This window comes from Podarcis melisellensis, assembly GCF_964234715.1.
Source record: "Podarcis melisellensis genome assembly, chromosome: 8".
Taxonomy (NCBI): domain Eukaryota; kingdom Metazoa; phylum Chordata; class Lepidosauria; order Squamata; family Lacertidae; genus Podarcis; species Podarcis melisellensis.
Window position 1 is genome coordinate 90,468,460 of NC_138540.1, and position 56,406 is coordinate 90,524,865.

The window sequence follows — 56,406 nt, forward strand, 5'->3', positions numbered from 1 at the left end:
CTCTTCCGCCTTCCTTCCTTCCTTCCTTCCTTCCTTCCTTCCTTCCTTCCTTCCTTCCTTCCTTCCTTCCTTCTTTTCTCCCCCAATGCCAAATGCAGACGACTGGAGCTGGGGAATGGGCAGGCCTCCTAAGCAGAGGCTGCAGAATCAGGCCAATAGCCCATCGAGCCCCTCATCCTCTTCTCAGAGTGGCCGACCAGATGACCATTATCAGGATCTGAGCACAGGAGCAACTCTCCCCTGCTGTAATTTGCAGCCACTGGCTACTTTTTGCAACAGGACTTCCACCCACCCCATGGGAGAAGCAGGAAGAAGCCCAGAACAAAGGGGTGCTCCCTCTTTTATAAGTTTCCCCTTCTGGTGAAGCATCATGCAGACATCATAGATACATCATACATATGTCACAAAGGAGGGGGGTCTCTAGCAGAAACCGGTTCCTCAGGTTCTGCCAGCCTCCTCCTCACGCCGACCGAGATCCTGCGCCACCAGAAGCAGCACCAGGCGCCCCCCTGAGAACTGCGGCCCTGGCGGGGGCCTCTCGAGGTCGGGGGAGCCTGGCGTGGGGGTCGCCTTCTTCCTCCCCCTGGTGCTTTCCCTCAGCCTCACGGACTGACCCCCTGCCCCTCTCCTTCCTACTTGAGCTGCCCTGAGCCTGGACTTTGGGGGGGTCTCTTTACACCTGGAAGACTGTAAATAACAAGGTGTGGCTTTGATTAAAGAGCTGGGCTCTGCCTTGTGGCGTCTAGTGGGGGGGCCACCCTGGAGCAAAGGGCCCCTCGATTCCCCCAAATCCAAGAGTCCTTCTGGGTTCAGGAGCAATTCTGAAGAGCAATACTCTTCACCAGTGGAGAGACACTCGGGTCTTTCTTAAGAGTAGCCTCCTGGATCTGGCCTGCGGCCCATTGTGAACACCTTTGGTGAAGTATCATGCGTACATCACAGACACATCACACACAGGTCACAAAGAGGGAGGGGTTTTCAGGCAGGTTTGCCCCCAACTCTCCCTTGCCCACCCCCAGACACCCATCAAGTGATACAGAAGAAATATCTACAAGTTCCTGTTTTTCCTGGTCAAGGTAACCACACTCCTTTGTCCTGACCGAGGACCTACGGTAATCCATTCCTGGAGGGTCTGTGGGGTAGACCAGTAAGAAGTAAGCAGCACACAAAACACTACCAAACCATTCTACGTTCTAAATCTTATATTAATAAGATGTGCTGGTGTGCTTTCGAACTGCTAGGTTGGCAGGAGCAGGGACTGAGCAACGGAAGCTCACCCCGTCGCGGGGATTCGAACCCCTGACCTTCTGATTGGCAAGTCCTAGGCTCTGTGGTTTAACCCACAGTGCCACCCACATCCCCGCCCCCTCCCAACCTTCGCATAAATTCTGGTAACGCCCCAAACCTTTCCCAGCCCTGCAATATCCCTCATGAGGTAAGGCAACCAGAACCGCACATGATATTCTTCTGAACGCAGCTGCACCATAGATTCCTGTAGCGGCTTGCGGTGCCAGCGCTCTGATCTCAGCCGGTGTGGCAGGAGAATAAGGAAGGTCATCTCTGGCAAGGTGACTCTGCTTATCAGCTCCCCTTAGCAGAGGAAGCCGCTCTCTCGCCCTGACACTTGATATATGGCCCAGGCAGCGCAGATCCGGCCCCCCACTATGCACGAATGATGCCTCAGCAGTTCCACTGCAATAACCCTCCCGGGCACTTTGCAAGTTGCCTGCGAAGAAGTCGCTCCAGGCTCCAGGCTGGCACATTTTCCTCGGCTAGAAAACTCTGCTAGCGAGAAACCTCTCCAGCTCCCTGCCTGCCCCGCAGAATCATAGAACTGTACAGTTGGAAGTGGCCCCAAGGGCAGGGCCGGCCCGTCTCATTTCACCGCCTGAGGCAAGACAGGACGGTGCTTCCCTGAGCCGCCACTGAAACCTCGCTTGCTGGGGGGAGGGGGCAGCAGGAGCACCTGCTTCCGGGATCCAGCCAGAGCTCACGAGAGCCTTGTGAGATCTCATGGGGTTTTCCAAGGCTCCCACGAGATCTGGCTGGAGCCCGGAAGTCCATGGCAGTGCCCCATGGATTCTGCCGCCTGAGGCATGGACCTGCCCGAGAGTAATCTAGTCCAACTCCCTGCAAGGCTGGAATCACAGCTAAAGAATCATGTCAATGGAGAGCTGGAGGGGGCGCCAAGGGTCATCTAGTCCAACCCCTGCAGCAACAGTATTTTCCACACTAGGAGATAGGACAGGCCTTTCTGCGTCCTGACTGGTAGCAGAGGGTGCAGCCGCGAGGGGAGGACCCTCCACATGCGGCTGGGGCGGTGGGATGGTGGTGGGACAAGCCCCCCCCCGGGGTTCTTGTCACCCCCTCAAAGGTGGATCCCGGGGCGCTCCGCCCCCACCCCGCCCACTTCCCCCGCCACTGGTCATGACCCCCAAACAACAGAACTCTCTCCCATGGGAGGTGACATGGAGCTGGGCTCAGAGTATTCTTTTTTATGTTATGCTGAAATTACCAATAAAAAAATATTTTTTAAAAAAGGTTATTCTTTTTTAAGGTTTGCTTGCATCGGTCTTCAGAGGAAGCTGGGCATCAAGGAGTCTCTGATTTGGGTCTGTCTAGGGCTAAATTCTACTCAGACTCATTGGAATTTGTGGGAATGTTCAGGGGTGCAGGAGAGGATATATTGTAAGATTATATCCTAATCCAACTTGTGCTAACAAGTTCCCAAAATATCAGCAGAGTTTATAAACATTCCCCTTTTAGTTCGCAATGGTAACGTCTGCACAGGTTCGCTAGAACCTCTATAATAATTACTCTGGTAATTTCCCCTTTGTTCCCTCTTAAAATACAAGACACAACACAGTCTTTATAAAAGTATAAAAGAGTTTACTCACGTTCTGTTCACAATATGATCCCAGAAGGCACACAGACTTAAAAAGGTAAAATACATTTAGAATCTATCTTGTAGCAAGATAGTCCTTATCTCCTCTCTTGGCTGGGAGCCAAGAGAGCATCCTTAGATGTTCCTCATGGAAGGAAGATGGCAGCGAGAGGCAAGAGAGAGGCAAGAGGCAAGAGAGAGAGATGGCTGCCTGCCCTGTGCTTTTATCATTACCTGCACAGGTGAGGCCACACCCACCTCTGGTCACATGCGGAGGAAGTCCGTCCCCAGGAAGTTTACCTGCTTGCTGGACAGACATCCCTCCCCATGTTCTAACATGTACACTCTAGGAATGTTGTCATTGACTGCTCCTGTGTTTTACATCCCACAGAATTAAGGGATGTAAATTAGTCATTTCAATGGGGATGCAGGTGGTGCTGTGGTCTAAACCACTGAGCCTCTTGGGCTTGCCAATCAGAAGGTCGGCGGTTCGAATCCCCGCGATGGGGTGAGCTCCCGTTGCTCTGTCCCTGCTCCTGCCAACCTAGCAGTTTGAAAGCACGTCAAAGTGCAAGTAAACAAATAGATACCACTCCGGCGGGAAGGTAAATGGCGTTTCCGTGTGCTGCTCTGGTTCACCAGAAGCAGCTTAGTCCTGCTGGCCACATGACCCGGAAAGCTGCCTGTAGACAAACGCCGGCTCCCTTGGCCTATAGAGTGAGATGAGAACGCAACCCCAGAGTCATCTGAGACTGGACCTAACAGTCAGGGGTCCCTTTACCTTTACTAATTTCAATGGGTCTACTCTTGAGTATGTCTAGCATAGGGTCCTGAAGAGTACAGTATAAGTGAATTTAATAGGATTCTATGCTGAAACACTTAATTGAATTAAAAATACGGTTTACGATGTCTTCAGGTTCCTTTGCCTGTCTAGTGTCTCCTTGAGGTTCTCTGTTACTTATTAAATTTGTACAGGGCCCTTCATGCGGAGATGCCAGTGGATGGGGAGGAGAGTGACAGCATTACTCTTTCCAGCTGTGCCACTTCACGCAGGTCCCTCCAGTCAGCAGAAAGAAGGAGTTTCCAGCCAGTAGACCTGATCTTTGTGGCAAACACTGAGAAGGAAGAACTCTGAGCAAGGGTTTGCATGATCTTTTAAGACTCCCCCCCCCCCCCCCCGCTTTCCCATAATACATTTCCAGTACCATCGTCCATGCATCACAGATATGTCACAAAAGAGGAGTTCCCAACACCTTTTACGTACCTGCTTCCCCAAGAAGAAGAACATTATTAGTGGCGTCTGCCCTATGGAAAGGTGGAACACCATCCCATCAGATGTCAAGGAAATAAACAAGGCAGTTCTGTCTAGGGAAGTTTTTAATGTTTGATGCTTTATTCTGTTTTTAATGTTCTGTTGAAAGCTGCCCGGACTCACTGGGGAAACCAACAATGTTGGTTGTTGTTTTTTTTAAGGATTGAAGTTGTTGAGTTTTTTTAGGAATTTACCCCAGGAAATAATCTGCCACTGGGGCCGGATTAAACCCTCGAAACTTTGGACTTTGGACATGCCTGGTTTATACAGTGCTCTTTCAAGTAACTTATAATTTTTTCCCCATTCTTTATAGAATTTCTTGTCCTCTTGATCTCTGATTTTCCCGGTCATTTCCCCCAATTCAGCATAGTCCATCATGGGGACTTCAGATTTTCAAGGTATCAGAACTACCTCCCCCCCTTTTTTTTTGTTTTAACCAGCTTGTCCAGGCCATTCCTGCAACATCCTTTGACTCTGCTGCAAGAAGAAGGACTTTCTTTCCTCTGCCTTGAATCTTCCAACAAAATGACGATGACGATGATGGGATCTTCTGCATCCCACTGGTCAGTCTCAGTAGCTGTTATGTACTGAGTTGAATAGGATCCAAAACAATATTGGTCCTAGAACAATAGGATTCAGAATGCAGCAGTCTGATTGGTCCGCAGGAGCCACCCAATCCAGGTCCAGGTGGAAGTGAATCCACAACCTGATTGGCCTGCAGGAGAATCCCAGAATTAGCCAATCACGTGGGGCCCATTGTGTAAATAATGTATATAAAGCAGACATTCTGGGGGAACTTCCATTTCTCCTCACCACTATGAGCTGAATAAAGAGCATGAAATCCACTCTCGACTCCAAGTATATTTTAATGATGATGATGATGACAAGATCTTCTGCATGCCACTGGTCAGTCTCTGTAGCCGTCCCACCCACTTGGACCACTGGCAGGGCCACACAGAAGGCGGCTCTAGGAAAGGGTCTCCCACCATCCTTTTCAGTCTTGCTCAGGTGAAAGACACACACTCTCTCACCCCCCCCCCCCAGCAAATCCCCAACTGGCCCTCTGCCTCCCCTTAGTATCACAGAACTGTTGAGCAGTAAAGGACCCAAGGGTCATCTAGTCTGACCCCCTGCAACGCAGGAAGCTCAGCTAAGGCCTCCATGAGATATGGCCATCCCACCACTGCTAAGAAACCTCCAAGGAAGGTGCCACCTTCTGACCCACTGTCAAACAACTCCTGCCCTCAGAAAGTTCTTCCTGACGTTCAGCTGGAATCTCCTTTCTGGTCACTTGGAGCCACGGGTTCGAGTCCTACCCTCTGGAGCAGGAGAAAACCAGTCTGTTCCCTCTTCCATGTGACAGCCCTTGAGATGTTTGAAGATGGCTATCATGTCTCAAGTCTCCTCCAGGCTAAACCTGCCCAGCTTCTTTGAGCATCGATTCCGGACCCCCGGCCCTGGTTGACATCTTGACATCTTTCCGTAGGGCCTGCAAGACAGAGCTGTTCCGCCAGGCCTTTGGTTAGGGCGCAGCCTGACTCCCTCCTTTGGCAACCTTTACAAAACTTTATGGTTGCCATCAATCTTGATTTTAATTAATTTTTATAATGTTTTTATAATGTTGCACTATTTGGTGTTGTTAGCCGCCCTGAGCCCGGCTTCGGCTGGGGAGGGCGGGATATAAATAAAATTTATTATTATTATTATTATTATTATTATTATTATTATTATTATTATTATTCGGTGGAGGGTGGGCTCCCCCCCACACATCAAGGGCTGGCGGTGTGTGTGTGTGGTTCCTCATTGCGAGGAGGAGAGGCCCAGTTGTCGATTGCCGCAAAGCAACTCCGTTAAGTGGGTCAGGCTTGTGTGATGGAGGAGGGAGGGGGCAGCTGCCGCACGAGCAAAGCTTTGCAGGGATGGTAATGAGCTATTTACAAAGCAAGGCCATCTCTGCAGTGAGCAGCGCAGCTCTGAGCTGGTCCACCTCCCAAGGGCTCCTGGGCTTGGCTTGGCTGGTGGTTTCCCACAAGGGCCATCGGGTTGGCCCAGGGGGAACACGGGGCTCCAAAACCCAGATTCTTCTTGTGTTCTTAAGGAGCCTCCAAGATTAGGCCAGCCACTTGTATTTCAATGTGAAATCCTATATCCTGTATTGATACAGTTTTGTCCTGTATTTCAGGTCCTCTCTCTCTCTCTCTCTCTCTCTCTCTCTCTCTCTCTCTGCTAAGATAGGAATCATTTCCAAATGCATGTGTTTGCAAGCATATGTGGAAATTCATTGTTATGGAAAAATCTCGGTGAGAGGCTGCTCAGTCCCCCAGCTGGTTGGGCAGAGCCCGCGGGTCCCTGTGGAATAAAGGAAGGAGTCCAGCCAACCAGAGCAAATAGCTGAAGACCAAAGTTTATTGCGCAACAGGTTCAAAGAGGAATTTTGAGCCCAGAATACAGTTCATTAAGCATCATCACTACACCTTTGCTATATCAGAAAAGGGGAGGGTTATACATAATTAACATAGGAGGAATGTGTTGGGCAACAGGCGGATACAGGATTGGGAAGCACATGCTGAGCACCTACTACAAAGGGACAATAGAACTTTGGTTTGCCTAGTCTGGCACCTGGGCAAGTCTGGAGGAGTGCCTTTGCCCAGCGATTGACACCTAAGAGTATCTTTCTGTGTGGATGTGACTTGGACCGAGTGGTTTCCAAGTCCTTGGCCAATGAAGCAATTTGGCGGTGGAATGAAGGAAAGTGGCAAAGAAGCTGATTTTATATGATTTTTAAAGCTAGGTAACTTCCCTGATCTGTCAAGTCGAAAGGATACATTTATGCATAATATTTGTAACATTTAACAACTTTAAAGATGTGCCCCCCCCGGTAATTTCCATAACATCAAGCATTTAAGTTCTGGGTAGCCCAGCACAGAAAGATTTGCAAATTTGTGTGTGTGTGTCTGTGTGTGACAAATTCCAGAGGGGCCGTCCTGTGAGGCTGCAATAGATTGCAGTGGATTGCTTTGAAGTCACTTCCGCACCAGATGGAGAGAAAAAATCGACCCCCAACTGCCTCACCCAGCCCTGCCCTGTATTCCTGTATTTTGCCAGAGCAAGGGCAGCAACCATCCTCCAGGTCCAGGAGCAGTCTACCTGGATTTCTAGGTCCAAGGGGGCATTTGGCCAGGGTGAGACCAGGAGGCTGGACCAGAAGTGCTCTCCAAGGCTGATCCTGCAGGCCTGGCTCTTCTGAGTCCCGAGAGAGTCGGAGAGAGCCACTTTCCCCCAGAGGGACAGGAGCAAGTGGTCAGCCCTGCAGCCAAGGCGGGGGGGGGGGGCTGGAGTGTTTGCACCGCTGATATTTCTCAAAGTTAAGAGCTCATTAATTCCAGGCCTCGAACGTAAGCACAAACACCAAGCCGGTACATATTTAATGTATTATTCCGGCCCTGTAATTAAATTAAATGAAAGCAATTTCCCATCAACTCAGGTTACCCAAAGAGAGGGGGCTGGAATTAAAATGCGGGCAGGCCTGCATTCTCAGCTGCATCAGCAGAGCAATTATAGGGAGAAATTAAAACCCCTTTAGTGAAATAATGAAATGTTGCTTTGTATCAAAAGTGTCCAAGATTTCATTTTGAGCTCTGACAGGTTATTACAGATTCGAGGGCCGGACGGAAAGCATATTTTAATTGCAGGCTCATTTGATTTTGAAGCAGCACCTGATCTCGGCTGGGCCAGGGTCTTCCCCGCCTCCTCCCACCCTTTCTGAGCAGCCCTGGGGGGCAGTGCTGGCACTGGGGGGGCAGGACAAGGGGGCAGGCGCAGGGAGGGGCTTTCACCAGCCCGGAAGGGAGGGACGGGTTTTCCTCCTTGCAGAAATGATTTGTCAAGGTTGGAGCCTGATATGCCCCAAGTATCAGCTCCCTTGGTCACGGGAGCAGGGAGGCATTTTTGTGGCACATCGTATGTTGGCATGTGGTATCCATGCAGAGCAAAACATGGCGCGAAAACTGAGTCAGATCCTGCTCCCACCAGCTCCACGTTATTCACAAGGATATCAGAAGAGCCTTCAGCCCACCTGCGCCAAACTCCTGTTCCCACAGTGGCCAAGCAGGGGCCTGAAAGGGAATCCTGCAGCCAGGATCCAAGCACAAGAGCAACACGTTTCCCTCTGGTGGCTTCCAGGAACTGCAGCTCAGAAGCATCTCTGCCTCCAGCCATCCTGGTGTTATAAGAATTCGAAGGTCCCAAATATAAAATAACATTCACAAATGTACACATAAGTATATAAACCCAGTGTCTGAAATAGTACAGGAAAGCAATCCTGAAACCATTTTGACTCTCCAAGATGGACCTCAATATATTTCTCTGCAAGGAGGGAGGCAAATGGGGAAAGCCTTCCCTCTGTCTCTTTGCTTACAAATCCTGTCTCAAGGGGTATCTATGTATGAACAGGATACCTTGCCAAGGCCTAAAACCGCCCAAGTTTTGACGAAATGCTACGGGGAAGGCGAAACCTGTCAATGCAGGGGAAATCCCTTCCTGGTTCTGAATACAGCAACCATCTCACAACTGCAGCAGCGCCAGCTGAACTGGAATGCAAAATATGAGCCTGTAAGGAAAAGAATCATTAATTTGAAGACCACTGACCTAGGATGAAATTATAGATGCAAGAAATGATTCATTTGAGGGAGGGAGGGTGGGTGATCCTGGAAGGAAGAACAGCAAAGAGACTTGAGCAACGGAATCATCCTCTTTTCTTTTGGCCTTGGGCCCACCCCCAGCCGGCTGTCCATTGTCCTCCCTGGCCGGAGGTGGGTCAAAGGCCGGCCCAAGCAGGTGGGTGGCACCCGCCCAGGTGAGCCCCTCTGGGTGCCGCAAAACCCACTCACCTGTGGGGAAGGTAGAGCGGATATTGTGTATGAATAAGGTGAGCCTGTGACCTGGAACTAAACTATTACCACCACAAAAGAATGGCCAAGCTGCCCAGGTAAAGCAATCAATGACCATTATCAGGTATCCTGGCAAACAGGATTTCTGCTGTGGACCGCCCCTTCGGTGAGGTATGTATGATGTTTCAGGAGGGTGGTCCTGAGCTACGGGGGGGGAGGGCAATTTCAAAAGTCTATATAAGGCCTTGCACACCATTGTTCTAGGTTCCTCCTCCCTCCTGCGTGGGGTGAACGAGGACCCTGTTGCAACAGTTAGTAAAGATCAGGCTTACTAGCTGCTTTGCTTCTCAATATTCTCTGGTTGGCCTCTGCTATTTCTTTCAACTCTGCACACTTTCTTCCATCTGTCCTTGTAGCACCTTCTGCTTGTGGTTAACGCTTAGCTGGAATGAAATATTCAACGCAGCAATAGAGAATTTAAAATAATAATTTATTTGTCAGACAAATAAATGAGAGGCACAGTGGTATATGGTTACCAAGCTCTGGCCTGGCCTCCTGCCATTCTGGCCAGCACTTATATTCCCTTAATCCAGCCCCCTTTGCTCCTCCTGTGGCTGCCTCTGTCCAATCAGCCTGGTTGAAATTCCTATTGGTTGTTTGCTAGAACCAATCACAAAAGATACACCCATATCCTCCTGTCCTTATATGGAACACAAAGAGCTATATATTGTTACATCTATAAATGACAAATAAGTAGTAATATATCTTACATGTGTCTCAACAAGGAATCTTAATTACCAGCTCACCTCTTGCCCTCCTTGCCCTATTGCCTTCTAAAACAAATGGTTAATCTTAAATTTTTATCTTAAACATATGTCAAGGATCTTGAGTTCACATCAACATTGAAAGATCTTCTTCATTTGAAGGTTTCTAAACAAAAAGGCCTGACAACTATATATCAGGAGTGCTCTATGGCGTCTCCTGTCTGGCAGGGGGGCTAGGCTGGTGGCTGACTTAATTTCAGGATAGTTACAGCTCTTACAACAACTATATGAAATAAGAATCTAGCATTTCTTAAATCCTTTGCATAATTACATTTAAGCCAATATATTTAAGCTAATATATTTCATACATTATCATAGGTAGCCTTTTAAAAGAATTAAACCTTTGTAAAGTAAAAAGGAACTCAGTAAAAAACAGCTTCAAAAGAAGCCTCTTCAGTTTACACCCCTCCTTTCCCAGCCAGCTGCTTTTCCCATTAGCTCTTCCCAACATTTATTGCCCTTTAACTCTCTCAGTTTAAGAAAGAAACAGCTTTAAAAGATTTCCCAAAAATGCTCTCATTCTTCCAGCCAAGCCAGTTGCCTTTTTCACTGCTCTTGGCCTTTCAACCTTAGGAAGAAGATCTGGCTCATTTTACTGGGAGGCACATTGGTATTATTTTACTATTTACTCATTCCTAATTATGTTTATCTCTGCTTTTTTTATCTTCTGTAACATGTAGGATCAGTGTCCTCACTCTCAGCCTGTAATTCCCCCTTTTACGACTTTGAGAATTGTTTTCTGCTATAAATCAAGGGGCCCCTTGTCTAGGAGGAAAACATTGCCAAGGTTCTCTAAGCAGCTGGTCTTCTGCCTGGCATGAAACATCTGAAAATCTTTAAGCTCTCTTTTTAATATACAGGCCCTGATTGAAATATATATAAGCTTTGATAAAATGCAGGCTTATGATTAGATGCCTCATCCTGAGAACCTCCCAGCATTCAGCCTCCTTTCCGCCCCTGAGTTCTGCTGAGAGGGAGGGAAACTTTTCTCTCTCTCTCCTTTCTCAAGGCCAGGCAGCATCTAGTTCTAGGAAACTAATTTTATGCAGCCCTGCTTGCTGAGCCTCCTCTCTCAGCTGGAGTCCAAAAACCAACAGCTTGTTTTTCTCTCTTTCTCCTGCAGATTCCTCCTTGACCTCCAGCCAGGGAGGGGGAAGGAAGACTTTCCCCCCTCCGGGCTCACCCTTTGCAGGATACGTCCCTTCTGCTGCATGGAGCCCCTTCAGAAGAGTCTCTGGATATTGAGGTCCTCCTTGCCCCAATATCACATTTGCAAAGGAGATGTTTCAGAGACCGGGGGGGGGGCTATTAACTTAACAAAATAAAATGCTTTCACTGGACCCAAGCTAACAAAATGAATTTTCATAGGGACAATCGTAAGGTTCTGCACTTAGACAGGAAGAACCAGATGCACAAATATAGGATGGGGGCACCTGGCTTCCTAGCAGTGCATGTGTTAGAAGAATTTTAAGATCATATCTTTATATATAAACCACATGTCTGAAACCCCACAGAAAAGATCCTGAACAAATTGACCTCAAATATTTCTCTGCAAGGTCAAAGTGGGAAGAAGAAGAAGAAGAAGAAGAAGAAGAAGAAGAAGAAGAAGAAGAAGAGGAGGAGGAGGAGGAGGAGGAGGAGGAGGAGGAGGAGGAGGAGGAGGAGTTTGGATTTGATATCCCGCTTTATCACTCCCCTTCAGGAGTCTCAAAGCGGCTCACATTCTCCTTTCCCTTCCTCCCCCACAACAAACACTCTGTGAGGTGAGTGGGGCTGAGAGACTTCAGAGAAGTGTGACTGGCCCAAGGTCACCCAGCAGCTGCAGGTGGGGGAGCGGAGACGGGAACCCGGTTCCCCAGGGTACAAGACTACCACTCTTACCCACTACACCACACTGGCTCTCCATTGGGAAACCTCTCCATTGTCTCTTTCCTCACAAATCCTGTCTTAAGGGCACATTCAAGATATGAATAGGGTGTGAGCCTGGGACCTGGCTCAGGAACTAAGAATTTATCATTACAAAAGACTGGCCAGGCTCCCCAGGGTATCCAATCAAGAAACATTAACAGGGAACCTGCCAGACAGAAGAGAAACAATGTACTCAGATTTCTGTTGTAGACTGCCCCTTCCTGTGATGTAGGTATAATGTTTGTGGGGGGTGGTCTTGGGTTACACCCCTTCTGTGATGTATGCATGATGTATGGAGGGGTGGTCTTGAGCTCCAGGGAGGGCAATTTAAAATGTCTATATAAGGGCGGACACACCTTTGTTCGGGGTCCTCCTCCTCTCTCCTGCGTGTGAGGGGAGCACCCTGTTGCAACAGATCAATAAAGATCAGCCTTACTAGCTGCTTTGCTTCTCAGTATTCTCTGGTTGGCCTCTGTTATTTTTCTCCGACCGATGGAGGACCTGCAAAGGACTCTACAAGGGCACTTGTGTCCCCCATAAGGGAATTAGGGCAGATTTCCATTTATTCCAGAATCAAATAGACTGCTTCTGGAGCTGGAGGCTCTCTCTTTCGTCCATCGCTCCCACCACCCCCCATTGCAGGGGGTTGGCCTAGATGTATCTTGGGGGGGTCTCTCCCAACTCAAAAATGTTCTGTGATTCTGCAGCTCCCTGTCTCTTCCATGGCCCCTGTAAGGCTAAAATTAACATGTTTCTGATTCTCAGAAACATGCAGAAACGGTCCCTTGTGGGGAAGAAGGGAAGGCTTGATTTAAAGTAGCTAAGCTGCTTTTTATTTGGGGTGGGGGTGGAGAGGACGCATTTTCCAGCCCCCTCCTCTGGAGCCAACACCTCCTGCCTTGCCAGTAGCTCTTTGGCAAGCTGCCTCAGGCGGGACCAAAAGTGCTGAGTAAAAGCTCAAGAGGAACAAGTAAGTAAATGGTGTGCTATATTTTTGTTTTCTTGATCCGGCTCCCGAGGAGACGCTGGAGGCCCAAAAAGCAGCGGGAGAAGATCAAGGGGGTGGGGAGGAAGCCAGGAGGCTCTGAAGATGCGCCAGAAGGAGAACCTACGGGAGGGGACCTAAATGGCCCAGTGGGACCCAAAATACCGAGTTGGAAGAGTGGTTTTTAAAAAAGGAAAAGGTGGAAGCAGCAGATGGGAACCTCTGAGAGTCAAGGACACCAGCCGGGAGGCTTCATAGGAACACCAGAAGCGCCCGGCTGCTGGATCCTGCCAAAGGAGGCCCATCTAGCTCAGCATCCTGTTCCCAGTGGCCAGGTACCCCAAAGAACCCAGGAACCCAGATAGACTGCCTCTGGACCTGGAGGTTCCATCAGAACATAAAGAGGCCTGTTGCCCAGTGGGGAAGCAGTCAGGAAGATGAGGGAGGGCCCCCGTCTCACCTACCACTCTATGGGGCACCTGCTCTTTGGGGTGGGGGGCGGGGACTTCCCACGCCCAGGGGCAGCCATTTCCCTCCCCCTGGAGAGCCTGCAAAAGCATGTTTGTTGAGGAAGCCATCCTGCTCTTCCTTATGGAAAGCTCAGCTCAGCAGATGACAACCTCCAAAGACCATTCAGGCATTTAGGACAGCGATGGCGGAAAAATTAGGATGGCGGAAGCAGGAGAGAAACACTGTTGCAGGAATTTATGTATAGGTTGGGGGGGGGCATTGCCCCTCCAGCAGATATCTCGCGCACACAGCCCACTACCAAAATCAGCCCCATCACTTTTGTGACTTGTGATTTGTCCCCTCAAAACACTTCATCGCAGTTTCTTCCTATCTATTCCAAGGGCCTCCGCTGCAGGATACCAAATGTAAGAATTCACTGATCAATGTATCTTATGTACTGGCTCAGTAGAAAACTGCAGAAATTCCTATAGACCTGTGAGCTCAGCTCCTCAGCAGCCCCTCTGCCTGAGGGATAATCGCTGGCATCCTGATACCTGAGTGCCAGACAGGTAGCCATTCCAGAAATCACAAACCCAGGTGAAGACAAAAGAGTGTGATCAACTCGGCTGGGAAACAGGGAAATGTAAATGTCTCTTTTGTTACACTTGATGGGTGTTTGGTGGAGGGCAAGGGGAACCATGGGGCAGGGTCCAGGATGCTCAGATTCCTGCCACCAGACCTCCCCTTTCTTGATGTACCCATGATGTATGAGTGATGTAGTTTGGGGGGTGTAACATGGGGGATTAGCAGCTAATAAAAGTTTGGGGGCTCTTTTGTTGGGGGCCCCCATCTTGTTCCACCTTGAGGCAGGTGGGAGTCCTGTCGTGACAGTCTTCAACAAAGACCAAGCCGACTGGCTGCTGTTTTGCTCTGGGATTCCTGGCTGGGGTCCTTGTGTTTTGCCCAAGGGGAGACCTCAGATTTCTCCGTTAACCTACCACTTGGGGCGACCTCTGAGCCCCCCTCTCCAGCCCCCCTCCTTGCCTGAGTCTGCACCCCAAGGCGGTTCGAAGAGTTTGCTAATAAGCAGCTAATCCAGGTCAGATGCTGATGGTGCTGATTTCGTCCCCGCAAAGGAGCCTGGATGGGGCTGCTGAGCCAAGCAGGGTCTCCCGAGGATCAGGATTGAGACTGGACTTCCTAATTTGTTTGTTAATGACACGGAGGGCTGAGCAGTGAGGTGGCCAAGTTTGCTGAGGAAAGCAGAAAAGAGGAAGGAGGGAGCTCCAGAAACACATTTCCCACCAGGGGGGAAGGGGCAGGGAAATGGCAAATGGAACTCAGAGGAAGGGAGCGGAAAGCGATGCACACCAGAGAGAGGAAGGAACAATCTGGATTTAACACACATGCATTTAGGGGTCTGGAGCAAGGCCTCCAGGTCATAGCAGAGAGTTCAAGGGCTACATTTGCAACATCTGCGGAAAAGCCCAGTTCCATGCTAGGGAGGGAATTGAAAATAAAACTGCTGCTGTCCTAATGCCCTTGGAGAGATCTGTTATGTGACTCCATTTGGAATAACCGTGTCCAGTTCTGGTTGCCTCCCCTCAAAAAGGATATTGCAGAGCTGGGAAAGGTCCAGAAAGGGGCAGTGGGGTGTCAGGGGCAGGCTGAAGGAAGAGGAGCCAGCCGGGGAACCCCCAGAGGAGGAAGGCTCAGAGCCAGGGGGTTGGTGGTGGGACACTGAGGAAAGGTCAGAGGGAGAAGACTGGGAGGAGGGACCAGATGCCGAAGGGGCAACAGGGCTTAGTGAGCAGGAGGAGTCTGTGACAGGGAGCGGTTCAGACTCCGAGGCTGAAGGGGGGTCAAGAGACTGCTGAAGAATCCAGGGGGGTCTCCCTCTCCATCTGCGACAAGCTCCCATCCCCTCTGGTCTCCAAGAACGTGCAGGATAATGAGGAGAGCAGAACAGAGGCAAAAGGTGCGCAGATGCAGTCTGAGGGTGCTTGGGAAACATCCGGAAGGGGAGGGGCCTTGAATAAAGAGTCAACTTCACCCAACGGCATCAAAGATTTGTGTCCTTTTTGCTGACCTGCATCCGACTCAGGCGTGGAGAGTCCCTCCCTCTCCAGTAACTTCACAGATAAGAATTAACAAGCAGTTGATATATTTATAGTCCTTTTATTACAGCATCATGCTGCAAGCACAAATGCGCAGCTCTCCAAAAGGAGGGCAGTTGGCTACTCTAAACCTTCCTTCCTACTTCTGTGGCATTTTAGGCGCCAATGAGAAGTTCCTCCCTCCCTCTGAATCCTTTGCTCTCTGATACATTCGGACCTCCGAGTCCATGGGGGGGGGTCCCCCACACTCTCAAGTGACGTCTCAACTAGCTGCCCCCTCCCTTCCGGCTCCCTTGTCATTATCTCGTAACTGGGCAACTCCTCCCAAAGCTGTTCAGCTTCTGTCTCTCTGCTTCTGAACACAATGTGGGCGGGGGGGCAAGCTGGTCTGCCATAGAATGCGTCCCCCAGTCCTCGTCTTCAGACCATCCCCTGACACTCCAGCCCTGTGAAGGCGCGGCTCCCCTATGAAGAATGGTTGCAGCATTTGGGACTTCTTAGTTAAGCAGAAAGGTGAGGAAGAGGCAGCATGAAGAAAGCACAGAGAGAAAAGGTTTTCTCCCTCTCGCATAACGCTCTGCTCCTTTTTTCGGAGGGCCTGATCCATGACTAGCAGCTGACGGGACTCCCCAAATGTGGAGACTGCAGCTCTTGGATGTGGCGGAGCTAGGGGCTCCAGCACACAGAGCGGCACACATTCTGTGCACCCGGGGGAGGGGTGATCTGCCCAAGGGGCCGATCACAATGGCTGCACGATCCTCCCTGGGGGCCGATCTCAGCACGGGTGGGGCACCAAATGTCCCCCCCTTCAAGCTGAAGAGGGGGACATTCAGCGTGCCCCCCGTGACTCCCAAGCCTACAGTGAACTGGGGTAAGGGGGAGAGCCACAGCATCTGCTTCACCGTTTGCCGCTGGGCTTCGGGGAGCATAGGTGGGGTGGGCCATGCCGAATGTCACCCCCCTTCAGGATGACACCTGGTGTGGGCCACACCCCCGCTGCCACGCCCCTGGCTCTTGGGCTTCCAGGCTTCCCATGGGGGGAATCTGGTTCAGCGGCGGAGCAAGCCAATGGGGAGCCTGGGGCAGTGCGAGTGCCCTGCGCCCAGAGGTGGGGCCACACCCCTCCCCCCTGATGTGGTTGGCTTCTCAGCATGGTGGGCCAGATCCGGCTTCAGGGATCTCCTTATGGTTCCCCCCCCCCTTGCTGCTGTTTCATTCAGGGCTGTTTCCGTTCCATCCTTGCAGCGCTGTGAGGCCGGCACTTCCTCAAAAGACCTCCATCCAGCCTTTCTGTTTAAAAATATCCACAGCAGCTTAACCGTGAGAAGACAACATCCAAACAAGCAAAGCAGCGGAGGCTGAAACACAGAAAATCCATCAGCAGAGGAAGCGGCAGCAGCAGGAGCTGCAGCAAAAAAGCCCCCCCCCCCAATTTAGCTGCTCCGAGAGGGCAGGGAGATGAAGGAGCTGAAGGATGCTCAATTTGGGCGGAAAGAGTGACCTGGATTAGGCCTTTGCCGTCTGCGACACAGCAAGGGAACAGGAGAGGGGCTCTTGGGCTGGGGGGCCGCCCAGAGGTCTTGGGGCTTCAGGCTCCCTTCAGGTCCAGGCGGGGGTGGGGGGCAATGGCCAGGGAGGAAGATGGGAGCTGGGATCCAGCAACCTCTGAAGGACCACAGAAGTTCCCCATCTCCAGTCTAAGAAACTGAAGCACTGGGCTGTTGGCCATCATCTCTGTGATGCTCAGGATTAGGAATGCCCCCCCCCCCCGTGACTTGACGGCAGGAGGGCAGTTCTCCTGCACAGCAGCCAGCAGGGTCAGGCCTGGGAGGACTTTGCACAGCAAACCTCCCCTCAGTGGACTCTCCTTCCTTGGAGGTTTCAAAGCAGAGGTTGGAGGGGCCCCTGCCATGGCTGCTTTAGCTGAGATTCCTGCATGTGTGGATTAAACGAAGACTAGGAGCTGGGAGAGAGCCAGGTTCAAATCCTTCCTTGGCCCTGAAGCTGCCACACCTGGAATACTCTGTCCAGTTCTGGGCACCACAATTTAAGAAGGATGTTGACAAGCTGGAAGATGAGCAGAGGAGGGCGGCTGAGATGATGAAGGGTCTCACAACCGGAGTGAGTCTGCCTGGTCAATAGAGGCCCAATATGTTCTCTCAAGGGTCAGGATGGAGCCCAAGGCCCCCCCTCTCTCTGCTGCTCTAGGGAGGCCAGAGGGATACTTGGTCGGAGCGCAATCTTCTTCTTCCACCTGGAGAATTGATCCCATCCTTCACATCAGAGGAGGAAGGAGGCCCCCGGTCTGGCGGTGGCGGCGGCGGCAATTTGGCTAAAGTGGGCAGATCCATCACGGAAAGTGGCAGCAACCGGCCAGCCATCAGGAGAAGAAATCAATGAGGAAATGGAGATTAAACACACACCGGCCTCCTCTGCCCAGCACAGACCCATTCATAAACCCAGAGCTGAGTAGCAATCATCACTGCAGGAGTTGCTGGAGAAGGAGGGGGGTTGGGTTTTTTGCTGTGACTGATGGCCATGCCTTTGGGGGCTCCCATAGACCTCTTTGCCCGCCCACCCCCTTTGCCCCTCCCCAGCCTCTTCCTCAGCCCCTCCTCCCCTGCCAAGTCTTTCTCACAGGACCAGCTCATCATCAGCACCTTTCCCTCTCCACCTGCCGCAAGAACCTAAGACGACATCCAGTCTGTTGTTGTTGTTGTTTAGTCGTTTAGTCGTGTCCGCCTCTTCGTGACCCCCTGGACCAGAGCACGCCAGGCACTCCTGTCTTCCACTGCCTCCCACAGTTTGGTCAAACTCATGCTGGTAGCTTCGAGAACACTATCCAGCCATCTCGTCCTCTGTCGTCCCCTTCTCCTTGTGCCTTCCATCTTTCCCAACATCAGGGTCTTTTCCAGGAAGTCTTCTCTTCTCCTGAGGTGGCCAAAGTATTGGAGCCTCAGCTTCAGGATCTGTCCTTCCAGTGAGCACTCAGGGCTGATTTCCTTCAGAATGGAGAGGTTGGATCTTCTTGCAGTCCATGGGACTCTCCAGATGTGGCATCTGAATATAGACTGCATTTTTAATCAAGACTTATATTGGCTTATATCTTGATCAGGTTCCTAAATTAAATGGGCTTAGATTTTCAAATGTTTCATGCCAGGCAGAGGAACCTTGGCAATGTTTTCCTCCTGAACAAGGCCCCCCCCCCTGATTTATAGCAGGAAAAACAATTCTCAAAGTCGTTTAAAAAAAGAGGAAATTACAGACTGAGAGCAAGGACACTGATCCTGCATGTTACAGAACATAAAAAAGGCTGAGAAAACACAATTAGGAATGGGCAAATAGTAAAATGATACCATGGGCCTTTCATTAGAGCAGTGAAAAAGGCAACTGGCTGGAAGAATGAGAGCATTTTTGGGAAATCTTTAAAAGCTGTTTTTTACTGAGTTCCTTCCTTTTTATTTTACAAAGGTTTTATTTTTTTAAAAGGCTACCTATGATAATGTATGAAATATATTAGCTTAAATATATTGGCTTAAATGTAATTATGCAAAGGATTTAAGAAATGCTAGATTCATAGAGTCATATTGCAATAGGAGACCAGAGGGGCAAATGAGCCTAGCCCCCCTTGCCAGACAGGAGACGCCATCGAACACTTCTGATATATAGTTGTCAGGCATTTGTTTAAAAGACCCTCAAATGAAGGAGATCTTTCAATGATGATTAACTCAAGATCCTTGAAGATAAAAATGTAAGATTAACCATTTGTTTTAGAAGGCAATAGGACAAGGAGGGCAAGAGGTGAGCTGGTAATTAAGATTCCATGTAAGATATATTATTACTTATTTGTCATTTATATATAGCTCTTTGTCTCCCTTATAAGGACAGGAGGATATGGGTGTATCTTTTTGTGATTAGTTATAGCAATCAGCCAATAGGAAATCCAACCAGGCTGATTGAACAGAGGCAGCCCAAGGAGGAGCAAAGGGGGCTGGATTAAGGGAATATAAGTGCTGGCCAGAATGGCAGGAGGCAGGCCAGAGCTTGGTAACCATATACCACTGAGCCTCTCATTTATTTGTCTGACAAATAAATTATTATTTTAATTTCTCTGTTGCTGCGTTGAATATTTCATTCCAGCTAAGCGTTAACCACAAGCAGGGTGCTACACAGAGTCTCCTCCAGCACCATAAAATGCCACTGGCAACCTAGGAATCCAGATACAGTGGTCCCTTGGTTCTCAAACGCCTTGGTTCTCAAACAACTTAGAACCCAAACACTGCAAACCCAGAAGTAAGTCTTCCAGTTTGCGAACTTTTCCCCAAACATGCTCATTTTTGAGAGTTATGCTTCCGATTTGAGTGTTACGCTCAGGTCTGTCTGTTTTTGCTATTTATTTTGCATATTTTGCGTTTTCGCAGCTCTTTTGTTTGTTTTGTTTTTGTGACTGTGTGGAACCCAGTTCAGCTGCTGATTGATTGACTGATTGTGTGACTGCAGTACATCGTTTGTTGCTTTCGTTTTATGGATCAATGGTCTCATTAGATAGTCAAATTCATGTTAAATTGCTGTTTCAGGGGTTGTTTTTAAAAGTCTGGAACGGATTGATCCGTTTTGCATTACTCTCCCTGGAAAAGCGGGCCTTGGTTTTGGAACGCTTTGGCTTTAGAATAGACTTCCGGAATGCGTTATGTTTGAGAACCAAGGTACCACTGTAGACTGTCTCTGAGCCTGGAGGTTCCACAGGAGCATCAGAAGGTGCTGCTGCAACAGGCCAGAGGGGGCCCATGAAACCCAGGCTCCTCTTCTCCATAGTGCAAACCAGATGCCCATCAGGGGCAAACCCTCAGGATCCAATACAAGAGCCCTCTCCCCTCCTGTGGTTTCCAGCAGCTGCTATTAGGAAGCATCTCTGACTGTGGAGGGTTCTGAGAGATCTGAAGCTTTTAATGTTTGATGTATTAGAGTATTTTAATATATATTTTTGGAAGCCACCCAGAGTGGCTGGGGAAGCCCAGCCAGATGGGTGGGGTACAAACAATAAATTATTATTATTATTATTATTATTATTATTATTATTATTATTATTATTATCCATTACAGCCCTGTGATTCTTGATTCAGGGGCCCTGGAGAAAAGGAGGACCTGCTAAAAATGGTGAGAGCTTTTTCTTTTGTTAAGTCAATACCCCCCCCTCCCGTCTCTGAAACATCACCTTTGCAAATGTGATCTTGGGGCAAGGAGGACCTCAATATCCAGAGACTCTTCTGAAGGGGCTCCATGCAGCAGAAGGGACGTATCCTGCAAAGGGTGAGCCCGGAGGGGGGAAAGTCTTCCTTCCCCCTCCCTGGCTGGAGGTCAAGGAGGAATCTGCAGGAGAAAGAGAGAAAAACAAGCTGTTGGTTTTTGGACTCCAGCTGCGAGAAGAGGCTCAGCAAGCAGGGCTGCATAAAATTAGTTTCCTAGAACTAGATGCTGCCTGGCCTTGAGAAAGCAGAGAGAGAGAAAAGTTTCCCTCCCTCTCAGCAGAACTCAGGGGCGGAAAGGAGGCTGAATGCTGGGAGGTTCTCAGGACAGATGGAAGAAAGTGTGCAGAGTTGAACTATGGAACTCCCTGCCACAAGGTCCTCTGGGATCAGCTGGGCTGCAGCCAGGGCCGGATTTAGGCTTGATGTGGCCCTCAGCTCCTGAAGGCAATGGGGCCCTTTCTATGTCCAGCTGTCCTTTGTCAACAACAAATTGTCACTGTTTGCAATTGATGGACCTCATAGGTATCTCAAGCCATTTGCACATCTTGCCCTGCAACCAGTCCATGCAGAATGTAGGCACCCCATATACTGAAGGGAACAAACCAGGGATATTTTAGGGAGCGGACAAGCAGGCAGGGGCCATGACTGGCATCCTAGGAGCCGACACAACACAAAACACAGTTGCTGGATGTAGGTTTTATTTGATTTGTTTTTTACCTTATATTTTGGAAATGTACATCTAGTTTTTTTCCCTTTAAATTTTTCGAGGGCCCCCAAGAGAGTGTGGCCCTAAGCTACAGCTTGTTGAGCTTATACATAAATCCAGCACCGGCTGGAGCTCATCTGTCTTAGAAGCATAGAATTGTGGCTCTGGAATTGGAGCCCAGGGTCATCTAGTCCAGCCCCCTGAAATGCAGAAATCTCTCCCCACCCGGCAACATAGAGCACAAACCCATGAGATTAAGAGTCTCGCACTCTACCCACTGAGCTTTCCAGTATCTCTGCTGGATCTTGTCCTGTCTGGAGCTGCTCCATCCTCAGCCTTTGAGCCCAGAGAAGTCGATATAGATCTGCAGAGAGTGGGATTGCGTTCTTGTCGGGAAGCAGAGACCCCCTGGGAAAGCCAAGCCCCCCTCCTGCCTTGGACCTTCAAGCCCAAGTGCCCCCACCCAGAGGAATCTTGTAAGTGTTCCCAGAAACCAGCCGTGGGGAGGAGGAGGGGAGAGGCCAGGAATCCATTTCTGCTGCCGTTTTGCTCTCGAGGGAAGAAGCTACTGGTGAAAACAAGGGTTGTAGAGTCGGGAGGGGCTACCCAGGGACATCTAGTCTCACCCCCTGCAATGAACATAAGCAGAAATAAAGCAGCAACAAGAGGAAACTTTTGACACGTCAAGAACACAGTGCAGGAAACCAAGGTTTGGGGGGGGTGTATTAATTTTGTCTGAATTTGTGGTGAAATTTGGAAAATCAATAAAAATGATATTTATATATGCAGAGGCTGCTGGGTGGGGCCAAAGGGAGACTGTCTAGTCCAGCCTCCTGTCCTGGAAGTGGCCAGATACCCTTAAGACCCTGGGAACCAAGATAGACTGCCTCTGGACCTGGGAGTTCCATAAGGACATCAGAAGAGCCCAGATGCTGGATTGAGCCCATGGCCCACCTGGTCCAGCCTCCTGTCCTCACAGGCTGACCAGGTGCCTCTTTGGGGAAGCAGGATCCGAGCCCAAGAGCAACTCTCCCCTCTTGCCGCTTCCGGCAGCTGGCTTTCCAAAGCGCTTACTGCCTCTGACTATGGCGCCAGGGCAGAGCCGTCCTGCCTAGTAGCCCCCTATAGTCCTCTCCTCCTCCGTGAATAGGTCTGATCCTCTTTCTAGAGCCACCTGTTGTAAACAAAATCTGCCCTTTTCCCCATATGGGGTATCCAAGAGCCCATATAGAGTCCTTATTTAGGTTCTCCATTGGTAGGAGAAAAGAACAGAGGCCAACCAGAGAATCTTGAGAAGCAAAGCAGCTAGTAAGCCTCATCTTGATTGATCTGCTGCAACAGGGTCCTCACTCCCCACATGCAGGAGGAAGGAGGAACCCAGAACAATGATGTGCAAGCCCCCAGACCACCCCCAGATACATCATACCTACATTACAGAAGTGGCAGTCTACAGCAGAAATCTGAGTGCTTTGTTTGCCTCCTGTCTGCCAGGTTACCTGTTAATGGTCACTTGATTGGATTGCCTGGGGAGCCTGGCCAGTCTTTTGGTTCCTGAGCCAGGTCACAGGCTCACACCCTATTCATACACAGACATACCCTTAAGACAGGATTTGTGAAGGAGGAGGCAATGGGGAGGTTTTTCCATTTTCCTTTGACCCTGCAGAGAAAACATTTGGTCAGTTTGGGAATCAAAAATGGTTTCAGGTCGGTCTTCCTGTGCTGATCTATGTACGTGCTTGGTTGGTACATTGATTATATATCTAAGACCTTAAATTCTTATCTCACACCCAAGTTGGTGGAACATCACCTGGGGCTCCTGAGCCCAAAGCCTCCCATTGGTTGAGGCAGGAGACCCCAGAGATTCCCCCTCCAGCCAGCAAGAGGCTGTCCTTTAAGACCCCCGGCTGCCCAGGATGGTTGGGTCTTGCCTGGAGGGGGCAGCCCCTGACGGCTCTGCTTCCACCCCCCCAGGTCCTGAGGTGGTTTCTCATCCGTCCAGGCCCCCCTCCTCTCACTCCCCAAAGGGGCTTGTGCGCCCACCACCTGCGGCAAAGGAGAGCCAGAGCATGTTGTGCTTGCAGGCAACTTGGTAGAATAATGAGAAAACAATTAAGTTTAATGAAACTGAACAAGCGCTTTCCCCCTGCAGGAAAGCCCTGGGCATGAAATATGCAGCAGCCAGAGCAAACGCAGGGATGGCCCAGAGTCACAGAATCGTAGAGTTGGACCAGGGGGCCCTCCAAGTATCATCTAGTCCAACCCCCTGGGGTGCAGGGATCACAACTAAAGCAAAGCTCTGCTTCAAAACCTCCAGGCCTTCCAGTCTTCCTGGTTTCGGGGGGAGGGCAGAGCCAAGGATGTGCCAAGGCCAGGCTGCAGCCCATGCCAATCATCATCATAAATAATAATAATAATAAATTTTATTTATACCCCGCCCTCCCCAGCCAAGACCAGGCTCAGGGCAGCTAACAACTGATACAAAAACAAATTGATTAAAAAACAAGATTAAAATACAACATTAAAATGCCCTTTAATGCATTAAAATTTCTTTATTCCAAGAGGTGGGGGCGCTATCACTTGCAGCCATTCCCTCCCTCTTCTCCTTTTGAGAGCAGAAGATGGAGAAATGACTGAAGGGAGAGGGAGAGACAATCACACGGCACTCCACCCCCCCCATCTGGGGGGGGAAACACCCCACCCATCCTAGGTGAAGAGCGCAGCAAGAGTGGGATGTGACTCAGATCGCCATGGCAACGGGGACCAAAGCACCAACAAGGTTGGAGGAGCCTTTCAGCATCTTCCTCATCCCATGAAATTCATTTTCTCTGGTCAAGGCCAGATTCCAGCAGCTGGAAATGTCAGTGCTAAGTGGGAGGTTGTTGTGGGGGGGGGAGAGATGCCCAGGAAGAAGACCCCCCCTGAGAACACCCTGGTTGGGGGGGGGATCCCAGACATGGCCACCAGCCCTCCCCTTTGCAGAGTCCCCTCTGGCCAAAGTGAGAGGGTTGGCTTTCTTCACATGCTTGTGGGCTTGGCAGCTGCAATGCACCCCTTCTCAGGACCCCCACCCCAAAGAAGGAGGCCTGTGGGGCAGGAGCTGAGCCGCTGCAGCCATAACCCAGTTGCTACCCATGAACTCGTCTCACCTGCTTTTAAAGCCGCCCTGTGGGAGGGAGTTCCACAGTTTAACTCAAAGAGTGCTTGGACCTCTGACCAGCAACAAGAGGACATCATCACCTGTGAGCAAATGGAACAGCTGCCAGGAGGACACCTGGGCTTCAGGGTCAAGGACCACCTGCACCAATATAGGATGGGGGACACCTGGCTTACTGGCAGTACAATTTTAAAGGATCTTGGGGTCTTGGTGGACCACAAGCTTCACACGAGTCAACAGTGTGAGGCAGCAGCAAAAAAAGCTAATGCTATTCTCGGCTGCATCCACAGAAGTCTAGTGTCCAGATCAAGAGAAGTCATAAAGGTAAAGGGACCCCTGACCATTAGGTCCAGTCTTGACCAACTCTGGGGTTGCAGCGCTGATCTCGCTTTATTGGCCGAAGGAGCCGGCGTACAGCTTCCGGGTCATGTGGCCAGCATGACTAAGCCGCTTCTGGCGAACCAGAGCAGCGCACGCAAACGCCATTTACCTTCCTGCCGGAGCGGTGCCTATTTATCTACTTGCACTTTGACGTGTTTTTGAACTGCTAGGTTGGCAGGAGCAGGGACCGAGCAGCGGGAGCTCACCCCGTGTCCCTAAAGGAAGTCATAGTTCCACTCTATTCTGCCTTAAGTCAGACCACACCTGGAATCCTGTGTCCAGTTCTGGGCACCACAAATTAAGAAGGAGGTTGACAAGCTGGAGCACATGCAGAGGTTGAACGGTCAATGAGGAAAAGCTGAAGGAGCTGGGAATGTTTAGCCTGGAAAAGAGGAGACTGAGAGGAGATATGAGAGCCACCTTCAAATATCTGAAGGGCTGTCCCATGGAAGATGGAGGAAGCTTGTTTTCTCCTGCTCTGGAGAGTAGGACTTAAAGCTGTTGCAGGACCCCCCCCCAATCAAACTCGACACACACAAGACATATGCGACGCTTCTGTTATAAATTCATAGAAAATCAACCATACATCGGATCTGTACCGTTCCACTTTTATTTTACTCCACGAAGGAAGGACTACAAAATGGGGAAGGTTTTATACAGGCCAGCCATAATCTCTCAAGCATACCAAGAAGTCCGCAGAAAACCTGCCCAGTTGGCATGCCAACCTTGATGGTCCTAGACCAGGGGTCTGCAACCCGCGGCTCCGGAGCCGCATGTGGCTCTTTTACACCTTTGCCGCGGCTCCGGGGCGGATACTAGCAAGGGGAGGAGGCGCATTGTGCGCCCCGACACTCCCCACTGTGGCGGGCGCTGTACTGGCTGTGACGTTGCATGGGGGCAGTGCGTGCGTTAGTCACTCACCGTCCCGACGTCACCTTCAGATCGCGGCTCCGGAGATATATTTGGTTTTGGTTTTGCGGCTCCCAGGTTTTTTTTCTCTTTCGGAAACGGGTCCAAGTGGCTCTTTTTGTCTTAAAGGTTGCAGACCCCTGTCCTAGACAGAAGACCATCACACTCACAAAGGACCTGCAAATGGGAGTGGATTCAGTACAGGCCAGTGACCAGCCCTTCCCTCTGGGGGCAGGAAACAGTGAACTCCTCTTTGTCCTCAGGAATGTAATCATGGGGAGGGGAAAGGAGGAACCGGACAGGTGAGAAGACCCTCAGGTTACCACCACAACTCCTCCCTGAACCCCTCCTTTTTGTGATGTAGTTGTGATGTAGTCTTAGGGGTGTAGCATGAGGGATTAGTAGCTAATAAAAGTCGGGGTCTTCTTTTGTTGTGGGCTTCCATCTTGTTCCACCTTGTGGCAGGTGGGAGTCCTGTCGTGACAGTCTTCAATCAAGACCCAGCCGACTGGCTGCTCTTTTGCTCTGGTATTCCTGGCTGGGATCCTTGTTTTTTGTCCAAGGGATCCCTCAGATTTCTCCGCTAACAGAACTCATGGCTCCAAAAAAAGAAGGTTCCAACTAGACAGCAGGAAGAACTTTCTGACAGCAGGAGCTGCTTAACAGCGGAACAGTCTCCCTCCTTCCTTGGAGGCTGGATTGTGGCCTCCTTCCCTGGATACTTCCCCTTCCCTCTCTATGGGTCTGGGAGCCTCCAGGAATTGCTCTAGGGCAGGGGTAGGCAAACTAAGGCCCAATCGCCTTCTCAATCCGGCCCCCGGACATTCTGGGAATCAGCCTGTTTTTACATGAGTAGAATGAATGCTTTTATTTAAAATGCATCTCCGGGTTATTTGTGGGGCATAGGAATTCATTCATTATTTTTTTTTTATAATATTTTTATTAGTTTTTCCACATATTAAAACAAACAAACACAAACATCAAAAACGAACAAACAAAAATTGACTTCCCCATGCCTTCCCTTTGCCACATCCTTGTTTTGCCATTTTTTCGAGCAACTCATCAATCAATCTTTAGTCAAGTCCCTTATGAATTTTCTTAAAGTTTAAGATTTACAGCTGTAATTCTTTGTTTCTTACCCCTTAACATCTTATCAGTCCACAATTTTGCAATAGTTTTTTAAATATGTTTTAAATTTCCCCCAGTCCTCTTCCACTGTCTCTTTCCTCTGGTCACAGATTCTGCCGGTCATCTCTGCCAGTCCCATATATTCCATCACCTTCGATTGCCATTCTTCCAGAGTAGGTAATTCTTGCATCTTCCAATACTTTGCCAACAGGATTCTTGCTGCCGTGGTTGCATACATAAAGAATGTCTTATCCTTCTTTGATACCAATTGGCCGACCATGCCCAAGAGAAAAGCCTCCGGTTTCTTTACAAATGTCCACTTAAGGACTTTCTTAATTTCATTATAGATCATTTCCCAGTAGGCTTTAATCTTTGGGCAAGTCCACCAAAGATGATAAAAAGTACCTTCAGCCTCGTTACATTTCCAACATTTGTTATTGGGCAGATGGTAGATCTTTGCAAGTTTGACTGGGGTCATGTACCACCTATAAATCATTTTCATTATGTTCTCTTTCAAGGCATTACATGCCGTAAATTTAACACCGGTGGTCCATAACTGTTCCCAGTCATCAAACATCCTGTGCCCATTTAATCATGGCTGGATTTCACCGTTTCATCCTGTGTATTCCATTTCAGCAGCAAATTATACATTTTAGATAAATTCTTAGTATTGGATTCTAACAATTCTGTTTCTAACTTTGACCTCTCCTTCTGAAAACCAAGTTTCCTGTCCTGCTTAAACATCTCATTTATCTGACGGTAGTGTAACCAATCTCGAACTTTATGCTTTAGCTTCTCAAAACTTTGTAGCTTCAGTTTTTCACCATCATATTCTAAAATTTCACAATACTTAGGCCAATTAGAGTCCATGTTGATTTTTTTCACTGCTTTCGCTTCCATTGGTGACAACCACCTAGGGGTTTTACTTTCCAGTAAATCTTTGTATCTATTCCAAACATTATACAGTGCTTTCCTGACAATATGGTTTTTAAAACTTTTATAGACCTTTACCTTGTCATACCACAGATATGCATGCCAACCAAAACTATTATCGTATCCTTCCAGATCAAGAATGTCTGTGTCTTCAAGAAGTAGCCATTGCTTCAACCAGCAAAATGCTGCTGATTCATAATAAAGTCTTAAGTCTGGCAGGGCGAAGCCCCCTCTATCTTTTGCATCAGTTAAAATCTTAAATTTTATTCTGGGCTTTTTGCCCTGCCAGACAAATTTAGATATATCTTTCTGCCACTTCTTGAAACAGTCCATTTTGTCTAGAATCTGCAACGTCTGAAATAAAAACAACATTCTTGGCAATACATTCATCTTGATAACAGCAATTCGGCCTAACAAGGAAAGTTTCAGCCTAGACCATATATCTAGATCTTTTTTAACTTCTGTCCAGCATTTTTCGTAGTTATCTTTAAATAGATTCACATTTTTAGATGTTAGGTTTACCCCCAGGTACTTAACCTTTTTTGCTATTTCCAACCCAGTTTCACTTTGAAACCTATCTTTCTCCTCTTTTGTTAGATTTTTTTCCAGCACCTTTGTTTTCTGTTTGTTTAGTTTAAATCCTGCGACCTGGCCGAATATCTCCATTAATTCTAGAACTCTTTTGGTACTAGCTCCCTATATTTTTTTTCAAAATATAGTCCAGCCCCCCCCACATGGTCCGAGGGACAGTGGACCTGCCCCCGGCTGAAAAAGGTTGCTGAACCCTGCTCTAGGGGATAATGGCCATAAATGAGACCCCCCCCTCTCCACCTTCCACAACCACCCCCATGATAAGGTAGAAGAGCGGATCTGGCCCTGACGCAGAGGGTGGGAAGAATATTATCTGTTTCGCAAGTTGATTGGTAACGATGAAGGGATCCCAATCCCACATACATATCAGGCAAGCTTTGCTGTTTCAAAGTTTTGACCCTGCTTAGGAAATGAAAGCAAAACAAACATGCTAAATTAGATATCTCTTTTTTACAAGCAGATGAGGTTATTATTTTCCTGATGCTAATTACCCTCGTTTGATATTGGAAGAGTTTCTGGGATATTCCGGGAAGCCTCCATTTCTGCATGCTAGATCAACCAAGAGGCATCTTTCTGGTCTGGCTCCTTGTTCTCTCCCTTCGTGACTAACCCTGTGGACTCTGCCACGGGAGCTGAGATTACTGCATTGCGAGGGGTTGGACTAGATGACCCTCAGGGTCCCCCCAACTCTGCAGTTCTATGATTCTAACTCCCATGCCTCCAAAAAGAAAAAAAGGTATGCAAGCAGGCACAGGAAGGCCACAGCTCACACAGAACTTTTCTGACCCCAAAATCTCCTTGCCCCCCCTTCTGTCCTGGGCAGGAGGGAGGTGTTAATGGAGAAATCTGAGGGCTCCTTTGGACAAAAAACAAGGACCCCAGCCAGGAATACCAGAGCAAAACAGCAGCCAGTCAGCTTGGTCTTGATTGAAGACTCTCGCGACAGGACTCCCACCTGCCACCAGGTGGGACAAGATGGAAGCCCTGAACAAAAGAGCCCCCAAACTTTTATTAGCTGCTAAGCTACACCCCTAAGACTGCATCATAAGTACATCATGACTACATCATTGACAAATCACTAAGAGGAGGGGATGAGGGAGGAGTTGTGGTGGTAACCTGAGGGTCTTGTCACCTGTCCAATTCCTCCTTTCCCCCTCCCCATGTGTACTTTCCTGAGGACAAAGGGGAGTTCACTGTTTCCTGCCCCCAGAGGGAAGGGCTGGTCGCTGTCCTTTGTTTCAGTCCCTACTGAATCCACTCCCATATGCAGGTCCTTTGTGAGCGTGATGATCTTCTGTCTAGGACCATCAAGGTTGGCATGCCAACTGGGGAGGGCTCGCTGTGGGCTTGGGGGATTATGGCTGCCTTGTGTCAAGTCTCCCCCCTTTGATAGTCCTTCCCTCATGGTGTAAAATAAAAGTGGAATGGCTGATTCGTGTGAGTGTGTGTGTGTGTCATGTTTGTACAAACTGAATGATTGAGGGGGTTTCCTGCAACAGTTGGGACCCCCAGGGCAAGGAGCCCCATTGCAGATGGGCTAGGCTACCCCACTTTCCCTTTTGCCCACCCCAAGGAACAGGAGGAGGAGGGAGAAGCCAGCTGCCCAGGAGGAAAAGGAGGAGAGTCAGGATCCAGCCCATGTCTCCAGCAGGGCCCTCCTCACCCTGCCACCCCCACCCCACCCCTGGCCAAAGCTCCAGTAGATTGTGGAGAGATTCAGCCTCCATGAGAGAGACAGCAGGAAGACCTCCTATACATATACATATATCTATATACACACACGCACAAACTCTTTATTGATCTAATAATGCCTGCCAGAAAGGTTTAGCTTTGGCTCGCCTGTTCTGCTGCTGCTTTTACAGACTCTCCTCCGCTCTCTTTCAAGGTCCAGAGCAATAAGCTTTAAAAAGTTCAGGATGCTTTTTGCGACCTCTGAGGCCCCCGTTTCACTTCCTCCTTCTGCGTCATAGAATCAGAGGACTTTAGAGTTGGAAGGGGGCCCTAGGGGTCATCCAGTCCAACCCCCTGTGAGGGAGGGGGCCCTGATCTCCTTGTCCCAGGAAGTGCCAGCCTCCATTGGCCCAGTGTGCCAGAGAGAGAAGCTGCAGGAGGCCGGGTGGTGCCTGGTGTTGAAGAAGAAGAGTTTGGATTTGATATCCCGCCTTTCACTCCCTTTAAGGAGTCTCAAAGCGGCTCACAATCTCCTTTCCCTTCCTCCCCCCCAACAAACACTCTGTGGGGTGAGTGGGGCTGAGAGACTTCAAAGAAGTGGGACTGGCCCAAGGTCACCCAGCAGCTGCAGGTGGAGGAGCAGAGATGCGAACCCAGTTCCCCAGATTAAGAATCTACCGCTCTTAACCACTATACCACACTACACAAAAGCATGCTGGGACCATTTCCCCCTCTTGCCTCTCCTAGGACTTTGGGGTGACCACCTCAAAGTGATATTGTGGGGTTGGAAAAGGCCCACTAGAATTATCGGGGGGGGGGAGATAAAGAAAGTTTGCAGCATTTGGGGTTTTAGTTTGGAGAAAAGGCAAGGAAGAGGCAACGCGATTGGAGTTTGTGAAATGATGCCTGTCCTGGAGGAAGCCGAATGAGAAAAGTTTTCCTCCCTCTCTCATAACACTGAGGCTATGAAACAGAGAAGGAAACTGAATGTCAGAAGGTTGAAGGCAGTTGAAAGTCCTTCTTCACGCAGCGCAGAGTTAAACTGGGAAACTCCCTCCCCCAGTAGGCACTGATGGCCACCAACCTGGGTGTGTGGGATATAGCATAAGCAGTCAAGTACAACACTTCCTGTTTGCCCAGAGTGGACACGTAGGGGGGGTGTTACTCCAGCCAGGAGGACTTCCTACCCCACCTGCTCTGGAGCATCCTCCCCCTGCGTGTGACCCTGGCAGACCCCATAACAGGGCTGGTCACGCAGCCATCTTCCCTTCTTCTTCTCTTTATACCATCTTGATGTTCTTGCTGTCTGCTGGCTCCCAGCCAGCAGCACATGGGCTCATCCCCATATGGGATAAACTCACTCTCTCTTCTGCAACTACAAGCTAAAGCCTGCCTTCGGGATCATACTGTGAACTGAATGTAAGTAAACTTCTTGTTATTCTTAATAGAAGACTGTTGTGTCTTTATTATTTTAAAGAGGAAACAAAGGAGGAATTTACCAGGAATAATCCAATCTGGACAAGCCAGACTGGATTGCTTAACTAAAGAGATTCGAACGAATCTACCAACTAGCTGCCTGCAATATGCAGGGGAATGTCGCCCTGTTGCTGACTCACAAGCATGAGTGAAGAAGGATAATATTTAATCAATATATCCTCTCCTACTGTCCACAACATTCCCACAGACGCGGGTGGCGCTGTGGTCTAAACCACAGAGCCTAGGACTTGCCGATCAGAAGGTTGGCGGTTCGAATCCCCGTGACGGGGTGAGCTTCCGTTGCTCAGTTCCTGCTCCTGCCAACCTAGCAGTTCTAAAGCACGTCAAAGTGCAAGTAGATAAACAGGTACCGCTCCAGCGGGAAGGTAAACGGCATTTCCGTGCGCTGCTCTGGTTCTCCAGAAGTGGCTTAGTAATGCCAGCCACATGACCCGGAAGTTGTACACCAGATCCCTCAGCCAATAAAGCGAGATGAGCACTGCAACCCCAGAGTCTGTCACCACTGGACCTAATGGTCAGGGGTACCTTTACCTTTACTGTCCACAACCCCACAGGGTGGCTTCAAAAGAGGCAGAGACGAATTTCTGGATGAACAGAAGACCATTGCAGGCTGCTAGTCCAGGTGGCTGTGTTCTGCCCCCACCATCACAGGCAGAAATGCTTCTGAATGTCTTTTGCTAGAAACCTCAGAAGGGCAGTATTTCTCTTGTGCCTGTGGGTTCCCCTTTGAGGCACCTGAGTGGCCCCCCGGAAAAGAGGGTGCTAGACTAGATGGGCCATTGGCAAGATCTAGCAGGTTTCTTACTACCTACGTTCAGAAAGCAAAATACCCAGATGTGCCTCTCTGGTAACAGCAGAGCCGATGTGAGTCAACAGGATGGTGGCTGCCAAGAAGACGAAAAAAAGTCCCTCGAGTCCATAAACTCTAGACTTCAGCTGGTTATGAAAAGTGGTAAATATGTATTGAGATACAAGCAGATTCTGAAAATGATCCGACAGGGCAAAGCCAAGTTGGTCATCCTAGCCAACAACTGTCCAGCTCTAAGGGAATCAGAAACGGAATACTGTGGTATGTTGGCCAAAACTGGTGTGACCACTACAATATTGAATTGGGTACATCTTGTGGAAAGTACTACAGAGTGTGTACACTTGCCCTCATTGACCCAGGTGATTCTGACATCATTAGAAGCAGGCCAGAGCAAACCAGTGAGAAGTAGATATTGCTGAACATTTTGTGTAATAAAACTGGTTACAAATCTAAAAAAGAAAAATGAAAAAGAAAGAAAGCAAAATCCCCACTGAGCAGCTGGGAAATGTCCCAGGCTTATTTTTACTCCCACAAAATCCAAGTGAGAAGTCAGGTTGCGCTTGGGGTCTCCTCCCTCTGAGATGCATCTGGAGAACACGCCTGCCGCCTTTTTTCTGGGGGGGCCCTCCCCACTTGGGGGCACCGCCAGTTGCCACCTTCCCACCAATGCCCACCGGGCCTCTCGGGTGACCTTCAACGAGCCACCGGGTGCGGGCAGGGAAGGCGGGGGGGGGGCAGCAGCAGGGGGGGGTCAGGAGCTGGTACATCTTCTAAGTCAATAAATAAAGATAATCCTTAAATGCCCATTTAGCTCCACTTCCCGGCAGAACCTCAATTGAATTTAAAATAAGCCTCCGGCGAGCAAATGCGCCGCTTGACAAGGACCTTCAGGGAGGCTCCGAGAGGCTCCTCACCCCGCTGGCAAATGCGCCCAGATTTGCAAATCGAGCAGAAAGCGAGCCTTTTATCCCGCGCCATCTGCTCAGAGCGGCATCGCGGAAGACACAGCCTGCCTCCCGGAGATAGGAGGGGGAGCGGGAAACATGGAGAAGGGGCTTCGGAGAGTCTTCTCCACCTCCCCACAGCCTCCCTGCTCCTCCTCCTCCTCCTCTCCAGAGAGGAGAATGCAGTACTCCAAAGGAGGCAAGAACATGAGCAGAGCCAAAGGAGGCCCATCTCATCCACCCTCCTCTTCTCCTGGTGAACCAGGCAGAAGAGAAGCCCACACGCAGGATGGATGGCGGCCAACAGATTGAGGTTGAATTCTGACAAGACAGAAGACTGTTTTGGGGGGACAGGGGGCGGGCAGGTGTGGAGGACTCCCTGGTCCTGTAACTGTGCCCCTGAAGGACCAGGTGCGCAGCCTGGGAGTCATTCTGGACTCACAGCTGTCCATGGAGGTGCAGGTCAGTTCTGTGTCCAGGTAGGCAGCTGTCTCCCAGCTCCACCTGGTACGCAGGATGAGACCCTCCCTGCCCACAGACTGTCTTCAGAGTGGTGCATGCTCTGGTTATCTCCCGCTTGGACTACTGCAATGCTCTCTATGTGGGGCTCCCTTTGAAGGTGACCCGGGAACTACAACTAATCCAGAATGCGGCAGCTGGACTGGTGACTGGGAGCAGCAGTCAAGACCACATAACACCGGTCTTGAAAGACCTACTTTGGCTCCCAGGACATTTCCGAGCACAATTCAAAGTATTGGTGCTGACCTTGAAAGCCCTAAATGGCCTCGGTCCAGTAGACCTGAAGGAGCGTCTCCACCCCCATCATTCTGCCCGGACACTGAGGTCCAGCGCCGAGGGCCTTCTGGCAGTTCCCTCACTGCAAGAAGCCAAGTTACAGGGAACCAGGCAGAGGGCCTTCTTGGTGGTGGCGCCCGCCCTGTGGAACGCCCTCTCATCAGATGTCAAAGAGAATAGCAACTACCAGACTTTTAGACAACATCTGAAGGCAGCCCTGTTTAGGGAAGCTTTTAATCTTCAATGGACTATTGTATATTATTATTATTATTATTAGAACACAAGAGCAACATTCTCCCCTCCTTTGGCTTCCAGCAACTGGGGTGCAGAAGCCTTCATAACATAAGACTAGCCTGCTGGAACTGGCCCAGCCTCCTGTTCAGAGAGTGGGAAAACACCCCTAAAAGCCAGAAGTATCCAGATAGACTTCCTCTGGACCTGGAGGTTCCATCAGGTCTTCCCAAGCAGGGCTTAGCAGGGCTGATTTCCATGTTGAATTCAAAATCCTCCTCAAGGGCAGTCATCTCCCCTTCAGACGTGCCAGCAGGGGGGCAGGCGAGGCAGGCCCCCCCCTGCGTGTCCCCTGTGATGCCCAGGGGGGGTGATGCAGACCCCCAGAGGCAGAACATGGGCTTTGCCCAGTTCCCATCACCTCCACGGAGGAATAGGTGAAGTGCAGAAGAAGGGAGGGAGGGAGGAGGGGAGTCCTGTAAATCCTGGTCCCACCTGGCCTGAGAGGGCAGAGCCCAGACTGACTCCAACTGCAAAAAAAGAACAACCCTGAGGCTGCTGAACAGACTCTTGGGTGGGGGGGGTCCTGTTTGGAGAGGGGGTCGTTGCTGCTGCTGATATTGCTGTTGGCTTTCTGTGGCTTTGTTTTTCATTTTGTTGTACAGTAATTTATGTGGCACTTGTTCAGTTTGATTTTGTATCCTTAAAAGCTTTATTTATTCTTTATGAATGACAACCTATGTTATGTTGCAGATACGCTTTCTTTTCATGTTGTAAGGCGTCCTCAACATGGTTTGAACCACGGAAATGCAGCATGCGAAGGAGGAGGGAGGGAGGGAGGGAGGGAGGGAGGGAGGGAGGGAGGGAGGGAGGGAGGGGGGAGAGAGGGAAGGAAGGAAGGAAGGAAGGAAGGAAGGAAGGAAGGAAGGAAGGAAGGAAGGAAGGAAGGAAGGGAGGAAGGGAGGGAGGGAGGGAGGGAGGGAGGGTGTTTTTCTCCTGCACTCCTGCAGTGTCTCCCAAGACAAAATGAGGGTGGGATGGAAGGCAGTGGCCTCTCCTTCCTTTGAGGTTTCTAAGCAGACGCTGGATGGTCATCTGTCATGGATTCTTTAGCTGTGGTTCCTGCTTTGCTGGGGGGTTAGACTAGATGACCCTTGGTGTCCCTTCCAGCTCTGCAGTTGTATGATTCTACCTTTCTATCATGTTTTCTTCGGAGTCGCCTCTTGATTCCAGAAGTGGCCCTGTCACAGGCTCCACAGAACACCTGCTCCGCCTTTGGAGTGGTGGCACCTGCACTCTGGAACTCCCTGCCACTTGACACCAGGCCTTCCCTGTACTCTTTTCCACACCTGCTAAGAACATCTTTTCCTACCCAGACACGGACGGTGCCAGTGTACGTTTTAATCTCTTTTCATTTCATTGCTGACTTTATTTCTGAGTGTTTTAAAGAGCTGTGTTTACCGATTATTTCATTGTTTCCTTCTCCTTGTGGACTGCTGCGCAGCTGTTGTGTTTTACAACCGAGCCGTGTCTAAATTTCACGGAATAAAACCAAACAAGCCCAGAGTCTCCCGCTGCATTTTCCAAGTTCGCCAGAGGACGGTTTCTCCAGACATCTCTTTTTCAGAGCGTCATCTGAAGAGATGGCGAAGAGACTGGCCATCACTGCCTTGCCCAACATTTGCCTTTGCTGCGGTCAGCCTCCTCTGGAGTAAAGCCATGGCAGCCAGCTGCCTGCCAGTGCCCCTTCCCCTCTGAAGGGCAGTTAAGCCAGGCTCCTCCAGGACAAGACCAGCGCCAGATTGTCACTTAACTCTGCTTTGCATTCATCTACTTAAGCCTAGATGGTTTATTTCTTGCTGTGCTGCTTTGTAATATAGAATTTATTCCATGTTTGCCTTTGCTGTCATTTGAGTTTACCGACATGCTCTGTGTTTTGTCTCTTTGAATTTCCAAGGCTCTGTGTTTCGATGTTTTGAACGTTTGCTGGAATCAGCTGAGGGTGCAGATCCTGCTCAGAAAGCAGCATCTAAGTAAACTCAGTCTGTCTGTCAATGAATCAAACAATCAATCAGTCAATCATCTTTGCTGATGCCCCAGAGGTCTCGAGGGAGGGGGGAAGGGAGGGGGTGTCCCTCCCCCTCCCCTTTTATGAAGATTAAAGGTAAAGGTAAAGGTACCCCTGCCCATACGGGCCAGTCGTGTCCGACTCTAGGGTTGTGCGCCCATCTCACTTAAGAGGCTGGGGGCCAGCGCTGTCCGGAGACACTTCCGGGTCACGTGGCCAGCGTGACGAAGCTGCTCTGGCGAGCCAGCACCAGTGCAGCACACGGAAACGCCGTTTACCTTCCCGCTATAAAGCGGTCCCTATTTATCTACTTGCATTTAGGGGTGCTTTCGAACTGCTAGGTGGGCAGGAACTGGGACCGAAAGACGGGAGCTCACCCCACCACGGGGATTCGAACTGCCGACCATATGATCGGCAAGTCCTAGGCACTGAGGTTTTACCCACAGCGCCACCTGCGTCCCTATGAAGATTACCTGCTCTGAAACCCCACAGCTAATTCTCCCCTGGTCTCCTCGCTGGCCCAAGTAGGACCAATTCAGCCAGCTAGCCCTGGGGATTATCTAACTGATTTTTTATTTTTATTGTTATTCGTGTTTTTATACTGTATTTTATGCTGCTTTTATAATTAAGTGTTTTAAAGTAGCTGCCCTGAGCCCGGTTTTTGAACTGGGAAGGGTGAGGTATAAATAAAATTATTATTATTATTATTATTATTATTATTATTATTATTATTATTATTATTATTCAGAGGCACAAAAGGCCCCCAGGTGGCCAGGAGGACGGGCTGGGATCAGGGAGGATGACAGAGCAAAGGAACCGCAATCCTGCAAGCCAGGGGTTTTCGTGGGGTGGGGGGGGAAGGGGAGATTCTGGTTGAGGAGCTGAGAAGGTGATGGAAGAAGGCGAGTCATTCTTGGCGCTGCTCCTGCTGTGTTGCTGAGCGATAAGAGGGAAACTAAGGCCCCCCCCCCTTGATGTGTGTGCCTATGGAGCCAAGAATCCCGAAACACTCATTATTCCAGGTTGACACCAAAACATCTACTGCAGGGGCGGATTGAAGCACCCTTTGAGTGCTGGATGGTGCCTTGCAGGGCTGGAGGAAAGGCAGCAGGGTCCCCCATTCGATCCAGCGCAGGATGTGGCCTCAAAAGGTGTCAGCTGCCTCTCCAGCTTCGGCCCAGAAGCCGTTCAGGGCACAGCGCAGCTCCTGCAAAACCCTGCTGCAAGAGGCTGGGAGGTAGCTCTGCCCCAGGGCCGAGGTCTGCCATATTTCAAAGAGCGAAAAAGAGGACAGGTCTGCCAAGTTTTGACTATGGATCGCTGTGACGACTCTCGTTTTACATACCCGTGGAAAAGAGGACATGTCCTGGGAAAAGAGGACATATGGCAACCCAGTGTTAACGGAAAAATCCAAGGGCTCCCTTGGACAAAAACAAAGACACCAACCAGGATTACTTGGAGCAAAGCAGCAGCCTGTAGGCTTGGCCTTTATTGAACTGTTGCAACAGGGTGCTCCCCTCACCTGCAGGAGAGAGGAGGGACCAAGAAAAAAATGGTGTGCAAGGTCTTATAAAGACTTTTGAAATTCCCACCCTGTAGATCAAGACCAGCCCCAGAAACATCATGCATACATCACAGAAAGGAGGGGTTGAGGGAGGAGTTGTGGTGGTAACCTGAGTGTCTTGTCACCTGGCTGGTTCCTCCTTTGCCCCCCCCCATGAGTCACTTCCAGGAGACAAAGGGGAGTTTGCACTTCCTGCCCCCAGAGGGTAGATCTGATCACTGTCCTTTGTTCCAGTCCATGCTGAATCCACTCCCATATGCAAGTTCTTTGTGATCTTGATTGTCTTCTGTCTGGGATCATCAGGGTTGGCATAACAACTGGGCAGGGCTCCTGTGGATGTGCTGAGATGGTGAAGGGATTATGGCTGACCAGGACCAAGCCACCCCCCTTTTGATAGTCCTTGTCATATGGAATAAAATAAAATGGAACAGTGCAAATCCAATGTATGGTTGATTTTTCTATGAATTTATAACAGAAGTGTAGCGTATGTGGTGTGGAGTTTGTACAACCTGAATGATGGGGGGGGGTGTTTCCTGCTACACCAGGAACGGCCAAAACTTCTCCCAGCACTAGGCAAAAGAAAATAAGCAGAGCCTGGCTGCAGGATCAGGCCCAAAGGGGCCCACCTAGTCCAGCACCCTGTCCTCACAGGGGCCAACCGGACACCTCAATGGTGCGATGGAAAAATCTGGGTGTGAGGCTGCTCAGTCCCCCAGCTGGTCGGGCAGAGCCCCCCGGGTCCCTGCGGAATAAAGGAAGGAGTCCAGCCCCCAACCGGAGGAAATTGCTGTAGACCAAAGTTTATTGCGCAACAGGTTCAAAAGGAGATTGAACCCCGAGGATGGGGTGACAAGGACTTTTAAAACTTTCCCACCATATCCCAGAATACAGTTTGTACAGCATCACTGATACATCACTGCTACATCACTGACATGTCACAAAAGGGGAGGGCTACACATGTTTAGCATAGACAGATGTGTCAGGGCAACACACAAGTATAAGATGAGCATAGACAAATATGTTTTAAGTACCCACCACCCAAAAGTACAACAGAAGTTCCTTTGCATGTCTGGAGCCTGAGGCAAGTCAGGTGATGAGATTTGGCTTCCTTTGGCTAACATTGAGCCCAGCAATTGCCGCCTTTGAGAGCTTCCTGGAGTCCTTTTGCAAGGGGAAAATAGCTTTGGAATGGGGGGGACTGGGAAAGGAGATGATTTTATATTATTTTTAAAGCTAGGTGACTTCCCTGAGCTGTCAAGTTGGAAGGATACATTCAGGCATAGTATTTGTAACATTTAACAACTTTAAAGATGTGCCCACCCCGTAATTTCCGTAACAGTGGCCATTGCTGCTTCCTCTGGTAGCCCCATGTAGGGGCATGACAAGATCCAGTCCTGGGGGGCATTGAAGAATCTGGGGCAAGATCCCTCTCCTCCAGAAAGATGTGCCACCTGCACAGAGGGTGGGCATTCAGCTGCGATGTGAGAAGTGGGTCTGGAAGGGGGCAGCCCCAAAGCAAGCATCTCCCAGAGCCCACCAGTGCCGGCTGGGCCTGAAACGCAGAAGAGAAGAGGGGACATTTTATCAGATGTGGTGGGATTGTAATGAAATTAAGAAATTTTGGGAAATGATATACAATGAATTGAAGAAAATGTTCCATCTAACATTTGTCAAAAAACCTGAAGCATTAGGGATTGTAGGAAAAGACCTGCCAAAGAAGTTGAAAAATATCTTCATGTCTGCGACAACAGCGGCGAGAGTCTTAATAGCACAAGGATGGAAGAACGAGGAAATCCCGCCTAAAGAATTATGGCAAGAGAAATTGATGGACTATGCAGAGCTGGCAAAATTGACACATAAACTACGGGACAAGGATAACTGTGACTTCAAAGAGGAATGGGAACCTTTTACAAAGTACCTAAAGATGCAACCAAGTGAATTGGACTCCCTGGCAGGCTTTGAATAAACACTCACAAACTTTTTATTGATAATAACCAGTTAGACAAATTAAGGATTTATACAATTCTGCAACATGCAGAGAGAATAGCATTTATAGAGAAATCAGAGATTGGAACTGAGGGGAGTCAGGGGGTGGGGGGAGGGGGGTTGTTTTATGGGAGGGAGGGGGAAATGGGGGGGAATTAAGGATAAGATGTTTTAAGATTATATGTTTTGTTGAATTACCTAATAAAGAAAAAAGAAAAGTGGAAGGGAGGTCGGCCTGGCCTTGGCATCGCCTCCGAAGCCCCTGGCATCTCGCAGACAAACAAGCCGGTTCCTCGTTTGCACGGCTTGGCAGGCGCGGCGGGGGAAGGAAGAGCCGTCCGTGCTCTCGGCAAACACCTCCCTGCGCGCTGCCAGCGTGGAAACTCATTAGATGAAGCTTTAATATCAGATCCATCCATGCAAGCCAAGGCCTGATTGGCAGGAGGGCTTTGCGAGACGTGCCAGGCAAGGCTCTCCCCCAGAACAAGGCAGGCAGGCTGCTCCACCCTCATTGGGATGCAGAGGCAGCTGCCGGCTGTCAGGAGGAAAATCGGGGGGGGGGGGACCTGCGGAGAGAGGCGGCCAGAGGCAGGCGGGCAGAGAGGCCTCTTCCAGAGGGAGGACCGGCCCCTCCAGCCAAAGCCCAGCCTGCCTCTTCGGAAGCCGGCCGGCCAGATTATCTCCATCACAAAAATGGGGGGAATCTGCAAAATCCATCCCTTGAATTGTGGCATAAAAACGTACGCAACACGGCAGTCGCTGAGAAAATAACTCCTAATCTCCACATCCTGAAAGGAGAAGAACCCCCCAGGGAATGTTTTTACACAGTGTGGCAGGACTTGAACGTTTTGCGTCTCAGCTAGCGAACTGCAGGACTCTGGTGAAGGACAGAAGAGAGGCGTTCAGACTTCCGGAGGAGGAGAGCGCTTTAAACATCGAGATGGGAATAGGGAAAAGGAAGGTCAAGGACCCCTGGATGGCGAAGTCCAGTGAACGGCGACTCTGGAGTCGCGGCGCTCATCTCGCTTTCAGGCTGAGGGAGCCGGCGTTTGTCCACAGACAGCTTTCCGGGTCATGTGGCCAGCAGGACTAAACTGCTTCTGGCGCAACAGAACACTGTGATGGAAACCAGAGCGCATGAAAATGCTGTTTACCTTCCCGCCGGAGCAGTACCTATTTATCTACTTGCACTTCGTCGTGCTTTCGAACTGCTAGGTTGGCAGGAGCAGGGACCAAGCAACGGGAGATCACTCTGTTGTGCAGATTCAAACCGCCAACCTTCTGATTTGCAAGCCCAAGAGGCTCGGTGGTTTAGACCACAGCGCCACCCGCGTCCCTATACTTCCCTGTACAACATCTCAATATTGACTTTCTATGCTTGCATATTAGTTTTGCTGTTGTTGTTTGTAAAATATAGCGAGCCTTCTTCATTTTATAAAACTAATAATATTAATAATAATAGAGTTATAGAGTTGGAAGGCACCCGAGGGTCATCTAGTCCAACCCCCTACGATGCAGAAATCACTGCTGAAGCATCCAGGACAGATCACCCAATCGCCACTTAAAAGCCTCCAAGGAAGGAGAGTCCACCCCCTCCTGAGGGAGACCGTGAACAGCTCTTACTTTCAGAAAGTTCTTCCTGATGTTTAGTCGGAATCTCCTTTCTTGTAACTTGAAGCCAGGGGTTCGAGTCCTACCCTCCAGAGCAGGAGAAAAGAAGTTTGTTCCCTCTTCCATGTGAAAAATAAATAACCCTGTCGCTCACATAATCACAGAACCACAGTATTGTAGTGCTGGAAGGGACCCACAAGGGCAATCTAGTCCAGCCCTCCGCTATTTTGCTTCTGGAGCATCCCTCGGTAACATCCAGCAGAGATTCGCAAGCCTGCCGGGTCCGGCTAACACTCCCCTGTTCTGCTCACAAATAAAGCAGCAGCAGCGTTTCCTGCATTTTGTGTATCCCAGTTGCAGACCGAGGAGCACAGCTATTTTCAGATCACGGCAGACGTGCCAAGCCAAGTTGAGCTGAATGAATTCTAGAAGAACTGGCAGGTTGCCATGCAATTCCTACATAGGGAGGGCATAAGCACCTCAGTTTAAGGAGGAGATTGGCAAGCCTGAAGGTGGGCAGAAGAAGGTGGCTGAGAGGGTCAGGAGTCTGGAAACCAAGCCTTGCGAGGAACGGCTGGGGGAATTAGGCATGTTTAGCCTGGAGAAGTGGGACATGGGTGGCACTGTGCATTAAACCACTGAGCCTCTTTGGCTTGCCGATCAGAAGGTTGGCGGTTCGAATCCCCGCGACGGGGTGAGCTCCCGTTGCTCAGTCCCTGCTCCTGCCCACCTAGCAGTTTGAAAGCACGTCAAAGTGCAAGTAGATAAATAGGTACTGCTCTGGTGGGAAGGTAAACAGCGTTTCTGTGCGCTGCTCTGGTTCGCCAGAAGTGGCTTAGTCCTGCTGGCCACATGACCCGGAAGCTGTACGCCGGATCCCTCGGCCAGTAAAGTGAGATGAGCGCCGCAACCCCAGAGTTGGCCATGACTGGACCTAATGGTCAGGGGTCCCTTTACCTTTACCTTTTAACCTGGAGAAGAGGACACTAAGAGAAGACATGAGAGCCATCTTCAAATATCTCAAGGGCTGCCCCATGGAAGATGGAGCCAGCTGGTTTTCTCCTGCTCTGGAGGGTAGGACCTGAACCAATGGATTCAAGCGACAAGGAAGGCGATTCCAACTAAATATTGGGAAGACCTTTCTGAAGGTAAGAGCTGTTCAACAGTGGAACAGGCTCCCTGGGATGGTGTCAGACTCTCCTTCATTGGATGTTTTTAAGCAGAGGTTGGAGGGCCACCTGCCAGGGATTCTTGAGTTGTGATTTCTGCATGGCAGGGGGTTGGACTAGATGACCCCTGGGGTCCCTTCCAGTTCTACCATTCTATGATTCTAAGCTAGTGAAACAGAAGGCTGCTTGTTGCCGGTATGGAGCAATGGGGCTTTCCAACTGACTTTGGCAGAACTGATGAACCAATGGCAGCCGTCCGGGTTGTGTTGTTGTCTGAACACTTCCTTTAGTTTTTTGACATGATTGCAATATACATGGTCACCTACCTGAGAAAGTGTGCTGCAAGATTCTCCTCTCGGGTTTTTTAAATAAGAGGGGGCGGGGAACTGGGCCACTCTGCAGGAGATTCCGGACTTGTCATCCAGAGGCTCGAAGCTCCAACTCAGCTTTCAGTTCAGCTTGAGAAGTCAAATGGGGTTCCGTCGAGGAACCAGGCCCTTCAATAAGGCCATCACCATGCTGCTCTCCACACTGAGCTTCCTGCTCAGGTCCAAGATTGTCACCTCCAGTGTGTCTCTCAGTAAAGATTTTGGTGGCTTTGGTGGTAAAGGGACCCCTGACCATTAGGTCCAGTTGTTGCAGCTCTCATCTCGCTTTATTGGCCAAGGGAGCCGGCGTACAGCTTCTGGGTCATGTGGCCAGCATGACTAAGCCGCTTCTGGCGAACCAGAGCAACACACGGAAACGCCGTTTACCTTCCCACCAGAGTGGTACCTATTTATCTACTTGCACTTGGACGTGCTTTCGAACTGCTAGGTTGGCAGGAGCAGGGACTGAACAACGGGAGCTCACCCCGTTGCAGGGATTTGAACCACCGACCTTCTGATCGGCAAGTCCTAGGCTCTGTGGTTTAACCCACAGCGCCACCCACGTCCCACGGCTTTGGTGGTACTGGAAGCTATTACTATGTTCAATGGGTCTTAGAGCAGATGGTGAATTCAGATATTGTACAGTATGGTGAGATTTCATCTCAAGGCTCAGCATGCAAATCGCCATCTGCAACAAGGTCTTCTGCCTCTCGCCAGACCATCAGTATAGCAAACCCCATTCTGCAAGATCCGTCTTTCAGCCAAGCTGTCAGTGGAGTTACAAATACGTGGAGCCCATGGTTTGTCTTGTCTCCTGCCTTAATTTAGAAATAAAGTTCAAATGTCTTTTGCACAAGCAAAACTTGGTTTCTGAGATTTAAGAACATAGAGGCCTGCTAGCTCGGACTAAGCCCCCTGCTCTCACAGTGGCCAGACTCAAGTAAGACCCCAGCACAAGAGCCTTCTCCCCTCCTATGCTTTCCATAGGAGTTCAGAAGAATTGCTATATCCATTGTTAAAGGCTGGGAACTGTTCCTTTTCCCTTATGGGGTATCCAAGGGCCCTTATAGAGTCCTTAAGTGGGTTCCCCATTGGTAGGAGAAAATAACAGAGGCCAAGCAGAGAATATTTGGAAGCAAAGCAGCTCATAAGCCTGATCTTTATTGATCTCTTGCAACAGGGTCCTCACTCACCACATGCAGAAGGGAGGAGGAACTCAGAGCAATGGTGTGCAAGGCCTTATATACCGTATTTTTCGCCCTATAAGATGCAATTTTCCCCCTACAAAAATGAAGGGGAAATTTGTGTGCATCCTATGGGGTGAATGCAGGCTTTCGCTGAAGCCTGGAGAGCAAGGGGGTCGGTGCGCACCGACCCCTCTCACTCTCCAGGCTTCAGGAAGCTATCCACTAGCTGTGGGAGACCCGGCTCTCCCACGGCTAGCGGAGACCTTGCCGGCACCCAGAAGCTTGGGGTGCGCTGAGCTCCGCACGCCCCAAGCTTCGGGCTTAGCGCAGTGCACCTGGGGGAAAAAATAAATTCCCCCCCCCTTTATTTCCCCCCAAAAAAACTAGGTGCATCCTATGGGCCGGTGAGTCTTATGGGGTGAAAAATACGGTAGACTGTTGAAATTGCCCACCCTGTAACCCAAAATACCATGCATACATCACAGAAGGAGGCAGTCTCCAGCAGAAATCCTTCTTGCCACTGATAATGGTCACTGATTGCATTAGCTGGGCAGCCTGGCCATTCTTTTGGGATGGTCAGTATTTTAGTTTCCTGAATTCAGGTCACAGGCTCACTCTATTCATGCACAAATTTGCAAGTTTTTGAGGTCATTGGGAGAGTCAAAATGGCTTCAGGATTGCTCTCAGACACACATACTTAGATATGTGTGCATTTATGAATATTTATTCTATATTTGAGACCTTAATATTCTTGTAACACTGGAGGGGGAGCATAGCTCTCTTGGCTCATAGCCAATGATAGCCGTCTCCTCCTCCATGACTTTCTCTCTTGCTCTCATGCAGGCTGTGGCATCAGTCACAGCTGGCAGCCAGCATTTCTGGGCCTCCCATGGCAGAGACAGATACAGAAGCACCCAAACGGTGTTCCTGTCCTTTCACGGAGAATGCAAACCCATCCAGGCCAGGTGAGCAACCCGTTTTCCACCCGTGAGATTTGTTCACTCACATTGCCTCTGTCTTGCCAGATTCAAGCGCAGCTCATTCCCCTCATCCAGCCCAGACCCCACGCAGCTCCTCTTCATTCGGGGGCCACATGGAGAAACACGGCCAAGTGTCACCAGCCTCCTTCGCCCCCAAACTCATGAGGTTCCCCTGAGGCTTCAAGTGTCAGTGGGACTGAGAGGTTCCCTAGCTAAGCGTCAAGGCGAGGGAGGTTTAAAGAGAGTGTCACGGAATCAAGCTCATCCATTTTGTTGAATTAAATAAACTAAATAGGTTTAATTGGGTTTTGAATAAATGTGCAATTAGCTGCTACTGTTTTGAATTTTATTGCGTTATTATATTCCTGAGCTGGTTGTGCAAATCGCTATTCCGAATAAGCTTTTATAGGGTGAGTGGGGGGACTGGGGATGAGTTTATGGAGCCAGTGGGGTGAGGCCCAAAAAAAGTTCGGGAACCATTGATGTAGATGTGAAATGGCATTGGGAAAAGACTAGTGCCCAGTGGCACCCCATAGCGTAAGTGCCAGGGGGTCCAAAAGCAGGGGCAGAGAGGGAGCTTGGGAGGGGGTCACTGAGGGGCCCAGGGGTGGGATGAGGCTCTGCTATGGGTTTTGCTGTGGGTGCTGGAAGGCGTGGGTCCACAAGGACCTTCCTGCAGACAGAATGAATGACAGGCACCACAGGACAAGCATCTGTGGAACATAAGAGGAGCCTGCAGAGTCAAGCCAGTCTTCTTCTTCTTCTTTGGCCATCCCTCGTAGCCGAATAAGATTGTCTTCCATGAACACGGTTTTAACAGTGAGTCCATAAGTGACTGTGGAGGCCAATTCTGGATCCCCACATCCTTCCACAGTGGAGACATTGCTTTCCTGGCGGGAGTCGATCACGGTGTGGATTTGCCAAGTGCGCCTTCCTCTTAGCACGTTTCTCCCTTGTGTCCTGAGTTCAAGTGTCTTCAAAGCCCAGGACACCTTTGGTCAAGGCTGTTCTCCAACTGGAGCACTCACAGGCCAGTGTTTCTCAATTGTTGGTGTTTATACTACATCTTTAAAAAATTGCCTTGAGAGAATCTTTTAACCTATTTTGTTGACCACCAGCATTACGCTTTCCATTCTTAAGTCCGGAATAGAGGAGTTGCTTTGGAAGACGATCATCAGGCATCTGCACAACATGACCAGTCCAAAGAAGCTGATGTGGAAGAATCATTGCTTTGACACTGGTGATCTTTGCTTCTTCCAGTATACAGTACTGGTATTAGTTCACCTGTCTTCCCAAGTGATGTGTAAAAACTTTTGGAGACCCCATGGATGGAATCTTTTGAGGAGTTGGAGATGGCATTTATAAGTGGTCCATGTTTCACAAGCATACAGTAAGGTTCGTAGTACAATAGCTTTTTAAACGAGCATTTTGGTTTCCCTGTGAATGTCCCGGTCCTCAAACACTCTGCACTTCAGTTGGGAGAAAGCCGCACTTGCAGAGCTCAGGCGATGCTGGATTTCGGCATCAATGTCGGCCCTTGTGAAAAGACAACTGCCCAGGTTGGAGAAGTGATTGACATTTTCCAACGTTACACCATTGAGTTGGATTTGTGGCGCTGCAGAGGGGTCATTTTGGGGCCCACCTGGTCCAGCATCCTGCGCCCACAGTGGCCAACCTGCTATGGAAGGCAGAGTGGAGCCATCCTGGCTCGGAGCCCCCAATGGCCCTCTCCTCCTCCACTGCCTGCCACCTGCTGGACTTCCATCTTGGTCCCAAGTGGGGCGCGATCCCAAAGGGGGCAAATCTCAAGGCGCCAGGCACTATCTTTCCCAGCGCTGGCGCCTCTCTTGCTCCCTCCTCCCAGCAAACTGCTCTCCAGATCAAAGCGAGGAGGGAAAGTTAAATTGGCGATTGATCTTCAATTCCAAGAAGATTGCAGATTTATCTTCTGAAGGGACCGCAGCCCAAGGAGCCGGAGGGAGAGGCAAGGCGCCGCCAGGAGAGGCCATAAATTATCCTGCCGCCCAGATGCCAACGCCGTATTTCAAACGAGGGCGAGGCGGTGTTAACGGCCTAAGAGGAGCGATTCTCGTTTGAGATACAAGTTGGCAAACAGGATGAGTGATGGCTGCACATGGCAGGCGGCCGATGAATTAATTACGGTTTCAAAGGCATGGTCAGAGGCAGCGGGGGCAGGGGGGCAGGTTTCTTTCTTAAAAAATATCACTCAAGTTTCACTTTGTCCTTTATACTCGTTTGAGCTCTGCAGCCCTGACAGATGTGCTGCATCTCAGCAGCAGGGCCTGCTGTGACAGGAGCATGCTTTCCTGACATGGAGCCAATTAACCCCTCCAGAGTTAAACACGCATTTTGCAGTTGTTGGAGCCCAAGGCTTAACTCCTGCTCCACCCCCACCCCTTTCTGCTTCCTCTGAAAAGGTCTCAATCTCACTGGTGATGGAAAAGAGTCTTCCCTGACTGAGAGAGCCCTGGAGGGCGGCTATCAGTTACGGCTACATACCAGGCAGGTCCAGATGTCCAGAGAGTCAGGCAGAACTGCTCCCTCCTCACAGCAGTGGTGGATCCCAACAGAGGAGGGTGATTAAGGGCCTGGAAATTGTGGGAATGTTCAGAGATGCAGGAGAGGATATATTGTCTGATTATAGCCTTTCCAACTTGTGTTAACAAGTTCACAATTTAGCAGAGTAACATTCCCCTTTTTAAACTCACAGCGGATGCATTTGCTCAGGCTCGCTAAAGCCTCTATAATAACTGTTCTGGTATTTCCTCCTTTTTTCCTCATAAAAGATAAGACATGACACAGTGTTCTATAAAGCCGTAAAAAGAGTTTACTCACATTCTGTTCACAATCGGATCCCAGAAGGCAGACTTAGCTTAGAAAAGTAACATACACCTGGAAACTATCTCATAAGGAGACAGTCCCTCTGTCCTCTCTTGGCTGGAGGCCAAGAAAGCATCTTTGACTAAGCAGATGTTGCTTCTTCAATGCATGTAGTCAAAAAGAGGAGAGATGGTTGCCTTGCTCTGTGCTTTTGTCATTACCTGCACAGGTGAGGCCACGCCCACCTCTAGTCACAGGCAGAGGAAGTCTGTCTCAGCCCAGAAGGAAACAGGAAGTTTACCTGCTGGCTGGGCAAATATTCCTCCCCATGTGTAAACATGTTCACTCTAGGAATGTTGTACTTGACTGCTCTTGTGTTTCGCATCCCACAAAAATCAGTCCTCATGAGGAAGGGTTGAGAGAGCCGGGGATGCTTAGCCTGGAAAACAGGAGAGGTAACATGAGAGCCATCCTCAGAAATGAAGGGTTTTTACATAGAACCGTAGAAGAGTTGGAAGGGGACACCAGGGGTCATCTATTCCAACCCCCTCTTGCAATGCCACCAGGTGGAACAAGATGGAAGCCCAGAACAAAAGAGGACCCAAACTTTTATTAGTTGCTAACCCCCATGTTACACCCCCCCCAAACTACATTACAGTTACATCATGAAAGGGGAGGTCTGGGGGCAGTGATCTGAGCATCCTGGACCCTGCCCCATGGTTCCCCTTGCCCTCCACCAAACACCCATCAAGAGAGATCTTTACATTTCCCAGCCAAGTTAATCCCACCCTTGTGTCTTCATCTGTGTTTGTTCTTTCTGGAATGGCTACCTGCCTGGCCCTCAGGTATCAGGAGGCCAGGAACTATCCCTCAGGCAGAGGGGCTGCTGAGGAGCTGAGCTCACAGGTCTATAGGAACTTCTGAAGTTTTCCCTGTAGATACATTTATCACTGAATTCTTACATTTGGTATGGTGTAGCAGAGGCCCTTTGAATAGATAGGAAGAAAATGTGATGAAGTGTTTTGTGGGGACAAATCACAAAAGTCATTGTGCTGATTTTGGTAGTGCATGACATCTGCTGGAGGGGCAACCCCCCCCCAACCTATACATAAATTCCTGCAACAGTCCCAAAGAGGCCCTCCCCGCGAAGCCCAGGTAAGCTCAGAGCACCTTGGGGGAAAGCCGGGTCAGCCCCACTCCCAGGGCGGAGAAGGAGCCCCCCCCCCCCTGCCCAGGGATGTGAGCTGCAGCGCGTGACTAATGACTCCTGCAAGGGAAGGCTGGAGAAACGGGGGGGGGGGGAGAGAAACGTCAGGAAAGGAGAGCAATGCCGCAGCAGCAGCGCATTCTTCTCCCTCCCCCCCCCCTCCGCTGGGGAGACGCTGCTCGGAGGGGGGGAGACAGCGCAGCTTGTGCTGATGCGAGGAGACAAGGCTCTTCCGTGTCAGCTGCAGGCGCCCGCAGGAGAAGCACCGGCCCGACTCTGGCTGCTCAGACTCCGTTTCCACACACGCACTGAGGCACAGATCCCCTGCTTCTCCTTGCAACGTGGTGGCAGGTGTGGTGGTGATGTGGTGAGGGTCGGCCTGGGACTTGGGAGAGACCAGGGTTCAAATCCTCCCACTCCACAGACAAGTGTGTGACCTTGGGCCAGTGCCGGATTTACGTATAAGCTCAACAAGCTCTAGCTGAGGGACCCACTCTCTTGGGCGCCCCAAAAAAAATTTAAAGGGAAAAAACCTGAATGTACATTTCCAAAATGTAAGATAAAAAAATAAAATAAAATAAAACCTACCTACAGCAACAGTGTTTTGTGTTGTCTAGGCTCCTGCCGCTGCTGTCACCCATTCTCTGATTCCCAGGCCAGTGAGACCTTCCAGGGGCAGGGCGATGGAATGGATTTGGTCTCCTTTGGAGGAAACAGCACTGGAGATCGAACTCTGCCATCATTTTTGCAGTATTTGCTTTATTCCCAAATATACGCCACAGAGAGCATTAAGTGGAGTCCAAGAGGAGACATTCCTGCAAGGTAGCAGATCCAGTAGCCCCATGAGATCCCCAGAGGAAGGGAGAGGAAGGGAGGCAGTGTTGTTGTGTGGTAGTTAGGGATGCGAGTGGCGCTGTGGTCTAAAGCACTGAGCCTCTTGGGCTCGCCAATTGGAAGGTTGGTGGTTCAAATCCCTGTGATGGGCTGAGCTCCTGTTGCTCTTTCCCAGCTCCTGCCAACCAGGCAGTTCGAAAGCACATCAGTGCAAGTAGTTAAATAGGTACCACTGTGGTGGGAAGGTAAATGGTGTTTTCGTGCTCTCTGGTTTCCATCATGGTGTCCCGTTGCACCAGAAGCAGTTTAGTCCTGCCGGCCACATGACCCAGAAAGCTGTCTGTGGACAAACGCCGGCTCCCTTGGCCTGAAAGTGAGATGAGCGCCGCAACCCCAGAGTCGCCTTTGACTGGACTTAGCCATCCAGGGGTCCTTTACCTTAGAGCAGGCACCCTCAAACTTGGCCCTCCAGCTGTTTTGGGACTACAACTCCCATCATCCCTAGCTAACAGGACCAGTGGTCGGGGATGATGGGAATTGTAGTCCCAAAACGTCTGGAGGGCCGAGTTTGGGGGTGCCTGCCTTGGAGTGTCAGACTAGGACCTGGATGGGGGACCCAGACCCAGGTTACTCTGGGGTTCAAAATCCTGCAGCAGCCCCCTCTTCAAAGATCAGTTGCTGCAAGGGAAAGAAAGGCCTGAGGCTGAAAGGATGCCATAATGGCTACTAGCCCTCAATAGCCCTCTCCCCCCCTCCTCCTCCTCTTCTGTGAATTTGCCCAATCCTCTTTCAAAGCCATCCCTGCCTCCTGTGCAATCAAATTCCAGAGTTTGACTCTGCGCTGTGTGAAGAGAGTCTGACCTCCCGTTCCAGATGTGTCGGATGGAGGAGCAGGTGGAGGCCAACAGCTGCCTGCCTGTCCAGCTGCCTGCCTGCATCACTTCAGAATTTCCGCCGGCAGAGCCGCAACGGGGGAACCACCACTTTGCTTGTGCACCTCGGCGCCCAGCAAGCTGATTTATTTATCAGGATGTCTCTTTTGATGCCAGGCTCTGGCGTGGCCGCCTCTCGGCACACTTTGATTTGCAGTCTCTCAAACTGAGCCGAAGCAGCGAGGAGCGGCTCCCTCGTGGCCTCGTTTGCAGGCCCAAGGATGCGCCAGCGGTGCAGCGCATAAATCCCGGGCAAGGCAGGGCTTATTTCATAAACATTTCCGATGAAAGACAAGCTTTGAATGAGCTCCTGTAAATCCATCGTCAGGGTTTTTGGGGGGTGCGTTTGACACATCCCCTTGAAAAGAGGCCACATCGCCTTTGCCACAACTGTGGGGGAAGTTGGTTCATTGGTAGGGGGCAATTTTAATCAGGAGAGACTTAATTAGGGTCTGTCCACACTCGACGGGAAAATCCAGCCTTTCGTTGTTCGGTGTGTCGTCTTTGGGACTGGACTCGAGCGCTTTCCATTTGGAATTCTCTCCGGAAAATCTGAATTTCTCCACACACTTTTTTCCTGCTTGTATCTGCCTCCAGCTCCTCCCACCTCACTTGTCAGGGCCGAGAACGCGCCCTTTAATCTTGTGTGTGTGCCAACAGTATTTTGCGTAAAATCAGACACCCGGACATGAGCAGAGAACTCCTTACTGTTTGGGATTTCTCTTTGAAGAAGCACAAAGTAAAAAAAGAAGAGTAATAATAATAATAATAATAATAATAATAATAATAATAGGGAAATCAACACACACACACACACACAATGCTCAGAAGTCAAATCCCCAAATGGTGGAATTGCAAGGTTGTGCTTTGTGGAAAACAGGAGAGGAGGAGGAGGTGGTTTTCAAGGTCTCCTAGCCATTGTGAAGGCATCATGTTCATTGCTGGAGACCACGGGAGGGGAGAGGGTTCTCGCACCCGGATCCTGCCTGCAGGTTTTCACTGGGGAGGACAGGATTCTGAACTGGATGGGCCCCCCCTGGCCTGACCCGGCAGCTTCTCCTGAGGTTCTCATGGTGCTTTATAACAATATATAGAGATGGTTTTATAGGACTGATTACATAATTATCTCCCTGAGTCCCTTTGTCCCCCTCTCGCTCTGCTTACAATCTCCTCTCCCCCCGCAAACAATTCTGGATAACAGCTTTATGCACCTGAGCTGTGGTCCCCTCATGCTTTGTGCCACCATAAGATGCTGCTGCTCTTTGAGGAGCCCAGAGTCTCTGCTGCTTTTTTCCTACTCAAGGAAGACGCCCCAAGCAAGGATTTTGCTCCTGGGGAGATGGGGGATGTGTCTCAGTGACAGAGCAGGGCCTGACTTATCTCCCCCTGCAGCTGGAACATCTGCCTACTGGCAGGGCCGGCACTTCGGGGCCTCCGTGGCTTTGCAGAGGGAACACTGCCCGCCACGTCTCAAATTCAGCAGCGGGCGGCAAGTGGCAAAGGCCAGCCTCAGGCCTGGGCTCTTCTGCAGCCGCCAGTTTGGGAAGGCCGTCTCCCTGCCCCACAGCCTGGCCATGAGAGCATCCCTTAGCCCCAGCAAGCTCCCCCTTGCCCAGGACCTGCCAGATACACCAGAGTTGCAGGATACAGCCCCTCCTCTCTGTGGGGCTGGCATTCCTCCTAAGAAGAGACCTGCCAGCCTTCTCATGGAGGGAGGGGCTAGCGAAGGCTGCTTCCCCCATGGGCTACGCCCTGCCCTCCAGTTGGAGGCAGCCATGCTTCTGAATAGCAGCTGCTGGGTGAAGGGAGAGGGCTCTGGGTGCGAATCCTGCTTGCTCCTTTGCCATAGGTGAGAATCTTCCTATGCAAAGAGGCAAGGGCTTTCCATTCATTAAAGCCACTATATACTCCCTCATTGACTCGTCCCTCCAAGCCGGAGGAAACCAGAGCCCCCCTCCTTACTCCTCCTTGCGCCCCCCCCCCAACTCCAGCGGAGTCTGCAGCAGGAAGACGAACCGCCGGCCTCCATCTCCGCCTAGCCAAACGTTGGAGGGAGAGAAAATGTGACCGGCAGAGCTGCGGGGGGTGGATTTGCTGCCCCCTCCCGATGTTCTTGACGGTGCAACTGCAGCCTCCCAGGGCGCCTGTGGCAGCTCATGCCAGCATCAATCAGCCGCGCAGCGCCTCGAAGCCCCCCCTGCCGCTCCTCCTGCCTGGGCTTCCCAACGAGCCTCTGCCCCGAAGATCCTCCTCTAGGCGGAAGCGGACGAGGCTGCTGCTGCTGCTGCTGCTTCAGCGCCGCTGCCTAGTTTTGGGGAGGGGGCGCAGGATCCGTAGGAGCAGCATACCAGCTGCGTTACACCGAGTCAGAGCGCAGGTCCATCTACGTCCTCGGTACTGTCTGCACTGGCCGGCAGCAGCGCCTCTCCGGGTTTCGCGCAGAGATGCTCTCCCAGCCTTGCCTGCCAAGCGGCCGTTCAGCCACCGCCGCGCTTCCCCCTAGAACGAAAGCGAGATCCTGGTCCTTCTTGGGGCGGACTGAATAGCAAACGGAAGGCCGCCTGAATACTAGACAGCTGCCCTGCCGCCGAGCCTACCTCGCAGGGTTGGCGTGCGGAGGAACGGGAGGGCTCTCGTTTAGCAGCGCGGGAGGGGCTCGCTCGCTCTCCCCCTCCCCTTTCTTTCTTCCCTCGGTTTCCAAGCACATCTCCGGAGCGTGGGCGGCGGCGGCGGCAACAACAGAGCCACCCCTGCGAGGCTGGCACAGCTGCCCCCTCTCTGGGGGGCGGCGGGTCAAGAGGCTTGTTTCTCCCTCCGCTTCCCCCCACCCCGCACCGTGGGCTCCCCGGCAGCGAATCCAGCGTCGAGGGCCTTCTCGGTGGTGGCGCCCGCCCTGTGGAACACCCTCCCACCAGATGTCAAAGAGAACAACAAGTACCAGACTTTTAGAAGACATCTGAAGGCAGCCTTGTTTAGGGAAGCTTCTAATGTTAATAGGTTATCGTATTTTAGTGTTTTGCTGGAAGCCGCCCAGAGTGACTGGGGAAACCCAGCCAGATGGGCGGGGTATAAATAAATTATTATTATTATTATTATTATTATTATTATTATTATTATTATCATCATCATCATCATCATCATTATCCCCGGCCATTGGGCGTGCGCCCCTGCGTCTCGGGGGTTGAGGCCAGAGCGATGCGCTCCCGTTGCGCGCGACCACCAGAAGCGGAGCCGCAGCTGCCCGCCTCCCTTCCCGAAACGGGGTGGGGTTCCTGGGCCTCGGGAGGAGCTCATGGCTTGCCCAGGCCTCCCTTTTGGGGATGCCGCGCACGCACCCGCCCTCCCAGTCCCTGCCTCCGCCGGCGGACAGCTCCTCTTGGCAGCCGTGACCTTTCCCCGCAAGGCCCCGTCTCTGGGTCGCTGCCGCAGCTGCTGCAAATGTTTCCCTTTGCCTCATCCATCTTGCGGGTCCCGGAGGCTGCGGACCTTTCCAATTCCTGCTTACTCAGGCAGGCGCCGCCGCTGTGCAAGCAGGCAATTAGGATGGCGCTGATTAGCCATTAAATTCAGCGGTGCCAACTTGAATAAAATATCGGGGTGCCCAGGTAGGCTCCGCCCCGCACAATCAATCACATGACACGGTGCATGCGAACCATTTCAATGGCAATGGCCATCAACTGGGGGGGGGGCTCCAATATTTTTTCGGGGGGCCGAAAACCCCTTGGCCCCTAGGAGTTGGGTCCTATGATTAAATTTAAATGCGGCCCTTCATCCAAAGATTACAGGGTGGTTGACAACGTAAAAGCACAGAATGCATAACATGACAATGAAGAAAAACCAATAACGCCCCCCAAAAAACACACGCAAAGGGTGGATCTACACACTGGGGGGAGGGGACGCTATAAATAAGTCATAAATTACATTGTTATAACAAAAGGGAAAAAATACCATTTAATATCACATAGAAAAGTTTTGTGCTCGACAGCACCACCTGGTGTTGCATGCTTATAACGTGTTCCAAAGGCTGTTGTTGTTTTTTTACTAATGTAGCTGTCCTTTAAAGTCACATTTTAAAGGCCACCCAACTTATTTATTTATTGCAGTTCTAGACCCCCCCCCCCTTTTTCTCCCAGGATCTCAAGGTGAGTTCACGGCTCTTCCCCTCCTCGCTGCCCTGCCAGGTAGGTGAGGCCAGAGGCAGAGCGACTGATACCCAAGGGGAGCCGCCTGGTCTCCCAGCCGCCCTCTTCCTCTATCCTCCCGCCCCAGCCGGGCACTTCTCGCCTCCCATCACCCTGCGGACGCAAAAGGAGCCTGTCTCTGGGGCCAAGCGAGGTCCTCTCTCCCCCGGTTCTGCCGCCTCGCCCTGCCCGCCTCAGGTCCTTCTCCGCAGACTCCTGGTTTGCACAAGATCAGCAGCTTTGGGGCTCCTCCAACCCGCTCCCAAAAAATGGTGTGACAAGATTTATTGATTAATTAAGCGGCGAAATCCCCCCGTTTTTATTGCATCCGATGCTCTGCTTTCATTAGCGTGGCTGCGGCTAAATTAATCCCGCTCCTTTATGGGCAGCCGAGCCTTATTTAATTTTCTGAGATGCAGATGCCCGGCGTGGGGGAGGGTCTCTGCCGGTTGGTCCAGAGGAGGAGGACGGGGAGGAGGCGGCGGCCACGATCCGGGAGCTCCTCGCCGCCGCCTCCGTCCTCCTCGCATCCCGACCGGGCGCCGCCTCCGATCGCTTTCCCGGCTGCAGCCCTAATTACAGGGAGCGCCGCGCCCTCGCTTCTCTTTAATTAGGAGCCGTCGAGGAGGGCTCGCCTTTAAACAGCGGCTCAGTGTGACTTCGCCAAACCATCCTTCGGCTGCCTCCGCCAAGGAGAACCCACAGGCCGGATCCTGACACAAACACGCACCGGCAGCGGGGAGGGGGCGCCAGGAAATGGATGGAGCGGAGGAGTCCCGGACTCCTGGGTTCCTCTCCCAGTTCCGAGACGGAGGGGCTGGCCCTGGGCCCAGTGTGTTGCTTTGGTTGCTGGGAGCAGCTCCAGAGGGTCCGATCCCCTGCCTGCCTCTGGGGCCTCCGGCCTCCCCAACTGCTGGAGACCACAGGAGGTGGGGGGCTCTTGAGCTGGGATCCACAGAGGCATCTGGTTGGCTCCCGTGAGAAGATTAGATGGGCCGCTGGCCTCATCCAGCAGCCGGGCTCTTCTTAGGTTCTGATGGAACCTCCAGCTGCAGAGCAGTCTATCCCCATTCCTGGGTTCTCACCACTGTGAGAAGATGGTCATGCAAACA

The 56,406-nt window shown here is 50.6% G+C and overlaps 1 pseudogene across 1 annotated transcript; it reads left to right on the plus strand.

The window, feature by feature from the left end:
* Positions 1-32,427: 32,427 nt before the first annotated feature.
* LOC309375491 (large ribosomal subunit protein eL30 pseudogene) lies at positions 32,428-32,859 on the plus strand (annotated as a pseudogene). Its single transcript has one exon. The product of its transcript is annotated as a large ribosomal subunit protein eL30 pseudogene (transcript).
* Positions 32,860-56,406: the final 23,547 nt, after the last annotated feature.